This window comes from Spinacia oleracea, chromosome 4 (genome assembly GCF_020520425.1).
Source record: "Spinacia oleracea cultivar Varoflay chromosome 4, BTI_SOV_V1, whole genome shotgun sequence".
NCBI classification, from domain to species: Eukaryota; Viridiplantae; Streptophyta; class Magnoliopsida; order Caryophyllales; family Amaranthaceae; genus Spinacia; species Spinacia oleracea.
In genome coordinates this window covers 147,899,242-147,971,330 of record NC_079490.1, presented here as the reverse complement: position 1 = coordinate 147,971,330, position 72,089 = coordinate 147,899,242, and the positions used below count along the sequence as shown (strand labels likewise).

Sequence of the window (72,089 nt, the reverse complement as noted above, 5' to 3'; positions counted from 1 at the left end):
GACAGAACCGCATAACGAATCTCGGCTCCCTCGGGAGTTGGGACTAAGGATACCTTTTTTCACCAATAGGGGGGTGCACACGCCGCGCATGCTGCCCACTCGGTACTTGTGCAGGTAGTACACCTATCCCGAACCCAATCGCTCGCTCATTAGGTCCCTCTCGCCTGCATGCCCCCTTGGCTTGCACTTGCGGGTTGGCCTTCTTGGACGAAATTCGTCTGTTGAAGACACTACCTCGACAGGGGCATGTGTCGGATCTGCGATAGAAGCGGTACCAAGCCAGGCGCAAATACTACCCATAGAAGCCTATCATAAACTAAATGACATATTATTATTGCCTCATGATGGGATGTTAGTTATGTGTAGCGAAATATATGATTGTGTGTGACAAACTATCCTAGAAAAACCAACGACCTTAAAAATTGCCCAAACATTCATAAACCAATTTGCCAAAGAGTTATACCGAAATACGTGTTCCGCAAACCCGAACGATCGCCACAAAAATAAGCGACGCTCGGGATGGCCTGTAACGAATCCCACAAATGCTGCACAACGCATAAAGGACGTTATTAGGCAAGCACGCAAAATCGAAGTCGCATAAACAAAAGTAGACGCAAACAGAAAACGAGAACCAGCCAGGGACGCATTTTCAACGCCCTTGGCTGGGCGCCAGTATTTCTCACGCCCGACGCTGGGCGCTGAAGTTGCTGCTTGGCCTTCTGGTCAGGCGCAGCAGCCTCAGTGCCCGCGAAAAAGAAAACACGTAGCAAAAAAAAACCGTTCGAAAAAAAAAATTGCTGCGAGGGCGTAAGAAAAGCACTCGATTCTAAAAGCGACTCATAAAAATAAATAACTCTTTGTGTCATTGTTAGGCCTCCTACGACGACGATGTTCGGCACCAAAACCGAGCATGCTAATTAAAATAACCTTGAATGTCACATGGGCAAAGTATTCAAAAAATGATGTTCGAATAAAGTTTTCAAAGTAAAAATAATGTTCAAATAAAAAAAAATCCGAGTCTAGACTAGGTTATGCCAAAGTACAATCTAAATCCCAAGTCTTAGTTGTCTTATCCATAGAATCGGTCCTAATGCTTGGTGTCGTTCTGCAAGTTAAAAGGTTAAACCATATTGAGTCTCCCCTTTCTAACATTTAAATCAATAAGCACCCATATGTAATTGTCATCCCTTGCTAAGAATCCACGGCCTCAATACTCTCTCTCACCAATAAAAAGAACATATTATTTAATTCAAGTATTTGCAAAATGGAAACAGTCATATTCTGAAAATCATTCCTCCATAGTCGCACAACCCCCAAAGTGAACCTAAGGTGTCAATACCATTAGCAAAAATTAGTGGCCTCAAGGCTTATGATCACATTGGGTCACGACTATCATAGTCCTCTCGAGCCACTCGCTCCTTGAAGTATTCCTAAGTATGGACTAAAATTTTTCCATGAATGCAACATGACAAACCATGAAAATACCCAAATCGGCATGCCATAAGGCTACCATTGGAGTAAAGCAATACACACTAAGAGAGAAGCCGCACTAATGATTCTAGTCTTGCAAAAATAAAAATTCGATCTCCCCAATTAACTACCTTGCCAACATTAAGCAAAGTGGCGCATGACAAATGAACACCCAAGGGTTAAAATCTAAAGTGTCAACCAACGGAAGTTATGGTCCAATTACCCTAAAGTCTGAGAGTTGCTTGGTCAAGTATTATAAGCTTACGCCACGTCATTATTTTGAGTCTAGGCCACCTCCTTGTATTCATACACGGGTTATAATCAGAAAAAATTAATGAAAGTTCGAGTCTAAATCACGACTTCCAATTAAATCCCAGAAACTGGAGTCTGAAAAGAAACAAAAATATTTTCGATGCAATTCTTTCGTTAAATTTCAATAAGGTAAAAACAAGATTTCGAATCTACGCTATTTGCATATTTCAAGAAACGACTAAATACGCTTGCAAAGTAAGACAATTTAAAGGTCCACCCTAGGCCTGCTAAAATTAAAGGTCCATCCTAGGCCTACTAAAGTTAAAGGTCCACTATAGGCCTACCAAACGAGGCTCACTCAGTCTCGCCTCGTGTCTCAAAGACCACAACCATCTACCTTTTAGCCCAAACAAAAAATTGATTGAAGGATTTATGTTGGGGAGAAATCCCAAGAAAAAAGAAAAAAGGAGAAAGAGAAAAGGGAGAGCGAAAAGAGCCATGAAATACTTAGCCCGTACCTCCCAAAGTGCGAAATCTACCCAAGTAAACGAAGGAAAAGAATTGAGTCAACCAATCCAAATCATAAAATTCTACGATGTCTACCCTTTCCAATCCTTATTCTCTTAGACGCCTTCGCTCTGGGGTCCCTGTTCAGCTCATTTAACCCATCCACGTTCTCATTGCCATAACCCAAGAAACCATTACCTCAACTCTTGTTTTTGAACTTGTTATCAACCGCAAACCACGCACGGCCATTGACACGTGCGTCATGCCCATTATATCCAAAACCTGCTCTTACATCACCATTAGCATAATGACCATATAACTTGTTTGAATACATCCTGTTGATATACCCTTGAGCCGTCCCCATGCTATTCATTGGCCTTGGTTGATGTAATCCTCGTGCTTGACTAATACCTATACAACTCATTCAACCCATCTTTCAAGCCGTCTTGAGTCACGAATTAAAAAAGAAGACAAATGAAAAGTATATTCTATACTTAACGCTTAACAAAAATAATAAAAAAAAAATACTTTGCAAAACGCCTTTAAAGTTCGTCTAAAAAAGGGAAAAGAAACATTTAGCGCACTAAAAAAGATCCGCCCAGAAATAATTTTTAGCGCCCACAGCTGGGCGCCGAAATCTTTAGCGCCCCAGCCTGGGCGCTGAATCTCTCTGCTTGCTAAAATTTGTCCAGAAGTGCTCGTCATTTTATCCGCACATACACGGAACAATAACGAACACTTGGGGGGGGTACAACACGTATTCAGACATACGTACCACCAAAAAATATACGTACCACCAAAAAATACATGTACTCAAAAAAAAATATATAAAACAAATTTTTGGCTTACGGCAAGGCAGCAGATTAAAATAATAATAAACTTCACTTATTCTACCGTTTCAAATAATATGTTTCCACCTCAGAACGTACTTGTTTAAAATCGGCATTCTAAGAAACCATTTTCTAGGCTAAGAACTACGCAAGACCTGATTCCAAATTAAATCTATTTAAGGCGGATACGTAGGCAATCCATGATTCGGTCCAACCAATTTGCAAAAATGTTAGAGCCTATAAAATAACAAGAATAAGAAATAGAGTCCCTTATTGAAATTTAATTACTTGCAATCCAAGTCGAAAGAAAAATTTAAGTCAAAGAAAGAATCCAAGTCGTCAAGATGCCAAAATGAGCACACATCGAAAAATAATAAAGGGCACGTACCCTTGCCAGAAGGAGCACTCACACTCCTAGGCACTTAGCCAAGACTCAAAAGATCGCCCTGCCTCAATTGAATGGGGCTAGCGCAAGCGTCCATGACCGCTAAAGTACTCGACTTGACCCTCCCTAAAGCGAACTAACTCACTTAAAGACTTTCTTTCACCACTAGACATAGTCGTTCGCTTAAAGACCTTCTTTCACCACTAGACACAGTCATAATCGCCAACAAGTAGTAAAGGCAGCAAGATTGCAATAAAGAGGATTGTTCTACGGCATCGCCCCATCGTTCCTTCGAACTCAGGGCACCCGTTCATGGTAATTCAAATGCTTGCGAATCGCCTTTGAAAAAAAAAACAGACATTGTCAATAGGACTCGGCACTTAACCAAGGCTCACCCTACTCAGACATATGACACAGGCATCTAAAATCGAAATCTAAAAACATCATTAATGGGAAAACATAACAGCAACTGGGGGCTAAAAAGTGAAATGAAAGAGCTAGGGAAAGAACTAAGTATACCTTGACCTTTTGTTCAGACATACACCAAGTAAATCTAAGTCAATTTGAAAACGGTTTATATTCCCGCAATTCTGGAAAAGATGGCCTTAAAAGCCTAAAGCATATGCCAAACGGGCACAAGTATATCTTGACGCCCGCACCCCGGCTTCCAGCAAATCCTTAGACAGCATTCCAAAAATCGTAACAGTATTTTGATTCATTCATGTAATCCTGTACGAACCCTTCTATAAGTCAACTTACTTAGGACACCTCGGACTGTACACAGTAGGATTCGGATTTTAAATAATTTCCAAATAATTTTCAAAGACTTCTTCGAACATAATAAAGAGTCGTTGGTTTAATCTAAGTATGCGTTTATCCCGATGTTGCAAGTGAGTCAAAAAGATTTCTAAATATGATTATGGGTAAAGAAAGGCACCTAACTTTTGGTCAAGGCACACTTCCACATGTTACTACCTTGACCATGGCGATGTCGCATAATACGACATTTACAAGAGAAGTAGCAGGTCACTACTCGAACGTACCTCGCACTAAACGAGTCTGGTTCAAACTATTCATGATCCATGTCACCATGAATGCATAAAGACGTATGCAAAGAATTATAGCACCAAGCCAATCCTGTAGCTACAATTGGGGGCTTGAGAAAAACACTCTAAAAATGCTCGGAATGACGATTTTATCGCAAATTCTCGACGCTAATGCTATACATACATCATAGGGGCACAATCCTAAGCTTTAATCGTGTAAAACGAACCTTAGAATGGCTACAACCCCTCCCAAAATTCTAAAGCACTACTTAGAATATATAAAATCACCCCACTAACAAGGGTAACTGAAAACCGCGAGTCACCAAAACTCCGATCAAACTACTGCACCTAACGCTCGCCCTATAAGCGCCCGTTACACAGTCTACGTCGTTCCAAAGCAAAAGCGAAAGAAAAATCAAGGATAAGAACTGTCAAAATATACCCAGAGATAATTATCAACGCCCAGAGCTGGGCGCCAATATCTTTAACGCCCCAGCCTGGGCGCTGATTCTTTCTGCTAGCCAAGTTTTGCCCAGATATAAAAATAAGAAAGAAACACCTATGAATCCTCGCATCGAACGAAGTAATAGGATGTGCAAATCCACGCAGAAGGTGCTACACTTGTTCGAGCACCTGAACGAGGCGTAATGAAGTACTCCAATGCAAAAAATAATAATGACACCCCAACACCTGGAGAAATGTTCTAAGACACCTGTTAGGCCACACAAGCCTACGTCGCACCATAAGTTAAACCATCCCACGGTACAAGTCTAAAAAAGGAGAGTAAGGCATATTGCACTAATGTAGGCACGACCAAGAACACGTGTAAAAGAGGAAAAGACTACTTATCGCCCAAATTCAAAATGCAAGACACACGACTTCTACATTAAGGATTAGAGGTAGCAAAATATTACCTACCACGAAAGGGATAGCTCGCACCTACACGAGCGGAACCCCAAGGCATCCTTCTCGAAAGAACCTACAAAAATCGTACGCCAAAAGGAAGCATCCCAACATGCATACTTGGGGGCTCCAAGCTACGAAACAACCATAGAAAAATAAAAATCTCGAAGCAAATGTTTGAACAATCGAAAGGGCACGATGTTTGAGCCCACCTCGTGAATGGGCCTGAACCCTATCAAGCTTCTAAGCAAACTATTCAAAATCAGTCATTGCTCAAAAAAAAAAATGATTCAAGCAAACTGATTAATGGACCGCACACAACGGCCATTCTATGAACGCTCGTTCGCACATACATATCATCATTCTAAGTATCGAACATTCACGAACGCGTTCAAAAGAAAAAATATACAACAACAAGAGCGGTCAAAGTCTTACGCCTCAAGGTATGTTCCTCGGGCCAAATAGACTCGCCCAACTATTGCAATAACTGTACACCTTAAGAGCAACAGTTCCTTAAAATAATCGCCCCAAAGCGACAAGCACCGTAGTCCACCAATCGGCTACAGCTTCTCAAGAAAATCATCACGTTCTAAAAATAAAGAAAAAAGAAAAGAAAAGAGAATACATAGAACTTCCAAGTGAAATAAACGAATGAACAAGAGGCCAACTGTGTCATCAAAAGACCAGCCCAAACAACACTTTCAACGCCCCACCTGGGCGTGAATTATTTCAACGCCCAGGCCTGGGCGCCGAAAATGAACCCAGGCTCAAAAAAGGCCCTAACTTCTATTGGGCCCTGCCGCATCCATTCGACTCGAAAATTGCCGATTTCCTTACTGAAAGTCGCACCTCACGACTTTGTCAAGAGTAGCACACCACTACGAAGATCGCTCGCACTTACGAGCACGATCCCAAACACAATCAAGGACATTACAAAATGCATATCCCCAAAGAACCTCTTTGACAAAAACTGACCGCCAAGCACGAGTGCTTGGGGGCTTGAAAGAAAATATATATTTCAAAAGAGAGTATGAAAAGTTGAAACAATATTCCCAGACTACGCTGTACGAAGTCCCGTGTTTGGATGTCTCGAAAAATAAAACCAGTTTACGACCTCAAGACAAAGGTCGCCGTTGATACTTGTACGTGGTCCTCTGATCAAAGACCCAAGTGGTGGCAAGATCGAGCCATAAAGACTAGCTCAAAACCATGAAAAGATGATGACCACAAGACAAATGGCCCGTCTAAGCACGTTGTCGACCCACATTCAGGTTGCAACTAAATCCGAGCATCCCTCGAAAGAATTCGCTCCTACAAGAATGAATAAAAAGAAATTCCCAAGAGAAATCACAAGAAAAAAAAAATGAAATAGGGAATTGTCCACCTCAATCAAGGCAAGACAGAACCACGCGAGTTCCAAATCGAAAAAATGAATTCAGGGACGTCCACCCTCAGCGGACAGGGCTCGCCCACCTTCAGCGGGCGGGGTCTGCGTCACTAGCCGCGCAGATCCTCAGTTTTCGAAAAATAAAATCTTCAAAAAACAAAATGAAACAGGCTCGCCATCTTCAGCCAGCGGGGTCTACGGCGCAAACCACGTAGGTCCTTATTTTCAAAAAATAAACACAAAACAAATTTCAAAACAGATTCGTCCACTTCTATCGGACGGGGTGTCCACCCTTAGCGGACAGGTTCGCCATCTTCAGCCGGCGGGGTCTACGTCACAAACCGCGTAGGTCCTTATTTTCAAATTTCAAACACAGATTCGTCCACTTCTATCGGACGGGGTGTCCACCCTTAGCGGACAGGCTCGCCATCTTTAGCCGGCGGGGTCTGCGCCACTAACCGCGCAGGTCCTTAGTCGCTGCAGCGATAACTTTTTCTGGTTTTCCGTTTTTTCCAAAAAAAGAACGATGTGAGTAGCTTTTGGTTTTCCGTTTTTTTCCAAAAAAAGAACGATATGAGTAGCTTTTGGTTTTCCGTTTTTTCCAAAAAAGAACGATGTGAGTAGCTTTTGGTTTTCCGTTTTTCCAAAAAAAGAACGATTTGAGTAGCTTTTGGTTTTCCGTTTTTCCCAAAAAAGAACGATGTGAGTAGCTTTTGGTTTTCCGTTTTTCCAAAAAGAACGATGTGAGTAGCTTCCCCTTTTTCCAAAAATTGGTGTTCCGTTTTTCCAAAAAAGAACGATGTGCTGGATTTTCCTTCGTTTTACGTCCCATAAAAACAAGGGGGTTTCCTCGTTTAGCTAGCCCTGAAAATGAGAATCTTTAAAAACATTTTTTTACCTCGTAGTTGGGCTTGGCCAGGCCCAATTACACTTTATAGCTTTGATTTCGAAAATATCTGTAGCTACTCCCAATGACAAAGTGAGGGAGTTTCTACACTTCTTTAGATCCTTCCAATGAAAAAGTGAGGAAGTTTCTATACTATCCGTTGACAAATCCCAATGACACGTGAGTGATATGTCGACACTTCAAGTGATGACCCTTAAGTCAAATGTTATCACTCGGAGGCTCGTGAGACCCTCGCCAAAACAGGTCACCATTGTGCGATGCACTCCGTCTGATACTTTGACCATCGTCTTACTCCAAGACTCAGTCAAAGTGGGGGCTAATTGTAGACACCTACTTTTGTCCCCATTCCCGAAAGGGAAGGTTCGATGATGAAAACGTAAATCTCCACTTGACAACGCATCTCCTATAAAATAACGAATCTCAATTCCCCTTTTCATTTCACCCGAAACCTTCTATTTATAGAAACCTGATATTTATGGAAACCTGCTAAAAATAGTAACTACCGTAATGGTAGTTGTTAAAAGTGGCAAATCATAAAAGATAGAAACCTGTCAGAATTAGGTGTTGCGCTCCAACATAAATCCTAAATGAGATAGAAATTGCGAGAGAATCCTATTCCTAATATGATTCGAAAGTAAGAGTCACGTATTAATTAAAATCCTAACGAGCCTAGAGTTCGTAACGGGCCCAGACGCATCCCGTCACAAGGTTAATACGCACTAAAAGACTTAATTAAATCTCAAATACTCCGGATTCTAGGAATCCGAATCTGACTAAGAAAAACAGCCCAGATCCTATTTTCAACGCCTGGCTCTGGGCGCCAAAATCTTCGGCGCTCAGGCCTGGGCGCTGAAAATACCTGGTACGTGTTTTTTCCTTATTCCTCGTGGATTAGAGTTTTGCAATTCTATCTTTCCACGAACTCTATTCTATAAATAGGGCCTTAAGTTCGACGTGAAAAGGACAACACACAATTATTATTCTGAGTATTGACTCTGAACCCCTAAGCCTAAGCCTCACGCTGCAAAACTGATCACGCGTTCTGTCGCAATCGATCCATAAATCGAACAGAACGTATCCCGTCCCATAATTTGAGATTCGTTAAATAAAAGGAGAAATAGCAAAGTCAAAGTGATTAGTTTTCTGAGAACCGTGACGCACCTCTCAAGGGTGCGTCGTAATGTGTCCCTTTTCCATGGTTTAATTGCTTTTCTCGCCCTTTTATGAACTGTTAAACTAACTAAATCTGATTGTTCGATCACGCTTAATAAATATGATATTTTTGGGAAATTGGATTATCATGCTAGGTCCCTTAAAACAATCTAAATCAGATAATCGCGTTCGATCTAGTACTATATGTTGCATATTGTTAAAATCGACTCAGATTAGTTTAATAGTTAACGCATGTCCCTTCAATTATTTATGCTGAGCTAGTAAGGATATCCTGCCTCTGGAGTTATCGAAGAGCGAGTACTCCTCTCGGTAGTTACAGTCCCCCGAACCCTCCATCTCTACCCTGCGGGTGTACGTTGAGCGATCCCCACCACCAGGGATCACAAGGGAACCTACGGCCGTCGTGGTCAAACATAATTGCACTCCCTTTATGTCACGATAACCGGGTTTTGTCATTTTTTCTCATTGTCGTTAAAAACTGAATGGCGACTCCTATATTACTAGTCAATTGGGTGTAAACTCACAGGAAATCCAATTACACTTGATTTGACAAAAAGAAGCGTCACACCCACGAGGGACGAGGTCACGCATTAGCCTCGTGCTTTTTCGACCCCCTCACACTATCCCAATCAAAATCGTCTCATTCCGATATGTAGAACTTGATATATCATCAAAAGAGTGAACTCTTGTCCGTTTTGATGCTTAGAAAAATAACGTTTAGCTTTGTTGTTGACTCAAAAAATTATTCCTAGAGACATGTAATGATCGTCAAGTCAACATCCCATCCGTTCATCATCCAAATCAACTTTGGAAACTCCGAAAGCATCCAAATGATCATAAAATCACCTGAAATATTAAAGAAAACACAAACGGGGCGTAACAGAGTACGATAACGACAACTTATGCAAATGCGACTCTAAATGCAACTAAAGTGAGACGAATTCTTAGAAATGCAACCTAAATGCGCCTAAAATACCCTATATAAATATGATTCATCAATACTCCATTTATGAACATTCGGAAACGACGGATCTCGGTTCCAGTGGGAGCCGAAATCGTCAAAACACAAAATATAGAATGCTCCTGAAATGATGATATTGCCGGAAACGGAAATATGGATCATGACGGAAATATAAATATTATCCAAGTTGTAGATGTTGCCGGAAACGGAAACATGGTTCGTATCGGAAAATATTATCGGAAATAGAAATATTGTCGGAATCGAAAATATTGCTGGAAACGGAAATATTACCGGAATCGGAAATATTGTCGGAACCGGAAATAAATTCAGAAATCGGAAATATTAACGAAAACGTAAATATTTGTTCGAATCGGAAATGAATCCCGGAATCGGAAAACGAATCGGAAGCGCGACGTGCGAACGCCCGACGAACGAGCTTGTGAGACGCAAGACCCAGCGCAAGATCCAAGCCCAGCGCCAATCAAGCCCGCTCGCGGAGCAGCAAGGCATGGGCCTAGCAAAGGCAGCAGCGCCCAACGAGTGGGCCGCGTGCTGCTTGCTGCCACGCCCAACGCGCATGGGCCGAGCAAGGCAGCAGCGCCCATTCGTGGGCTGCGGGCTGCGTGATGCACGACCAAGCAACGTGGGATCAAGGCCACACGTCACAGCCTTGGCCGGCTAGGATTGCTTGCGAGTCAAGTAATCGTGTTTTCTTAATTCTACTGAAATTAGATGTTTTAGGTAAATTTGAAATACTTATAATTTGATTATCCCTAAAATTCTAATGTTATTAATTAATTAGAATCCTAATGGATTTAGTTAATCAATCCCTAGTAGGATTCAAACTCCTCTATTTCCACCCTATAAATATGTGGTTCATGATCACAATTTATAATGCAATTCAATATACTATTCTAACTCATTAAATTCAAGAGAATTTAATAATTGCTTATCATTATTGTGAGTTTCCCGAGTGCACATAAAACCTTAGAGAATATTCTAGTTGGTTGAATTTAAGGCGGATCCGAACGTGCTGTGGGCTATCTACGGAGGGGCGACATTTAGAGTCTTATACTTGTTCTTGTTCGATTCGGGAGCAGTTAGGGAAGGCAAGCATCACATTATATGTATACTAATTATGCTAATTGAGTATGTGACAATTAATTTGGATTCCTGGCTTTATGGTTTTTTCGCATGAATTATATTGTTTATATTATTCATAACCCTACAACAACTTGACTAAAAGGTATAATTTCTTAATTTTAGTTTCATTTTTTGTTTGCATTTTAGTAATTTTGATATATAGAGTTAAGGTTTATATCTATGCATGACTTAATTTCTTAATACACCTTAATTGGCGCATGCTTGATTTAAAATTATTTTATTTGTTTGATAATTTAGAGTTTTCGATTGTAAACGACAATTCCACAAGACCCACTACAAGTTTTCCCCAAATTCATTGAATTTTTTCTAACCCTGAATTTTTGTTTCGTGTTTACAGGAGTTTTGGGGCCAAATTACTTGGTACCGCACGTGCTGCAGGAGATAACACGATCAAGAAGGTCTATAATCAACTCTTAAATTGACTTGGGTTGATTATTAATTGTTTTTGTTGGATTAACGTCTTTGGTGGATGATATTGAAATTGTTTTTTTGATGTTGCAAGCTGCTGAGGGAATGGTGCCAGTTAGTATAGTTAGAGTACCAAGATATGTATTACCAATTTTCCTTGTAGCTTTTCAGCCTAGATCAACTGAACTTTCAAATGTCTGAACAACCAGGTGGCAAATTGCTCCAATTCAATAGGATTTAGTTGGTAACCCCTCTTTTCCAAGAAAATCCTCTTTCCTTTGGGAAGTTTAATATCACAATCACATTCTCGTATGAGACTACATTTGGAATTAGCAAAACATAAACTTTTGGTAGCTTAGAGGTTGGCCATTAAAATGCAACAAGAAGATTAATTTAGGACTTAATGTTGCTGAAACTAATTCTGATAGTGTTTAAGGTGAATTTCTGTCAGTAAGGAAAAAGAGAAAAATGAACCTTAAGATATACTCTTGGACTTTTCCACTTTGGAGAATAGTGAGGACTGAGGAGTTCATTCCCAGAACAAAACGGTTAGGGAAACATGGGTTACTGTCGGTACTGGTAGTAATGTTTGTCCCACCACTACCACCTATGACTCCAGACAACTGATCGTCCTGTTAATTAACAATGTATTTACCGCCATACCCTTTTAACTTTCTCTAGTTATTATCGTTTTAGATCATAACAACTTAATTATCGTATATTCTCTTTAATTTTTGTGGTTTTTCTTTGTCGATCTGTAAATTGATGGAATTTATCAAATCCAAAACATTAGGATTCTTGTTCATGTGAATTTATTGAAATTCTGGGGTTTTTTTGGGCATCTCAAAGCCAAACTGTGAGTTTGGTTTAAATGTGTTTTTTGTAAATTGGATTTTTGGTTTAAATGTGATTTAATTTTGTGGGTTTGAGAGATTTGGATCTGGGTGTGATCATCTGTTGATTACTTTTCATGAGATATGTAGGGTTTTGAAGTTGCGCGAAGCAAATCAGTTTACTGAATTCAGAGTGACCAGTTGATTGTGTGTAAAAATGTGAGAAATTTCTCCATTTTATTTGTAGAAATCAAAATTTTGTTTGTACCTTCATTATTCCTTTTCCAGAATGGGCTGGTTATAGACCTTATAGTAGCTTCAAATTGATTTAAGATGATGGTCACTTTTTTGAATGCATCTTTTGTTGTTGGCTTTATTTTGGCACTCATTTTTACCTAAATAGAAACCCATTTGGGTAAGTGTTATTCCAGCTTGAGACTGGAATTGATAGTAACATATGTCCAGTCCACATGGAGGTTTGTGAGAAGTTCTTATATTGGAAATTTTGGACAATTGCAATATATGTCTTTTCTCAGATGTTAGACTGATTGTTGTCGTTGATAGGTCATATTGTATAATTTTTAAGACAATTCTTTTGGTATAAATAGATGAGCTAATGATATTATTTCCTCCACTGTTTATATGTTATGCAAGAACATTTAGAGAAGGAATTTTTAGAAGGGCGATTTTGTTTACTTTAACATTTAGCATCGTATATGTTTACTTGAGTGGAAGCCTGGAAGAAGTTGATGTTATGTCTTGGGTTTTATCATCTTTTATTCGGAAATGATAAAGGTCGCAACATGCGACCTTTAAGCCGTGTCACAGTGGTGACATGGCACGCCTATGTGTCATAAATGTATTTGGAAACTAAAATATTTAGATTATATAACTTTTATACATGTCATAAAAAAGGTAGGAAAATCTTAATATTTTAATTTACAAATTGAATAATGTAATTTTTTATTTCAGAAAAATAATTCTAATTTGTATAGGAAATTAGAAAAAAAAAACACTTTTAATTATTTATATGATATAGGAAATTAAAGTAAAAAATACATTTACTAATTTATACTTAGAAAATAAAAAATACAGTACATTAGAAAATAAAAAAAATAGGAAAATGATTTCGTCTTTATACAGTACTTGAATATTGGTTTATTAGGAAAATGAGATTTTTTTTTTTTTTTGAAGGAAAAGAAAACTAATCTAATGAGAAGATGATGCCTGATTGTGGTTTTGTTGGAAGACTTATTGGAATAATATCACATCTTTACGGAGCAACTGACTTCGTACTCCGCATTGGTTTGATAGCAACATCTGACTTCAAATTAATTAAGCGACATTCACATATTCACTGCACACATGAAATATTACCTAATCATTAAAATTAAAACATTATTTTAAAGTAATATATAATTATGAATATTTATTTACCTAAAATATATTATTAGATTATAAATTAGTGTATTTTTTTAACTAAATTGATGTATTTTTTTAATTGCACAAAGTAAGTAATTAGATTATAATTTTTATTTTTTTAATTTGTAATTTATAAGATAAAAGGAAATATATATTTACTATGAATATAATAAATATTTATTTCCTTATTTGTATCGACTGCCTTATTTATATATTTTCATAGTAAAAATATTGAATTGATAGTAAAAATAAATTGATGACGTGTAGCCTACATGGTGCTTATTTGTACCAATGAAATGCCGACACGTAAGATTGCGACAACATTTTGTTATCGCAACTTGCGATCTATATCATCGTCCTTACTTACTTATTATCTGTTACGAGGAAACTAAGTCAGGATCTTCATATGACTTCGAATGGAATTTGAAAGTTGTATGACTCTAGCTTGTGCCTTTTAATTTTCTCAATGAAGAATTTGGAACTTCGTATAACCCGATTTGACTGATAATCCTTCCACTGTCACTGCTACACTAATATTTGAAAATCTTCTTTTCCCATCTTATTAAAGTTGATATATTTTCATGTTTGGCTTGTGATTTAGATGGGCGTGGCCATCCTATTGACGCAAAGGCTAGAATTTGTCCAACTTGTTGAGGGATTGAGGGTAAGTTCAACTGGATTCATATAACCCTTTCTTATGTTTTTTGAGTGGGTCATTTGCTCATATCGGGATCACGTGTTTCAGTCACGAGAAAACCCCTACGATGTAATGTATTCATAAAAATCTACTGCCAGTGTAATTTGGTATTAAATAAACATTCTCTTTTGTGAACCAATTACTAAGCTGGCTGATTTACTTGTAAACTATGTCCCTTAGAATTCTATTGCAATATAGAAGCTAGGATACTAGGCTTATTAACCTAAGGCTTTTTACAGAAAATGCCTCTCACATCTTTTGTAAAAGTACCAATATTTTCCTTAGGTAATATATTAACATGCATTGTAATCAATATTACTCGCGATATTTTGTGAAGGTTGTCGGTGAATTAATTCAGTTTGGATAGTTTGTTGATTTGCTAACTATTTTGTTTACAAGGGGAAGTTTGAGATGGTTTGTTAGTTCTAATATTATACTGTATTATCATTTACTTGTGATTTGTATTATCAAATCGAACTTTAATATTACTTTTCTAACATTTATCACAAATTTATCGATGTCGTCTTTTACCTAACTTTTTTACGAAATTTTTTGTATACCTTGAGGATCGCGATCCAACAACTGGTTTTAGGGATGTCAGTGGGGCGGGTTTCGTGGGAGACTCGCCCCGCATCCGCCCCAAGTAGGCGGGGATGGAGGTAGGTTTGGCGGGTGATGGGGCGGGGATGGGTATAAAAACCGTACCCGCCATGGGTGATGGGGCGGGTGTGGATTTTTTGTTGAACCCGCCCCACCCCATCCCCACCCTCCTCATCCCCGCTCGCCCCGCTTCATACTCGCCATGGGTGATGAGGTGATTGTGGATTTACTTACATGTCTAGGTGATAATATGAATTTAGGTGAGATTTTTGAGTTTTTTGTTTGGATTTTTTTGTTATTACGGGTATTTTTTTCGATTATATATGTTACTTTAGTCATAAGGTATTTTCTTCTATAGTTAACTTTTATTACTCTGTATATATAGCAAATATTTGCTAAATAAGAAAAATTAGGCGGGTATGAAGCGGGGATGGATACCCGGTTGGTGGTGGGGCGGGGATGGATTTTAGCTTACACCCGTTGGGGCGGGGATGGGGATGAATTTTGTACCCGCCATGGGTGATGGGGCGGGGATGGGGATAAAAATTTTAGGTGGGGATGGAGATGGAGGGACCTACATCCGCACCCGCCCCGCCCCGCCCCATTGACATCCCTAACTGGTTTTAGATAAAAGGCCCTATTCGATTGAAACTCCCACTATGATTAACTTGGTCCGTATCAATGTGTTAAGGCACTTTAGAGTTTAGAGCAGCAAGAAGAGTAATTAAGGATGCCCCCTCCAAAGTGCCTCCTTTTAAGGATTAGACCTTTGTATATATTAAGGTTGAAATGTGCTTTTCTCTCTGTCTTAGAAACTTACTATACCTTTGCTTAGCAACAAGAGTAAGTTTGTTTCACTCTTTGGGATGTACACGGTCATTCACAAAGTACAATTTAAAACAGTTGCGAATGCTTTACTTTTTGCACTATTCTCATAATGTATTTTATTTATTTTTGATTTTAGGAAAAACATATTCATATGGGGACCTTGTTAGATTTTTCTATATTTTGAAAAATAATTTTTACTTATCAGTTATTAAATATATTAATTGTTTAATATATGTATTGGCAAACTTGAAAAACAAAATGTCTTAACTAAAATAAATTGTAGGAAGTATTTGATATAATCGAAAAATATCATGAAGAGCATTGAAAGAGGTCAGTGAGGAGCAAGTTGCGCAAACTTGGAAAAGTGAAGTTTGCCTAGAATTCTATCCAAATGGATACAGTATACTCCAACGCTTATCGTTCTTCTTGCTTCTCGTTTTCTATTTTTTTTGGTAGCACCCAGATCACCTTTAGGGATAATCCGGATTCGGGGTGAGTTTTGGGCGGATAGATTTCAGTCTCCTTTCAATCATTGTTGCTGGGGATCGAACGCGTGTCCTCCCTACCAATTTCAACCCCAACCACCATTGAACCAACAAACAATTCTACTCCTTTCTAATTTAACCCTTTTTCCACATTTTTACACATGTTTGTTAACTCTCTCTTATAAAATATAAATTTATTCACGGGTTTTTTTACACTCACTCACATTCTTATTTTACACCTATTTTTACACCTACACAGTTTTCTTAAAAAATTCCTAGGAAAAAGTTTAAAAATAAATTAATACTCCATGAAATGTTAATATATGAAAGGAGCATAAAAGTTGAAAAATAGGAGTTACGACATGGTATCTATCCGTAGAAAATAATTCCTGATAAATTATGTGAAGAAAGCGTATGACCTAAAAAATAACTAGATGGAGTTTTGGCAGACATATAAACAATGAAGTAAACTTCTAAGAAATGGGTTATACGCAGCCTCAATGGGTCATCGGATCGGTTACAAACGGTTTTATTCACATCGTATTCGGTTAATGTCGGGTCAATATTTCTATTCGGATTAGTTCAAATAACTTTGGTTCGCATAAAATTGGGTGATAACTTGTTTCGGATTAAAATCGAATTTGGATTGGTTCGGATAACTTTGGTTTGGATGAAGACGGGTAATAAATTGTTTAGGATAGAACTCAATATCTATTCGGGTAACTTCGGTTCAGGTTAATCTCGGGTTGGAACTGGTGCGAGTCTAAACGGTTTTGTATCCGTTTGATTTGGTTCGAATTGAATTTGGCTCGGGTGCATGTCGGATTTTGGTACAATTTTGACATGTTTACTTCGAGTACGGGTCATGTGCGGATCGGCTAAGTCTCGGATTTAGGTCAAATATGGAACAACGAGTCTCGGGTTAGGGTCAAGTTCGGATCAGACTTACCTCGAATTCGAGTCAATACGGATTGAGTTTGCAGTTCAAGTTTAGATCAAGTAAAGTTTGTATTCTTATGTTCTATTTATCGAGTGACTCACGAGTTCAGTATAAAATTCAGATCACATTATTATTCTAAGACTACATGCCAAGTAAAGATTTTGTCTCCAAATTATTTAATATGGAATAAATTTTCATATATCATGTTGGATTTACATAATTAATAGTTCTATTTTGTTAACTTGAGTCAAAGTAATAATCAGTAAATTGAATAGGATTCCGGTTAAATCTGATATGTTTCATCTCTGGTGGCTTTCGTTTATCAAGTTAATTCGAGTTGAATTATTTCGGATGTCTGATTAAATCGGGTCCAATTGACAATAATTCGGTTGAATACGGATTCGGGTCGACGGATTAAATCAAATATGGGGTTTTATCGGCCGAGTTGATTATGGTTGTTATCGGGTAAATCGATTTTCGAATTGCTAGGATCGGTCGCAGGTTCGCTTCGATTAAAAGTTAACGGATGTAGGTTACGAGTGTCCTTGGGTTGCTAGTGGTTTGGGTATTGCATGACGTGTTAAGTCGGATTTCGGATCGACAAATAATCAATTCGATTTTGAGATCTCTATTTCTCATATATATTCGAATCGATTGTTGATTGGTTCAATCGATTGTTGATTGGTTCAATCGATTTCTTAGGTGGGGTCACTTTTTAACATCCCTAAGTATACCGTACGATTACTTTGTTCATTTTTTAAAAGTCAAATTTTCTTTTAAAACCCGTCTCTTCAAGTTTCTATGTAAATTCATAACTCCGTATGTGGCAGCATTGGCCTAAGATAAAGACCTTTGTTATTGAGAAGCTACAGTAAATACTAAGAAGTTCGTATATGCATCAGCGGAAGCCCAATATTATTGGAAACACACTTCCGTCGAAAAAAAAAAAGTTGGAAACACAGAGAACACCTTACAACTTTATAGTTTCAAGAGACTCAACTGAAAGTTGGAATATTTACGACTACTCCTGAATATTCATAAAGATTACCCAACTAATTACAGAGTATTAAGTTACCAACTTGTCAAAGATGGCCTTTACCAAAGTGATGATAACAGATAACTCAAAGTAGAGTCAGACAATGGCCAATTGTTCACACACAAAAGTTGCACCTGCTATACAAGAACTTACTTCGTAGTCCGTATAAACAAATATAATGTTAGAACTACTCAAGCCGCTGCTTGAACACATCGTAGATAGCAATGATATGTACGGAACAATGAACGTGTAACTCGATAAACCGGGTTATGTGAAGTACTGAAAGCAACACACTTAACACACAAGAGGGGAAGAAAATAAAGGAAACAAGAGAATAGTACCAAGGAAAATGAACTGATTATATCAGCAAAGAAGATATTAACCCAACACAGGGTAAACTAGAGTTTCACATCTCATGAGTCATGACCCTTCTGTGAAATATAAAGAAAATTCAAACAAAGACATAAATTAGTTTCCATAGTGCAAAAGTGCAAAACATCATTGCATACTTATATAGTTGTATTCTAAAGGTGCTGATAACATTTATACCCGAAGACTCTATATACACATGGTATATGGCACAGGCCCAGGTTTGCAGCTGAGGACAGATCCCCAAATCGTCTAAATTGGTCGGTTGCAAAGCACTTTTCACCCGTAGAAAATACAGTTTTTTTTAGATTGTCTGCGTACGTTTTCAGATTCCATACCAGCAGACTTCCAACTTCAGATCCAGCAAAAAAACGATCCTGATTGAATTCATCACCATCCCAAGTACCATAAGGTCCCGGGTAGTTTTTGAATTCGACAACTTCTAGCTTCTGCAAAATCTTGCTGGATGGTTCAGGTAGTCCAATACGTCCGAGGCGTACCAAAGTCTCCACGGATCCATACTGCACGTTAGAAAACAAATCGAACGATTAGAAAAGACAAAATAATAAAAAATAAAAAATTGCAACAAGGTCTCCAGGATATGATATTGATCCTATCAATGGACATTGGACAGAGTAAAAGAACTTGCATCTAATTTTGCAGGAGCACCCATGACTACGACGAGATTCTCAAGTTTGTGACAACCCAAAAGCATGTAGGCTACTCCCGGGAACTCCCATCTATTCAGTCCGATCTCCAGGATGAGATGTTTGGCCTCAAAGGTTGGAGGTCTATTCCAGCGATGAACCTCTATTGATAGAACCTGCAGTCAAGGAAACACGACATTCAGAACAAACAAATACATGAATCAATAATTGAAGAACAGGACACATCATATAAGCAACATATTGTCCGACTTTTGGGCAACATCCAACTTAATTTGATTTACATACTAATGAACAGAAAATCATGAGATGCTCAATTAATGAACAAAAAGGACAAAAGTAATCCATACCTGAATGCACCAGCTACTCAAAGTAAGCACTTCAGCAGTCACTAACTTCCCTAGAAGCCCCAAAAAGTTCTGTGTATAATTTCCCCTAATTCCTGAACTAAAGACTTTTACTGCTTCAAGTCTAGGTTCCATTTGATCAAGTCGAAATATTGCTTCAGAACAGGATAGAGTTCCTTTCATCTGATATCCTTTTCTAGGCAAGGCTGATGCAAATTCTATTGTTTTTACATTTGCAGCTCTAATACTACAGGAGTATGGTGTGTTTTGGGGCCCAGTAAACTCCTCCCGTATTACCAAATGAAGAATATTAGAGTTTGCAGCAATAACAATATTCAGGTCAGAACTTGGATTGCAATTGCTAAGACAGAGCAGAGCAAGAGAAGGACAATTGCTAGTAATCTTCTCCACTGAGTCTTCACCAAGTTTGACCTGCTCAAGGAAAAGTTCACCTAGAGCCATGAAGCACAAAGGAGGAAGTGTTTCCAGTTTCAGTGACTTCAAACTCAATTTAACCAATGACGAAAACTGTTTTACAAGTTCAGGTTTAAGGACAAATGAGTACCGTCTCCTCCACTTAATGTTGTCAGTCTTAGCATTGAAATCCATATATAGCTCTTCCACATTTTTCGAACTAGCATAATCCATCAATAACTTAATATCAGTTAACATAGTTTTGTCATAACGAAGAGAGGCACTTAGACGATGGATAGTTTGTTGCCGAACATCACTGAAACCTTTGATCAACAATGGCAAGACATCATTACCAGATTTCTGGAACAACTTGTAACCTAATTTAACGCTCCTATTGGGCTTCTGGAACAACTTGTAACCTAATTCAACGTTCCTCTTGTGCCTCCATAGGCCGTTCCACCTTTTTGATAAAAGGGAGGTACGCCCTGCTTCTTCCATAGGAAGTTTGTCTAGCATATGTATAAGAATATCATCGTGAAGCTTGCTGATATAATCCGGCCCACTAATGTCATCCAAGATTGCTGAACTTCTTGGGTATTTCAAACTCGGTTGAAGGCAATCCATCAGAAAGAATAAATAGCTGTTTAAGGAACAAACAGAATGCTCAGTAGAGAAATAACAGAGACCAATATTGTGTTTTCTAAAAATATAATTGGATGAATGAATGAATCACATCACTCACCGTAAATTGGAAACTCCAGACATATTTTCAAGTAGAAGTATGAAGGTTGAAGTTATCATCCTAATACTACTAGATGGATAAGCGATTTAATCTCAATTTATGTAAATAGAGCAAACTTATATAATAATACCCAACAACTGCAATGATTCTGAACAAGATTACGACCTACATACTCCAATAAAGCTTTTTCATAATAAATAAAAAGCTTTCCACGCTTCATTTCTTCCAAAATGAATGGGAACACAGCTCCATAATTAAACAACAAATTTGATTCTCCTGTCAATTAATTAAAGAATTTCCCAAACCAAACTAAGACACATCCAACAAAAGGGATACGTAAGGGTGAGTTCTATTCACCTGATATTCACTTATTTGAACTTACTAGAACTTATCAAAATTAACTAAAACTTATTTTAGATGTAAAATGAACTTGGATAGGTCATAGCCCTATTTTACCTGGACTTTATGTCATATGAACTTATTGCCACTGAAATAAGTGGGAATAACGTGAACATAATAGGCCTAAATTTAATATCAACAGTCAAACAGATGAGGACAAATAGAGCCCTTCTTCCTTTCTAGGGAGCTAAATTGCACAAAAACACAGTTCAACACACCTCCCCACCAACCCCTTCCCAACCCAAAACACACACAAACGACTTAACGAGAGAACCACCCTGCCAGCTCGGCTAGAATGAAAAGAAAGTTAGACGAACACGTACAATCAATAAACCCTCCTCCTTAAATCATAAGAACACTTGTGCTTCTGGAAGCCAATTGTTAGAGACTTAGAATGACTGATACTACTTGGCCATTTAAGGCCCTGCTACAAGCGAAACTCATCAAAGAAATTAGGCAAAAGGTAGAATTCATCATCAACTTACACAAGTGAGCATAACAAGCATATATACAAAAAGAAAATTCCAACTATATCATCAGCGAGACCTAGTAACATTTAATGTTCTTTGATTAAGCAGCTTCAATTTACTGTGAACCAATTATGCCACATTGACTCATATGTCTCATCAAAGAATGTGAGTCTTTACAGGACCGGAAAATACCATCTATATTGAAATTAAAGCACGCAGATAACGAACTACTGTGTATAAGAATGAAAAATGAGAGGGATGATACGAAATACGTAGTACAAGGTTGTAAAGAACAAATCGACACAAAAAGGACAAATGATCATGGATATGAGGATTGTGTCTTACCTATGTTAACTCTGACTTCTGTGCTGATCTTGGTCTGTATCAGCTGCGCTGATCTGTTTCGACTATGCAATGAAATGAGGAGAGAGTATGTGAAATTTAGCCCTAATACCCTATATAAAATAAATTATGCAGCTATAATTGGAAGAATATCATGAATGATTATTTTCCAATTATAATCATTGAATCTTGACCGTTGGGAAAACAAAGGTATGATCTGATATTCATAACATCTTTTAACGCATAGCTGCCGGTCTTACACGTGTTAATAAAAATTTCGAATTTAAAAGTGAGATAAAGAGCCTACAACAATTAAATTAAATAAAACAACAGGAGGAGACACCCAATAATAGAGAATAGAATTTGGCAGCTTAGCCATCTGATATCTGTTGGAATCTGAGATACATGGTAAGATGTGTTTGACAAACCTTCTTACCCTATCTTGGATGAAATAACTACCACCCCTCCGTACTAAAGCAAAGAGACCTTAACAGATAAGAACCAGTCACCTCCCTTGTATAAATGCTCACAAATACTCCAATAGATAGTTTGAGCCATTTAAGCACCTGGTAAGTAATACACACATATTCCCTATTTCTGTTTTACAACTATGCTAAATCCTTTAACGGTATGTTAATGTTAGAGGATCCAATTGCCATAAAAGTAACATAAATAAGAACTGTGCAGTAAGCATGAATCATAACAAGCAACAACTACTACCTGCAACCGCTTGAAGATATCCCACTCACATTCTTGCAGCAGCAGTCACCTTTTAGCGCTTGGATACATGAAGATCAGAATCAAAGATCCAACAGCAAGTGTTTAATATTGTAGGAGGACTGCTATCATGAATTACAAAGCAAAAGCAAAAGCAATTGAAATTTCAACATGATAATTGATCTATCTATTATTATGTACGGAATGACAATCTAAAAGCTATCTTTAAATTATACTGTTTTTCTCTTATATCATCTGAGAGTCTGAGACATTCTTCCAACATGGACAGTAACTTGCTTACACTGTGCCTGTGAAATGACCTACAGAAAAATGTATGTAGGGCGCATCACCTTCCACTGATAAACACTGCATAGTGCACAAAGAGATACTAGTCTACACATGAATATATCTTAACTTGTTGGAACCATAGTACACACAGAATGTTTCAGATATGACATGACAAGATTTTAGGAAGCCATAGATCTAACACAAAGCATGAGAAGATCATCAAATCACAGAAAAGGTGGGCTGACAATATTATAATAAAACATACACATAGGGTAATTGACAATTTCCATTCTACAAGAGCCTCCATGCCAATATGTAGCAGATAATGAATAAGCATGCATGCTGTCACCAGTGTAAAATCTTATTGCATCAAAGTGAAAGTTGCAATTTAATGGATGACAAACAGATCAGTTACAATAAAACACACGGATTAAGAAGATAACCAACTCCTGATATTTCTACACTAAATGGTAGCTTTGAATGAATACAATTTTCAGCAGTGATCAAAGAATCCACTAAAGAAACTTTGATCTACTTGCACTTGAAATTTTCTCCCAGTTGTACACCGAACCTAGAAACTGAAGCTGTATATTAGCACACATATTTGGTGGCAACAGGCGAGGTTGAAAAATCAATGCAAAAAACATTTGAGCCGTGATGCAACAAGTATAAAAGAAATTGAAACTGAATGACTGGTAACCTGCAGCAAAACAAGAAACATAAAAGGATTTAGGAGTTTCCCACAATGTTCTGTGCTACTTATTGAATCACACTATTATATCGATGACTTCAACAATATGTTTGGATAATAATGTTGGAGGCAAGCATAGGGAACAAAGAAGAGGGAAGGGGAGATAAGGTGAAGATTCCAAATCTTTCCAACTTTGGAAGAATTTAATTCAATAGAAAGGGAATGATTATGGATTCCTCCTATTCCATGGCCTCTCCTTCGCCAACCTTATATCAAACAAGGGGCAACAGACCCCCTTTCTCTTCCTCGAGTTCCTCCCCTTCGATTCTATCCAAAAAAAATTCATTCAAAAAACTATGAGCAACAGATAAAAGTGTTGTGTAATTCTCAGTCTTTTGAAGACCGGATCATAACAAAGTACACATTCTGCACTACACTTATAGACAGGAGCAGAAATTTTTTTTTGGTTGGCTAGTTTTATGATAGCCCTAAGGAAAAAAAATCCAAGTTTCTGCCACCTTTTTTGCAGGTTAGGCTGAAGGGAAAGTAGAGGAGGAACACTTACAAGAATGTTTGTGGAGTGGTGACAGCGGCACATTACAGGAAAGCAGGATTACCACTAAAACTGTCTCGTACTCCCTCCGTCCCTTGTTGTTTGCCCCATTTGCTATTTTGGTCCGTCCCCAAAAGATTGCCCCATTACAAAAATGAACATGGGACCACAATTTTACTCTACATAAACACATTTGTCCCACCACTTTTGTCTTTCTCAATTCCACCCAACCCAATTATTAATAATCATTTTTAGGACATGGGGCAAACAATAAGGGACGGAGGGAGTAGTAACTAAGTAACAATATGAATGGCAGAAACAAGAGAAGTTTATAATTACAATGGTAAAGTCGGAAGAAGACATTATGGAAGTACGATATGCTTGAAAATGTTATCTGTCTGCACAGCTACAAAAATAAAGAAATACCCGCCTCACAATTTTTAGACTCATGTCACACTCAATTAGCTCAACACAAGCAAATGTCTCCATCTTATTTTCAAATATACGTTACCACATGACAACAAATACACCCCCAAAAAACAGAAAGGCATCCTCACATAGGACTGGTACAATCTATTATTTTCTTGCCTGCAGCTGGAGCCCAAATAGACCTCTCGAATTACTTATGCTAAAACCTGCATCACACCTGCCAGTTAAGAAGCTTCTGCAAGATTTTGCTGATTGCATTCCTTTTTCACATGAGAACGTCAGGGTCCAATTTTTTTTGGATAGCAGTTGCCGCCTACAGATACATTTCAAATCATTATTGTCAGTTAGCAAGTCCAGAGTACATGCCCAACAAGTGCACTACATTGCACAGATTAGAATCGCAATTTCTCACCTCAACGTTTCCGATTTTAAACAAATAAGTCATTTCCTCCTTCATCCGAGCTTGGTCTTTCATTGCTTGTGCCTAAGATTCCAGCCACAAAATGGAAAAAAGAAAAACAATGAAACCAAAAGAATGGAAAAAAAAAAAGAATTAGCAAGCAGAAAATGCCAATATTAAGTATTTGGATAGTAAAAGACAATAAAATGCATTAGCAAGCAGAAAATCCCCGTATTAGCAACTGAGACTAACCATGCCACTCTTCATGGCATCCTTCAATGCCTCCACTTCTTGTTCCTTTTGTTTCTCACGTACTTGCATCATTTCTTGCCTGCAATAAAGAGACAATCAGAGAATTTCCGTTCATTAAACATGTATGAAAATTGTCATGTAAGAATAGTTAGGGAAATAAAGAGTGCTACTAATTCCAGAAGTGAAAAAGGTGGAAAGTCACTTAACCCTCATGACAGCTAATATTACAGCAAGACAAACAGCTATAAGTTTTGAAAATGCCAAATTACAAGATTACAAGAATGAAAGTATGTTGAAGGGGCAATACATACCGACGCTGTTCTTCATCATTAAATACAGTGCGCTCTGTTTCCACGACCTTTTTGAAACCCTTTTTCATCACTTTTTCAATTTTATTTCGGTGATAAACATCAAGGTCATAGTACCTGCAGCACAATCGAAAACTTAGGTAAGAAATGCATTTTACATATCCCATACCACTGGAAGTGGAAACACTTTTAGGAGGAGTATGATGCATCGACATCCGGGGATTACTGGGTTCAGTATTTTGAAAAAAATATATGCATAATAACAAGGAAATAAAATCGTAAAAACCTTTACCAAAAAAACTTATCAAGAATTGCACAAGGATTTTAGTGAATGAAAGAACATAACCCAGAAACTGAATGCGTGTGTTACACTTTCCACTTTCCTCACACTACCAACCATTTAATCAAATTGAGGGTGTGAACTTTGTAGGCACTAAATAATACGATATCAATCGAGGGGAGAAAATCGAAATCTCCTCATAAACACTTGATTAATTTGTTTTCGCTATTTGGCTATTTGTTCTACATAGTATTTGCATTGTCCATGGTAAATACAATCCTGACAATATCTTATACGAAGTATACCATTAATTTTATTCATAAAAGTTAATCTAAGATCCACTATTTTCAAATGGACAGAGATAGTAAATACTGACATAATAAGTAATTTAAGTGGTGGAGGGGCAATATAGTTATCCTCACATCTCTAACCTTATAGATACGAGATTCGAGTTTTCACAGCTCATGAGTTAAGCTTATTATTATCTTATGTTTGAACCCGTGTGCTGAAAATCATGGATATGGTGATATGCCAATTGTGTGATGCTTCAGAAGAATATGAAATAAACATATAAAAATATAGGATCGAGGGTTTTCCTGAAACAGTTTTATCCTCTGGTGAGTGTTTCATGGAATCCATACAAGCAAACAATTGAATGAAAAAAAAGAAAAAAAGAAGAATACTCACTTTTTGGAAGGGAAGGTACCCGTATTGTAGTCCTCCATGTATCTGTTCAAGAATCTGAAGTTAAATTTGTGTACCCCAGTTGTTAACTAGCTGAGCATTGTTCGAAAGTATAACTTACTCCTTAAACATTTTCTTCTCTTCCCAGTTAGGTAGGCTTTCAAGATTCACCTGAGAAAGAATTCAAAATGTCCAATTATTGCCCCCAAATTTGCAAATAAATATTTTAACTTCTAACTAGTCCCCAATAAGACAACTTTACACTACAATACTTCCATGAAATAAGCACACCCTATATGGCTGTATTTATGCACACACATGATATTTAGCAAATAAATCAGCATTAATATCTCCATCGAAAGCTAAAGGAATTTTGCTTGGAACATGGATTGTTCTGGTACGCAGAACATATACAAAAAAGGAGATCGCTTTCAATCATTGACTGGAGAACACTAGGTCTGAAAATTAATTATTAACTACAATTGAATTGTATAAAAAAAAAAATTCCACCATTTAAATTATTGATATACAGTGTAAATTGTGTTATCCCAAATTATAAAGAAATGAACAGTCTAGTATCTCATATTCCCCCATCATATAATTAGTGAGACATAGATGGCCCATGAACTGTTAAATTCATTGAAACACTCCTGAGCTGATTAGGATTCATTGTCATCCACAAATCAAATCAATAGACCACAGTTCAAATCAATACCAAGCACGTAATCGAGAAAAAAGAAACCTCATACTTTTTAGGGAATAAATGCAACTTACATCAACCAGCAAGAACACGAGTTGGGATCTTGGGGCTATTCCGATAAGTCTATGTACCAAAACAAGATAATTAATATTGAGCCAAGACAAGAGCTGCAGGCTACTGTGCGTTCAAGTTTGGATGCTTTTGGTAGATGTTTCCAAGTGAAACATTACCATGTCACGTGGAGCAGTGGAATACAAGTCTATATAGGAAGCTTGGTTGGCAAGTATTATCTTGTTTATTATTAGTTTCCTAGTTTACTTAATGTTAACTAGGAAGCTAGTAGCATATTGTTATGTACCAATCTCAAGAGTTATTTAGGCTTGGGGAGCAAGTATAATTCTAGAAGATGTGGGTTTCGAGTTTAGCCTATAAAGAGGGTTTAAGCCTAGCTAGAAAATACAGTACAGTTGGTGAGAGGAATCATCAAGACGGTTAGGTGAGGAAATCCAAATTCCCTCCTCAACATTTGTCTCATTATTACTGTTATTTTACCATTTATTCCACATTGTACCGGTAGGGTTCGTTCCTAATCGTTGGTGATACGTAGTTTATAACACACACGCATTAGAAGAGTGGCTGAAAAATCAGGGCACAAAGAGTCTACTTAAGGCCTTAGCTATCCATTTGATGGTAATAATAACTTCAATAAGTAATAGTAACTGTATAAGAAGAAAAAAAATATCACATAAAAACATCTCTTTAAAAATTGGAACCTCGGACATGTACCAAGATGTGAGGTACAACTGTAGAAAAGAACAACAATGATTTTCAAGAGGAAAGCAACGTGATTTACTATCTCTGTTCAATAAGGGATGTCTTGAGGTGGCGTCAAAAACTGGGAGTTCCCTCATTACCCTTAGTTAATTAAATAAATAATACAAGCTTTGGAAAAAAAAATTACTAAAGATTGTTTATTTGCTTGCATAAATAATTAGCTATGGTTAATAGGAAATATTGTAGGAAACTTTTTGTACTTTTTTACATAAAATGTGGATTTTTTACTTTTTAAGAGGAGATCGGATTTATACATTTATGTTTATGAATATATTTTAGATGTATCATGCACTATGTACTATATATAATCATTACTTGCCATTTATTTTCAATGATGCAATTCTTTTTGATAGAATATTGATTTTTTTATGTAACTGACGCACACATCTCGTGCAAATAGGACTAGTATGGTTACAATGCTATATGCCAAGAATGCTTACACCATACTACCGTAGCATTGTGTTTTAGAGAACTTTCCAACAAGACAAGACTTGTAACAACAAAGGAAACTATTAGCAAACCAAAGGCAACATGTTGGATGATCGAATCATCAAAAAGAAAAGAACGCGTCTCATATAGTCAAAACATAAACAATTTGGCTGACAGCCATTAGTATTATAAGAAATACAAATAGATCCCTATCTATAATCCCAACTAGGAAAGGTATAAGTACCTGCTTCACTTCAGATAACCATGCTGTGAATTCTGGTCGTTTGTTCCTACAAGCAGCAAATGATTCAATGACTCATACCACAAAATGTAAACAGAAGCTTAATAAAGTAGTAACTAGTAAGTAGTATCAAAACTGAAAACAAACTCTACTATGACCGACAATTATTTAAAAAGGTGAAAGGAAAGTTTCACAGTAGGCTCTGTTTGCCTGGCCAATTACCACTAATATTTTATTGTGTGCCACAAGTTGAGACTCAGCAATGCTTGTTACTCAGATTAGGCTACTAGTGTAGAATACAGATATCAATCCAGGTTTAGGCTCGACAATTTTACGAAAATATTGTAATTTATTAGATCAATGAAAAGTGTCATGTGTTCACACATACACATTCGATTGGGATGATTTGGAGTATCAAGTATTTTTCATAGGTACCTAAAGTCAAATAAAGTGTTTGAGCTACAAAACAACACTGCGACTCCCAAGCTTCATAACGTAATTGTTGGGACAGTAGAAGTAGGAACACTGTGAGCCATAAAATCTCTTAGAGGACAAATTTGTTGGGACAGAGGAACCAACTAGCAGGGGCCGGGGGTGTATTGGGTGGATTGATGCAAAATTCTCTGCTTTTTTTTTCTTTATGAAAATATTGCTGCTGCAGTTGGCTTGCTTATATCTTCAAGGAGTTGTGACATTACAGTTGGTGGCCTTAAGTAACTAATCAGTCAAGTTATCTCTCAAATAGCTATAGCTAAGCCGAGCTTCAATAATATCTCCCTAGCTCGCGCTTACATTTAATCTCACCCCTTCATTGGTATTTGTTTGCAAAGATTGCTCCAGTAACAGCACACCGTCCAGAAGCCTGAGTTTGCCTAACTTAATTCCTACTCCTAGACGCTCAAACTCCCTTTTGTTCCAAGTCAGGACTGGAACAAGACAACTGATTCAAAAATCATAAAAACCTCCAAAGAAAATCTTCTTATTTATCCTCAAACCAACATTACCAAATCGCAATTGTTTCGAAACAGACAGTGGAATAGTGGATTAATCCATTGCACTCAATTGACCTCTAACAATCTACTACAAAGAGATAGTAAGAGACCCAACCAACTTACAAGACAACAACAAAAACTCCCCTGGTCTCAATACTCTCAACTACTATATCAAAAAAAAAAGTAAAAAATACATCCGGGGTGACTTTTTTGGTTGCCAACTCTACAATTGGGCCCTCTGCTTAGTCCATACAAGCCATCCAGAAACACCTTAACCAGAGCCTTAGACTTCCAAAGAAACATGGGAAAAGGGAAATAGTTGTGAAGTTTTACCAAATGTTTATTTATATGGTGAAAAATAAAACAAAGAGAACAGCTTGTCTTTAAGCAGATTAGGCCATTACACATTAACCCAGTTCCCCTCCTTTGCCAAATATTTATTAAGACTCGCATAATTTGAGCTTTTAAAAAAGCAATTCGTCATTTCCGACAATATTTTCAAAAACACACATCTTTTCAACAATCAACAGCTCCAAAAACCAAAGTGGAAATCTATTGCGATGACAACCCTAATTTCCATAAATCAATAAATCAGCACTCTGAACAAATTAAGCAACAAAAGGCAAATTTGCCAAAAAGGCCCTTTTATAATTCAAATTTTGAGAGAAAGGACCTTATATAATTTTTTTGTGAAATCACACCTTAGTGTAAATTTTTTTTGCGAGAAAGGACCTAAGGGAAGTGGTTCTAGCAACAATGCGTCATTTTAGACAACATTTTTGCAAAATCACTACTTCTCAACAATAAATAACTCCCAAAACTAACCAAATACTTCCTACAACTGTAACCCTAATTTCCTCTAAGCAACAAATCTCCACTCCTTCAATAGGGTTTAGGAACAAAAACCCTGAACCTAAATTGAAAATTGAAAAGGCAGAACAATAATAGGAATCATACCACATTAATCGTCCAAAAAATCTACAATCCTAAAACACTAATCATCAAAATATCTGAATAAACTTTCGAACCACATATGAATAAAAACCCTAACGCTAAAATTGAAAAGGCAGAATAATAATCAGAAATCATACCACATATCAACTTCTCTAACAATCCCATACTTTCCCCAAGAACTAGTAACAGCTCCAGTCTTCCCCTTCTCCTTCTTCTTGCTCTTATCCTTCTTCTTTTTCTTCCTCTTATCATAGTCATCATCATCCTCCCCTCTTTTCCTCTTCTTCTTCTCTTTCTCTCTCCTCCTCATTTTCCTCTCCTTCACCTTCTCCTCTCTCCTCTTCCTCTCTCTCCTCTTCCTCCTCCTCCTCCTCCTCTCCTCCTCACTTTCGCTTTCACTACTCTCGGAACCCGACTCAGAAGACGAGTCCGACTCAGTATCCGAATCCGATTCAGAATCAGAGCTGTATCGTCTTCTCCGACTTCTCGAAGATGACGAACTTCGCTTGCTCCTCTTGCTACTGTGCTTCTTCATAGGTTGCTGACCTTCGGAATCCATGGTTGATTCGGTATTGTCGCCGGATTCCTCTGCGTTTCGTTTGGATTTTTTGTCGTCGTGTCGTTCAACGACGACGCCTCTGTCTTCTCTCTCGTGTTTTTCTCTCCTCGAATCCCTGTCGCTCGCCATTTTTGGGGGCTTCCTGGGTTTGAATTGAAGAGTCTGTGAAGTTGTAAAGTGAAAGATGCCGCGAGAAATTATATGTATCCGTCGGTTTGCGAGTCGGGAGCCTCTAAACTCAAATTCGTGTTCCAAGCCCCAACTGAGAAATTCCGAGTTACTGTCATTGATTAGCCATTTGTAAATATATGGCCGGAAAATAAAAGGTGTTATAATTTTTCAATTGGTTGTAACTTGTAAATGAACCAATACGTTCGTTAATAACTCGCGAACAGGTTCGGTCAAATCTCATTTATTAATTAATGAATAAGTTTGAATAAAAAAATTAGGCTCGAAAATTAAACGACTCAAGGTCGAACAACATTACGTTCAACTCGTTAATGTTCACGAGCACTCGTTTACAGCTCATTAATTACTCGTTTATAAGCTCGTTTATATGCCCGTTTATAACTCGTTTAAGCTCGAAAAAGTAATTTAGTGGAATAAAATACAAGCTTTTAAAAAAAATATATGACCCTTAAATGTCAAGAAAAATGTATAAAATGGAAGAGAATATATCATGTAGTATAATATCTCATAGAATATTCAGTCATGCATATATTTTGTGAACTTTTTCCTTGATTATATACAAATCAATCTGACGATTTCTCAAATCTCGTTTATTAAGCTCGAGTAAAGCTCGATTAGCTCGAGCTCGAACTCGGGTTCAACCTCGAGCTAAACGAGCGAGCTCGAGCCGAGCTCGATACATCCTAATGCTTAGCGAACAAAGCTCGAGCAAAAAGTTGCAAAGCTCGTTTAAGCTCGAGACAAGCTCGACCAGTAAAATCCTTATCAAGCTTAGCTCGAACAACGTAAAACTCAAATCGGCTCGCCTCATTTGCAGCCATAATGACTGTATATTTAAAGTTATTAATTGTATATTAATAAGAGTTAATTGTATAATATTACCTGTTGACAACATATTTTACAGATGCTGATGTATTACTAAAATGCATTATTGCTTGTTTGTAAGTCATTCATTGTGTATTTATAGTTATTGTATACTAATAGGTTCTGATAGTATAATATTAGTCGTAGATTGTATATTATGTATGTCTTGATGTATTATGGAAATGCAATGTTGACGGTACATGAGGCTTGCACTAATGACGCATGATTGTACTTGGGCCCCACATTTACTGGCATTTTCGTAATAAAATGATCATTTATTTACGAAATTGATTTTTGATTGGGAGATTTTTTATTTGCACTAACCGATTATTTAATGCAAATCACCAATTAAGAAAGTGCAAATCATGGATTGATTCATGCAATCTCTAAAAATACATAAACCAAATTAGTCAATTAAATTTAATAATTGTAAAATAAAATAATAAGGCATAAAATAAAATTAGTTAGTAAATCAAGATTTAATCACAACAACAAAAAGTAAAAAAAAAAAAAGTCACATTCAAACACTTAATCACAGCCAAATACGGAGTATAATCCTTATTAGACCTGAACAAAGGCGGGTCGGGCCGGGCCGAGGACATAAAAGTCTGCCCATTATGTCAGGTCGGGCTAAGCTTCGGGCCAATTTTTTGTGCCCAAAGCCCGCTATTTTGGACCAAAAATAGCGGGCTTTTCGGGCCAATTTCGGGCCGGGACAAATTTATAACTAAAGTATTGTTTTACTTTGCCCAAAGCCCATCATTTTTTTAAAAAAGTTCGGGCCGGGCCGAGCCGAAATATTCTGCCCAAAACTCGGGATTTTTTGGGTCAGGTCGGGTCGGGGCCAGCGGGCCGGGTCCATGCTGATCAGCTATAATCCTTATTAATCACATACTTTATTTTTACCATTCAAGTATTTTACTATGCCACATTTTACACAAATAACTCCATGATAAAAATCAATCCCCCAATTATTTAATGTCTAATTTTTCTGTAGAGAAACTTTGCGAATAATTTTTTCTACATAACATAATTTTTTTTTAAAAATATATATCTTCATACATCGCGTGCATATAAGACTAGTAAATTTATGTTTTGACTCATGTATACCTTCTACCACCTTAAATAAATGTCTTTTATAGTGCGATGAATTTTATTTTATTTTATTTTAAAAAATAAGGTTTGTTTACCTATTATAGTAATAAGTCCAAAAGTTGTACACCAAAAGGTTTACCTATTGTACTATATTAGGTAAACCTTTTGGACTTTTTACTACAATAAGTAATAAGTAACTCGCACAAAAAATAATAATAAGTAATTGAGTAAGTAATAAAATTATAAATAATATATTTCGTAAGTAATAAATAATATTTGTCCGTCTAATATTATTTCTTACACTTTTATTTTTCGTATGTTTCATGTTATTTGTTAAACTTCTAAATTATGAATGATACTACGATTATTATATTATTTTTCTCTTCCTATTGAAAAAAGTTTGGTCCTCACACCTTTTCTCGTTCAATTAAATAAAACCTCACTAACTCCTATCACAATTACTTTTTCAATAAAATAACAATTGTTAGACCCTCTCTCTGAAAAGGCTGCATGTTCCAGCGTTATATACGGGAGACGTTCTACAGTGCAAGATTCATTCAACGGTCGTAGTTTTGATGAAGAAACCTTTATTTAATTCAATTTGTCATGTATTTGTTAAATCTATATTTCTCTTGTAGATGTCGTATGACTCTTTATTAATGAATTAATTTTTCCTTTCAAAAAATAAAATAACAATTTGATAACCAAACAACCACTTATCACCTAAAGCTTTGTGCAAAGTTAATGGAAACAACTAACGAGTAATGTGAGACGGAGAGAGTAAATAAAAAAATAACAAATAATAAACAATAGTAATTTTAACATTAAAATAATAAAAAAATAAAAAAATAAAATTATTAAAAACAAAGATGAACACAAATGTCGTTCTTATGAAATGAATTTGGAATTGAATGTAGTTGAACTGAACTAAACTAATGAATAAAGCTGAAATAAACTGAGCTGAACTGAAAGAAAATCTAAAAGAACAGGGCCTATATATCAAGAAAAATACGCTTAAGAAAATGAGTGCAGTAATGAATATCATAAATAGTTGTTCATTTTGGTGTTTTTTTTGTTCTACTACGAGGAGTTCCCACCGTCTTCGGCGAGTGGACTAATCTCCCGCGGGAGTTTGCATGGGTACCTCGATGGGCAGCATCCCTCCCAGTTACGGTTTTTTTCCATTCCCAAGGCTCGAGCCCGAGACCTTGGTTAAGGAACAATAGGCCCTTAACCACTCATGCCAACCTCAATTGATTGTTCATTTTGTTTATCAGTACACACATGAAAGACTACCCAAAATTAGAATCTTGTAAATCATTAGATTCCGTTATAACAAGATTAACAACATAAGTTTACATAAAAAATTCACATCACACTATAATTGATACCTAACTAAAGGTATGCTCACAATTGTATAATGTACGCATATATTAGAGCCAATAACCATATTACATTACGAGTATACTCTTAGGTATCCTAATAATTAAGCCGCCAAAGGCTAATTTTATTTGTAAGAGCTCACTAAAGGTATGCTCTTACAAATAAAAAGAATACACGAGATCAAACTGTAAACCAAAAAACAACAACAATATCATTAGGAGAGGTATACAATTTGTTTTTTTTTTTTTATAACAAGGAGAGGTATACAATTAGTCCATTGAACTTGCACTAAAAAGATTGTTCAAAGGACTATACATTAAAATTAATCAATAATAAGTTTGGTATAATCTTTTAATAATTAATTAATCAATATTATTGTAATTAGTGGGTGAACTGATTTTTTGCACTAAAAGTTTGGCCATAATTCCAAAAGGAAGGCACAACATTGTTGAAAGTCATAGTTTTGCCATCAACCAAAGTGAGTTTAAAAGAGAGTTTTTGGTTCCTTAGGTCTGTTCTGCTTTGCCAATTGACACCCCAATTTCTTGACATAGGCACCCATCTCTTTGCCTTGGAGCTTCTCACCCAAGTAGCTTTCACATCACCACTACCACCAACATTGGAGATCATCACCATGTTGAAATTTCCTTGCCCTCTCATTGTGAATCGGACACCGCCTCGCCTATGGCATGATACCCTTTGTTCATCAAACAAGAAATTAAAACCAATTGGGTTAACTAAATTTGTAAGTGTGAATGACCATACGTAATTAACAATCTTATACGCATGCACACAGAAAAAATTAGACTGTATAACTTGATCAAATTGTCATGTAACTAGTTCAATTACACTTATCTTTCTTGAATAAATGGTTGATGGTTGTTGAGAATTTAACTAATCATATATTATGTGCACCTAATTACCTATTGGGGCAGCAAATGCTTAATTTGGACTCCCATGATGAGTTGATGACCATGCACCAACGTACATTATAATTTAATTACATTTAAATGTTGAGGAGAATATATCTAGAATATTTTACATAGAGAAAATAATAAGCTAACCAATTAAGAGTTAAATTTTGAAGTAAATATAATTATGCATACCTTTTGAAAACGATGGGGATAATGCCCTCATTGGCTTGTCTAGCAATACGAAGGAAAGAAGGCATTGCCATATCAAAGTGTTGGCGAGGTGAGTCACACCACCCGCCTTGGTTGTTCGGAGGGCAGAAATTGGTGGCGGTGACGGTGACCATTTTCCCTCGAAGGCACCACTTTGGGTCGGCCTTGTAGTCACACATTACTTGATAACACGCGCCACACGCCTGTCCACTTTTAAACAACACACCACTCAATGCTGTTGTGTGGATTCCAAATCCTGCGTGGATGGTGTTGTCGTACCCACAAGCTCCTCCTGCTCGATCGTAGCAACATCAAATTATTAAGATTAGACGATGATAATTTAATTAGGAGACAGTCAAAATAATCAAATAATTTTAAATTGTGATATTAGGAAAAAGTAATAAATAAGTGGTACATAAATTCTAACATATAGAATTTTGACCCAAAAAGGACAACTCAACCTGCATTATTATTATCGATAACTACTTCTACTAGCTAGTGAAGCCATTATAATACGTCATTTTAATAAAACAACATATTATAGTTACTCCGCATATTTGAGTCTGTGACCAAACTTATTTCTCTTCAAGAATTAGTATGAAAGGGAAATAATATAAATGATTTTAAAGATTCTTGTGGTATTCCATCTAAATAGTAAATAATACTACGTATAAAGTTAAATTAATTGACATGCATCCAACTCAATCCATCTACTCAAGAGGCTAAGTGTCCACTATCACATAATGTAGATGACTTACGTTTTGACACTAAAATAAACGGTGTAGATTTTACCATCGTCATAACTCTATAATTATAATACTACGGAATAAATAATAGGAGTATCTTATACGGAGTACTATGTTTAAAATAATGTGAATTAGAGAACGCATTGGTCAACCTTGATGAGGAAGAGTGTGTAGATTACCTTGATCATTTTGAAATGAAAGTAGTAGAAGTTATAGCTAAAAACGGCAGTATAATAAGCTTACCAAGAGTGGCCGGACTTTGGTTAGCTCCATAGAAAGTAGCATGACCATTTAACCAACGATTAGCTCCACGACCATCAACACCTTCGAACACATTTCCCAAGAAAAACAAGGAATACACTACCAAAACACAAGAAATTACCATAACTTTTGTCATTTTATTTTTTGTAATAATAATATATAATAATGATCCTGACTAATGCGGAGAAATATAATTATTAATAATAATAGTAACAATGCTAATGCAGAGTAATAATATAATTTTATAATAATATTGATAATATGATTTTTCTCTTTTCTTAGCTAGCTTCAAGAAGAATTAAGCGAAGTGGTATACAAAACACATTGAATTGCAAAACCTGTGAGCTTTCATTTATAGAAAAAAAAAGGTAGTTGTAGTCGGTGAATTAAAAAAGATTAAATTATCCAACAAAATCCCTTTTTTCACTCTTTTTCGGATCATAAAACTCATAATTAATTGAATAAAATAAAATTAAAACAATATTTCCATATTTTTGCAATTTGATTTTTTGTCAGGGAAATTAAATGGAAGGTTGAATAAATTAATAATTTCAAACGCGTTTTAAATTATTAATAGAAAATTCGATAATGTACGGACATGTAACGAAGTTTCGATGTGTACGAAGAGATACGGCAGTGTGCGACATTGAAGAACAAGGCTAGAACAATTGCATGTGGTATAGGTTTAATTGCAATAATTAATTATATATACGCACTTTGCAAAGTTAATTCGGTGAAGATTATTATTATTCATCACCAACTTGTAGAGTACGAAAACTATTTTTGGATATTCTAAGGTTACAAAGGCATTACAAATTATAAATAGGGGAGGAATATTTTGACATGTAACATAGTATATACAAGTGTGACAGAAGGGGAATCAAGGAGGACAGTAGCCCACTAACGTAGCCCAAGTGAGGTTCAATCTTAAAATCAATTGGCAATATGAAGAGTATGTCACTTATGTTATAAACTTGAAGGTATTTGCTTAATCTTGAGATGTGAGACACAATACTCACACTTACTTTCTAACAAATCCCCTCTTAAGTGTAAGTCACTCCCCATTGAACAGAATGAGCTAAAGCACCCAGACCCTAGCCACTTAGGAGACCACCAACAGACGGGCTATAACCAGAACAAGCCCATAGACATCAGTGATTAACAGATTGTGCAATAGCCACTACTACAAAAAGGGCATAGAGTACTGTTGAAATAGACTTTATAGGACGCCTTAGAGGCGTTCTCCAACTCAACACGCTATGAAGTTTATAAAACGGGTAAAAAAAGCGTTTTATATACCTAGTCATAAAGTACAGTGATAAGAGAAAAGAGTCCTCTATTCCCTTCCTAAAATCAGAAAATGAAGAAGGAATATAGAACGGTTAACGTACATAACCGTCTCTTATACTCTAGAGGGCGTCAAAATCGCAGCCAGGCATGTATTATGAAATACATGCCATGGGCTTGTTTGTAATTTCCCAGCCATTTTGAAATTGTTGAATAGTCAACCCCGTTTGCCAACTTGGATCCCATGTAGAAAAATTGAGTACCAATTTTGTAATATGAATACCATTTTAAAATATTTAGCACCATTTTTGTGATATTAATACCACTTTATAAAATTTAGTACAAAACGAGTACCATTTAAGGAAAATGAATTTCATTTAAAAAAAGTTTAGTACCATTTTTGTAATACCAATACCATTTTTGTAATACCAATACCAACTCAGCAATGTCAAATCACCACCCCGTTTTACAAATTTACAATTCCGTTATACATTTCCCCCCAAAAATATTTAACATTTACATTTACCTTTTTATTTGGGGTTGCATGTTTTTGCAAATACATGCCAGACATGTATTTGGACTCCCTCTATACTCTATAATAAAGTGTGCCTTCCGTACATAACCGTCCTCTATTCTTCCTGTTAAATATTGAGATGTTCCGTACATAGGCGTACTGTTTAATATAACTACTTCGTTTTTACTTAATTTTAATTTGGGAGGATCCAACAGGGCAATAACATCCCATTGACAGAAACCATCAATATACAAGCTTTCGATTAATACAAGATACATTACAAAATCCATAATCTTTTACACTATATTACAAAATCATCCTAATTCAACCAAGAATGTGGCCAATAATAATTCATCCTGGCCAGTATTAATTCATCCCAAAAAGCTAAATTGGAAAAAGAAAATATAACTCAAGTAACCAAACCTAATCCTAAATTTCTAATACAATTCAAATGCAAAGAAAAGGGAAAAAGTGTGCAAAAGTCTTCGACTATCTCTTCTTATTTGTCTCAGATAAGTCTGCAAAAACAAAATAAATAAAAGACGATTAAGAAAAAAAATACTAATCAAGTGCAAAAATAAGAAAGAAAGAGATCGTAAAAAAGACTAACATAGAAAGCCTTATATTTATGTTTATCTTCAATTCGTGATTATAGAATTCAAGTTTGAAGGCCTTCAATTTCTTTCACTTTTTGGAGAAGGAGAACCATAGAAAGGAAAATGTAATTGGGATAGATGGAGGCGGATAGAAAAATTATGTGAGTGAAGGGGGTTTTCAAACTATTGGGTAAGTAAAAAGGTGAACCTCCTAGCATCACATCATTAGGGCGTAATCAATTCTAAGGCTACAAGGGATCAGAACTTAAAATGATGACTAAAGGAAACCATGTTACAACTTACAACTCAGCAAAAACTATATAGATATAGGAAGCTAGCAAGACAAACACGGACAAACTATCTTTGCACATATTCAGCAGCTGAAAATTCACACTCAGGAAATTCAGACCTGATCTTGTTTTTGGTTGAATAGCACAACTGAACCTAGCTGTTTATTTTCCAGGTCATTCTAATCTTGTGGTCAAAACTGAAGGCTTCTTACTTGGAATTGTTACTTGTTGGACATATCTAGAAATTAATCACAGGAGAACTAAACTTGCAGTTATTAGCAACATCATAGCAGGATTGTAGAATCCATCAACTGAAACAAGTTAACCCCACACCAAATATACAGAAAATAAGTCCAGGTATATCAAAAAAGAAATTAGAGCACGTTGCACAATTAGAGGGAATTGCGTGTTTGGTATATACTTGCGTGCGAGAGACGAGAGCAGAGAGTTGAATGCCCTGAGGCCTGATTAGAGATTCATAATAAGACAAAACTTCTCATACCAAAAGTTTAAATAAACTCCAGGGAACTAACCTTAGAGGTAACAACAGGGCAAGAATTCTGGAGTCCATCCACTGCATCTAGCACATAATAAACCAAGTGCGAGTATGTCCAGGCATATCCAATAACAAATGATCAAGATTTCAGTGCCTATAACAGCAAAAATATTACATTTAGTTGAGGTATGATTCTCGGCCTTTCTCGCTTTGGGTGTAGACCTAGCTAGATCGATTCTCTGAATACCCCGAATAAATCCAAATAAGCAAAGATTTTTCCAAACTTTTAATAGATTATTCAAATCTAGCCTTATTTTAGGCATAATGAAGTTATAATATACAACCATAGGAACATCATCCAAGAAACAAAGAACGGGAAATCAAAGAGAACAAAACATATCAGCTCGTCAACAATAGCATCGCCAACTTATAGAGAAGTGTATAACTTCTAGCACAAAAAACTAAATAAGGTGATTCTGTAGTCAATATACAATCACTATTCAAGAGTATAAACTTTAATCGAGAGGCCAGCTATAAGCTGAAACTGACTGAAAGGTGACAAAAAAAGAGAAATACCATTCAGTTATTGAAGGTCTAAATTAATTACAAAGTGTAACTTGGTTTGAGGTCAGGCCACTTGAATTACTAGCTTATTTTGGTATATGGTTTTGTTCTATGACTTATTAGCTTTGAGACTCATGGTTCACACCCATAGGAATGGAAGGGATAAAAAAAGCAAGCCAAATCCTTATACCTAAACTGCTATACCATCCAAACAACTACGAGACTTCAAGACACAAAAGGAGGTGAGGAAGAGTTGATGCAAAATACTCTGTAATTCAATCTGATACTTTAATGCCATTAAAGGAGAAAAATTAATATACAAAATCAAAAATTTGATACTTCAATAAAGTGATAATTGATCCTCTAAATTCAAAACACCCATTAAACTTAAACCCTAAAACCCAAAAAGTTGTCTAATTGAACGAAGCCTAGACTAAGAACATGATACGAATGGGGAATCCAATTCACCCTAGGACAAAGAAAAATAATCAACTGAACAACTAATCGAATTTCTTAACAAAATTTAGAAGTGATGAACAGAATACAAAGAAATTACCCCAGAATTTCTAGGGTTAGCCGCAATCAACCATCATCAACTTCACCTAAAAATCGAAAAAATATTGGTTTCTTTAGATAGAGAACAGAAGATTATATTAGGGAATCTAAAAATTACAATTAAACTGAGGAACTCAAATTGAAGAGGGAAAGAAAAAGAAACTAATAATATGAAAAAACAAAATTAACCACACTAACCTCAGAATTTGGAAGTTGTCGTGCACCGGGGGTTGGGAAACAGTCCGAAGCAGCGGTGGTGCAGATTAGTAGCGGTGGTGCAGATGGTGGCATGGTGCAGATGCGTAGCAGCTAGACCTGTCAAAAATCGATCCGACCCGAAAACCGACCCGAACCCGACCCGAAAATACTGGGTCCTGAACAAGATTTTGTGACCCGTAACCCGATTTTATCCGAACCCGAGCAACCCGAAAAGTAATGGGTCAAAACCCGACCGAACCCGTTTTGGACCCGACCGATTGAAAATCGTTGTATTTATAGTAATAAATGCGATTATGAGAAAATTTAAGCATAATAAACACGCTGTTTTTACTATTATTGTGTGTAATATGATTTTAATTTGAACTATACGCCATTTTATGGTTGAATTTGACTAAATATAAACTTATGTAGGAAAATTTGTTAATTTGTGCCCATATTTTGTATATTTATCACCTAAATTAATGAAAATATAATGCGCGTTTTAAAATCTCTCAACCCGTTGGGTCGACCCGAACCCGAAAGTTCTGGGTCTTGAACAAGCATTTGTAAACCCGAACCCGAAAGTGACCGACCCGATCTAACCCGAACCCGAAAATAATTTTTTACAACCCGACCCGACCGACCCGTTTGACAGGTCTAGTAGCAGCGGTTCTGCGTGCTTGTAGAGCTGCCTCTGTGGGTTTTTGCGTAACTATCATTCTTAAGTAGGTTGAGGGTAAACCTATTCTTTTGGTTTGAAAACAGAACATGTGATGTTGACTTAAACATATGGTTTGGTTAAGTTGGTCTTTTGATAGTTTTGTTTTAAAAGTTATTCATCTATAAATAAATACATATATGAGTAGGGATGGCAACGGGTAGGATCTGGACCGGATCCTCTAGGATCCAGATCCAGACCCGTTTTTTAGGCAAGGATCCAGATCCTACCCGGATCCGCTGGGTAATTAAATTGAGGATCCAGATCCAGATCCGACGGATCCTACGGATCCGGGTCCAAAACGGATCCAAAACGGATCCTAACTTATTTTTTCATCAAACGAAACTAATTTTCATTTTAACCTTAAAACATAGTTTAGTAAAACTTCAATAACAAAGCTATTTTTCCATACAAGCATTTACTAAAATAAAATTTAACAAATCCAACATAAATAATACTAAAAGTTCAAAAACTTCAATAATACTACAAGTCTTAAGTCTTTACTTTTATATTTTTATATATTTTTTTTATAAAAACGGGTAAACGGATCTGGATCCGGGTAATGACTTAGGACCCGATCCAGATCTGTTTTTAAAACCAAGGATCCATATCCTACCCGGATCCGTCGGGTCCAAAAATTGAGGATCCAGATCCGTTGAAAACGGATCTGGATCCACGGATCCGGGTCGGGTCCATTACCCACTGCCATCCCTATATATGAGAGTCAAACCTTGAAATACTTATGTTAGTATCATATTTGATATTGCGGGTTATAAACGGTTTGAATTAAACGGGTTGTAAACGGGTTACAGGTTGTAAACGGTTCGGGTTGTAAACGGTTCGTGTTGAAATAGTTCGGATTGTAAACGGTCCGGGTTGAAACGGTTCGGGTTATAAACAGTTCGGGTTGAAACAATTCGGGTTGTGAACGGGTTTTCCCCGGGTTGAAACGGTTCGGGTTGAAATAAATCGGGTCATTAACGGTTTTCGGGTCCATTCGGTTCGGGTAGAAACGGTTTCGGGTTGACACATGACGGTTTGTTATCGGGTATCGGGTCTTAATCGGTTTAATATTTTCGAGACGGTTCGGGTTCGGGTTGAATGTTATCGGTTCGGTTAGTTTTCGGGTTCCAACTAACGGGTTATTAACGATTCGGGTTCTTAACGAATCGGATTAACCCAGCAGGTTCAACGGTTCGGGTTGAGATTTGACAGCCCTAGATGTTGTAATATACTCCCTCCGTATTTATTTAAGGGATACACTTGCCTTTTCCGGCCGTATTTATTTAAGAGATACACTTGCCATTTTTAGTAACTTATCAACCCCACCATCTAATTAAATAATACATCTAATATACCCTATCACCCACCATCCTATTAAACAAATAATTTCATAAACCCACCCCACCCTCCACCCACCAAAATGACATGGTCCCCACATGTTTAATTATTAAAATATCTATCCAACCCCATTTGCTTTATTATTTTATTTCATTCAATTATTCTTCTTAATATCCGTGCCCGGCCAAGTGTATCTCTTAAAAAAATACGGAGGGAGTAGTACGTTTAGCAGGTTTATGAATGACTTTGGAAGTTATTGTTTTTTACGTACCTATGGTGTAGTCACTTTTGTTGTTTCTCTCTTGCAAACGGTCTAAGGGATGTATCTGAAAGTGGTTCATCGGGATTGTTGCTCCGTTTTCTTGTTCTTGAAAAACAGTGGTGAAAGGTGTGACTCTGATAAGCATGTCATTTTTGACCGGGCAATGAAGCTTGTTGTTTCTGGCAACTTCAAAGTTGTTTATTGTGTGTATATTTCCTTCCACGATTTGATCCTTGTAAGTTTTCATCAAATCCTTCCTCATAGTGGCTTGAATGAGTCCTCCTTGCGTTTGTTTTATTTTGTTTGGTGTTAGTGTGTAAAATGAAAATGAGGCAGTTTGTGAAGTAGAGGTGTAAAAGAGATGTTAGGTAATCTCTTACTTGTTTATCTAATAGAAGGAAATCAAAAGTAGTTGGTTGTTCACTTGAGTTGTATATCACATCCCATGTTCTTATTACTCGTGCCAGCAAGGGTCCTCCCCTCAAAGTGGGCGTGAGATCAACAATGTTTTGGTTTGATGCCATTTCTCCAAGTCTGAGATCCTGAATCCTGCATGTCAGTTAGTTATGCAAGGAATTTCACAACCGAAGTACTATTTGTTATGTAAGAAATTAAGGTGTTAATGAGACAATGATTCAAATGATGCAATGTAGACAATGATGTAGCTTTGTGACGATCAAGTAAGTTGGCTTTGTTATTTTGTTATGCTAAACAAAAAGATGTTTTAAATTAAGAAATAGGTAAAAATAAACATTCCAAACAGAGCCTTGTTTTGTTAGAAGTTTCAATGTTTTTTAGAGATTAAAGATCATTGAAAATTTCTTTGTAAACCACATTTTTTTTCTTTCCAGGTTGTTGATCATCGGTGCTTTTTCTGGGGATGCAGATTTTTCTGGTAAGTATATTCCCACAAGTTTGAATGTTTGTCCTTGACTCTTATTGATTGTCATTGGGAAGCAAACTTTGATTGGGAACTGCCGGCGCTTTAAGATGAATGGCCATTTTGAATCTGATTGTGACATTTCTGCTCGTGGAATGCTGACCATGTCGCCCGCATTTATTCCAGTGACAACTTGTGCTTCAATGACTCTATGGTTCAATCTAGTGACAATAAGGCGTGTCCCATTACATAGTCCCTCTCTTTGGTTGATGTTTCTCAACAATATTATAGGACACCCTACCTTGAGGTGTATTTCATGATTGGGCACACCTGGAAATTGGAGGCTGTTGAGGAATTCAGTAGGGTACAATGATTTCACATTTCTCCCACCTGTAGTTGCTGGGCAGATTCTATCTGCACTTTTGTAGGTTATTTCCTCTCTTGGGATCATTTGGAGTATTTATCCATTGATGTTGTCAACTGTTTCATTTTTTGGAGCAAGTATGGCCCGTTGTTGGAGGTACTTTGGGTCCATGTAACTGTGCAAAATTTTCGGGTACACCTCTTCAACCAATGCAGCAATAGGATCGGCTCCATTTATAAGTAAGTTCTTTGGTATTTCTATCCATGTCGGTTCCTCCTCGCCTTCTTTTGTTGTTGCTGGAATATACCCATTTCCCTTATCTAGTACCCATTTGCTGAACTCTGATCTCTCTATATCGACTTGGTCTAGGTTTGACCACTTTATCCGCATATTTTTCCTTAGTGTGTGGACAATGCACTCTGGCCATATGGTTTTGGATTTGCTCACAGATGCATCTACAATTTCTACTCGTCCTCCCTTTGGAACAACAGGTAGTATTTGCCGAAAATCTCCTCCTAAGACTACTACCTTGCCTCCAAAAACTTTGTCCATTGACGATTGGTCATGAAGCTGCATAACATATCGAAAAGTCCGGTCAAGTGCTTCAAAGCCATGCCTATATACCAAGGGAGCCTCATCCCATATTATGAGCTTTGTTCGTCGGTTAGTTCTGCGAGGTCAGAGCCTTGCTCAATGTTGCAACACGAATTTTCACTTAAGATCAGTGGGATTTTGAACCTTGAATGGGCAGTTCTGCCAGAAGGAAGTACTAAAGCTTCTAGTCCTGATGATGCCACTGCAAGTACAATTTGTTCTTCAGAGCGAAGCTTGGATATTAAAGCTCTCCAAAGATATGTCTTCCCTGTGCCACCACTACCATAGACAAAGAATAGTTGACCTCTACTCTGGTACATCGCTTGAAGGATGTTGTCATAAACATGTCTTTGCTCATCATTAAGGCCCTGTTCTAAATCGTGGGCATCGATAGCCAATGATTATGTGTCGTAGTTATGCTCTTCCAGTAACATCCTATTTCCTGCTTCTTGAAGTAGTGTTGCATCTGGTAATGGGATTCCGTGGTGGTCTTTGAGGCTTCTATGTTCTCTATTTAGTAGTTGTTCAATCTCGTACAGGGTGTAGTTCTGAATCTGCTCTTCTGTTAGACTTAGGTTTGCAATTCCCAGTCTTTGACGTTGTCGGTAAACAATGTCATCCGATAAGTCTGTCCAATGCTCTTCCCACAACTCTTTTGGGTCTGACACTTCACAGAATAAGAGCATTGTAACAAAGAGTTCTCGCATCTGTGGCCCGGTAGACCATGTGGATGCTTCAACTAAACCCTCGTGCCATTCATTTTCCCCATCAAGAAGTCCAAGGGAATGACATGCTGCCTTGTATGTAGGATGTATGATTCCATTTACCGTACGGATGTCTGCGAAGCATGTGGCACCTTTGACAATATTCAGAAGCAATCTTAAGTAGTACTTCTCCCCGGAGGCAGGGTGTGCAAAGTATATCCTTCTAATGTTGTTCCCGATATCTCTAGGCTTCCATCTTTTCTCGTCGCTTAACCATACCCATTGTGTTGGGAAGTCTGCATATGTGAGTTCTCGCGCTTTTGGATACAGCCTGTTAGCCGTCATCCACTCTGTCAATGTTGTTTTCTTTGTGCCAACTCTTTCCAGGACATCGTCCAAGTGCTCATGGTCTTGAAAAATGACTTCTTGATGACCCTCCAAATGAAATGTTAGCCTTTGTACAGGGGGGTTTTTGTATTGGATGATGAATGAGAAAATTCTCCAACATGCTTCAGAGGCTGACACATATCTACATTTTAGATAATTTTGAATCTCATCTATAACTTGCTCCTAGTTGTTTTGTGATTCGTTGCAATTATTTCCTTCCAGAACCTGTTCTATTCTTGCAAGTGCCATGTCAGGGCCTTTGTGTTAGGTTATGATACATATGACAATTCATAAATCATGCGGAAAAACCATAAAGCCAGGAAAGTATATTATTTACACATAATCATTTAGCATAGTTTAGATGCATACACTTTGTTGCGTGCCTTCCCTAGCTGCGCCCGAACCGAACAAGAACAAGTCTTTAGGACTCCAAATGTCGTCCCTCCGTAGATAGTCCACAGCACGTCCGGATCCGCCTTAAGTTTTACCAACTAGAATCGCCCTTAAGGTACTTAGAATTTTCGGCTATTGTAGGCAATTTTATGACTGAATTTTTGCTCTCAAAATCACTTTGAATACTTGAATCGTATATACAAATAATGACCCTAGGCCCTTATTTATAGAGGTATGGAAAAGGAATTGTAATCCTAATAGGATGTGGATTTGTTAATTAGAACTTTATTAGGACTCTAAATAACAAAGCAAATCTAATAGGATTATGATTTTAATCTTCGCACGAATCCTAATAGGATTAGGATTTCCCGCACACGCATCGTACAAGCCGTGCACCCGCGCAGGCCTTGCGGCCCACGACAAGCGCACAACCCATGTACGGTGCTGCGCGCGCGCCCTTGGCTGGGCCTGGCCTTGCGCTGGGCCTGGTCGAGGCGTGCGTTGCTGCGTGCGGCTCGCTGGGCGATGGCCTGGCTTCGTGCTGGGCCTTCGTCTAGCGGGCCTCGTCCGATGCTAATTCGTACGATACGCTTCCGATTAAATTCCCGATTCCGGAATTCATTTTCGATACGAACAACATTTAATATTTCCGATTCCGGAATTAATTTCCGTTTCGAACAAATATTTAATATTTCCGTTTCCGGAATTATTTTCCGATTCCGATAATATTTCCGATTCTGACAATATTTCCGTTTCCGGCAATATTTCCGATTCCGGCAATATTTCCATTTCCGATAATATTTTCCGATACGTACCATGTTTCCGTTTCCGGCAACATCTACGACTTGGATAATATTTATATTTCCGATACGATCCATATTTCCGTTTCCGGTAATATCATCGTTTCCGGAGTATTCATTTCTTGCCTGTGACGATCTCAGCTCCAACTGAAAACAAGATCCGTCGATTCCGAATATCCATAGATGGAGTATTTAATGCCATTAAATACTTGATCCGTTTACGTACTATTTGTGTGACCCTACGGGTTCAGTCAAGAGTAAGCTGTGGATTAATATCATTAATTCCACTTGAACTGAAGCGGCCTCTAGCTAGGCATTCAGCTCACTTGATCTCACTGAATTATTAACTTGTTAATTAATACTGAACCGCATTTATTAGACTTAACATAGAATGCATACTTGGACCAATGGCACTATTTCCTTCAGTCTCCCACTTGTCCTTAGGGACAAGTGTGCATTTCCTAATTCCTTTGTCGCTCGATGCTTGCTCTTGAACATAAGGTAAGAGTTGTTATCCTTATTATGTCCAGAGGTGTTCCTCGGTTTCAGAGTTCAACTGATCAAATAAATAGATAATCATAGCCTGTGATTCATCCGAGCATGGCCATGCATTTCACAGTTTCTAGCTCTCCGAGTGGCCTTGTACAACTTTTAAGCATCTCATCCCGATTTATGGGAGGACAATCCCAATCTTGAGATCTTGAGATTAGACTTCGTTTGATAGGTGATTACCTGAGCGTTGCCTTTATAGCCTCCTTTTACGGTGCGACGGTTGGTCAACGTCAAAGCAACCAGTTCTCAAACAAGTAATCTCAAATCACTCAGGTATTGAGGATTTAGTGTCTAATAATTTTAATGAAATTTACTTATGACAGATTTTCATCTCTTACAGTAAAGTTTCATAGGTCTTGTCCGATACTAGTCTTCCCAAAGTAAGTATCTATGCAAATGATTATGACATTGCCATGTCCACATAGTTCAAGAAACAGAACTACTAGTCATCTTGCATTCTAATCGTCTAACGTTTTCTATGCGTCCAATTTTATAGAAAACTCCGACTAGGGACCATTTTCAACCTTTGACATTCAAGTTCACTTGATAGACATTTCTTAGTCACAGGACTGGTCCTGACAGTCTATCTTGAATATATATCGTCAAATTTGAAGGGACTCATCATTTAATACTAAACCAAGATTAAATGGAATATGAAAATACATTTCATATATGATAAATGTTCAACCCCATTGTTTTACAACCATGGGCCTCAAACCCATCTTTAAAACAGTTCATGGAATTCAAAGCTATGCTTGATTTCCAGTGCTACAACGTAAGTGTTGCTTCTCACTTGTTGCATAGGTTTAGTTATCACGCTTTGCCAATCTTAACATCCTTTTCATCGAATGTTCTTCGAGATATGATGATAAGGACTTTTGAGTATGTTTATTTTGTGATCTAGTCTTTCTTGCTACATTAGTGGTTCTACGCATTTTGCAATGAAGAACCATTAAGTCAACAGACATGTGATCTTCCCAAGTTCAATGAAGAACTCATATAAACAACTCTATTTTATTGCTTCTTAGGCAATAATTACTTTTACTTCAACTGTATAGGTTGCTAGTGATGCTTTGTTTGGATCTACTTATCCAAGCAGTTCACAGATATGTGGAAGACTCTCCAACTATATCTTAGAACATAGAAATTATTATTTTAATTTCCCACGCAACAACTCATGGTCTTCAATCCATGTTGCCATTTCAAAACACGATGCTCTTTAGCTCGTCCTTGTCAATGGTTAACTCCAAAGGGTCTTGCTTGATCCTTTTCCAGTGTTTATGCGTGTAGCATCAATATTTAGCATATCTTTATTTCCTTGAATCAAGAACTATTCCTATGTACCTTTTCAAGTACCATAAGTGTTCTTGATCTCAATCTAGTTGATCTTCACTTAGATTAATAGAGATTGGTATATGTTCGTCATGCCTAAAGTCATACGATACGTTTTTGGCGATCCTCATATTATATTATATACATGATAAATTCTTTTGCAGAATAATTCCCAATTGAATTCTATTCATGTAACTTTAGCTCATTCAGTTACAGTAGATACTGAATCCAGCTAAATTCTTTGACATATAATATAGGTTAAAAATCTCACTTAGATCCTTTGATGTTTTAACTTAGTAAATGCTTATACATAGTTCAAACATTCTTTTACTTAGATTTATTCACATGGGTCGAATATCTCCAATGGAGTATTTCGTGTTTGATTTAGTAAATGCCATTACTTAATCCAAAACAATATTATAAGATCTTTGTAAATAGATCTTAGTACCCAGTATGTACTAAGTTTCGCCTTGGTCCATCATTGATGAATAATTTCAAACCTAAGTCATTAGCATTTGAATGTTATTTCACAATAGAGAGATATGTGTGATACACATAGGACCAAATAAGTTTTACGTACTCCCACTAAACTTCTTATATATCTATAAGAATCATGTATATTTTATGAAACTAAAATACTTATTAGCTTCACTAAATACATTTCTAATTCCCAATTGCTTGCTTAAATCTGTACTTAGATTTTATAAACTAGCTTTTCTTTTCAAGCATTTATTTGGATCCACAAATCCTATGACATACCATGTACATAGTTTATTCCATCATTTGATTGAGGAATACGTTTTGTCATCCAATTGCCATATGTACCAATATGCAATCCTTGCTCGATTTATAGACTTGTGTATTACGATTATGCATGAGGTTTCAACACAATCCATGCCATGAATTTGCTTGTAACCTTTAGCAACTAATCTAGCTTTGTGTGTGAACACAATTCCATGTTTATGGTTTTTATCCTTAAAACAAACTTGCAACCAATAGGTGTGAAACTATTCTTGCAAATCAACAAAATTTCAATTTTGTCATCAAAACATTGAGTATGTTTTATGGCCTTTAACCAATTAAATATATAGTCTATATATGGCCTCTAACCATTTTAGGGAATCTATATTTCGTCATAGCTTTCTTACAAGTCACAAACTCATTAATGATAATAGTTTGACTGCAAGTTGTAGGTTTCTTCACTATTTAATAGAAGAATCTCATAGTTTCATTGACCTGATCTCTATGTTTCTTCACTATCTAATAGAAGAATCTCATAGTTTCAGTGACTTGAATTCTATGCCTACTTGGGTATAGAACATCAAACAATAGAATATCAATAGCCACTTAAAAGTCCTTTGAATATTCTGTTCTCCTTGAAGCACTTGTAAAGTCTTCTAAGAGATGTCTATTCTTTAAAGCCACCTCTAAAGTCCTTAAAGAATACGTGTTCGGATTTTCTAAAGAACTTCGAAAAGCCTCCGGAATGTCCGTTTATGTTTGTTGTTCGCCTCGAAGACTTTCGAGGTCTATTTTCTCCCACTTGTCATTTTGGAAACGAATCTCCAAAAGGACATTATTTCGAACAAACAAACATTATGTTCTCAAAAATTCGTGGTAGAAACAATACCCTTGTGTCTCATTTGAATAAATCACAATGAAACATATATCTATACTTGGGCCTTAGTTTGTCGAATGACAAACACTAAGCTCCCACTGAGTTTTGCAACTCTCTAGATATATTTTATGAAAAGTTATTCTGAAATTACTTTTCAATAGCTTTGACGAATTTGGTTTAGTTTGGTGGTAGTTGAGCATTTTGTTTTAGAAATTATAGGAAAAGTCTTTATGATTCATCATTAATCGAATCAAGTACTAATTGACTTCGATTATTCCAACTAAGATATGCCATATCTTATGGACCTAGATTGTGAAATTACAACACACAATCATTGATGATCATATTTGGTCTCAAGTAATCATCAACATGATCTAACCTAGATCTTTATGATTTCTTGCCAAGTGGATTTTATACTTCTGAATCTTTGAACTAGCCAAACAGATTCAACTTATATCACATTTGAGTAAATAAACCTATATTCACTCAAATCCATGTGAAATAATAAAGTCATAAAACCTTTCTTTAGCTTTGAACTCTATCGTCTAGGCGTTCTAACAATAGTTCATATTCTTTGTTACTTTCAACAAGTAAGACTAGCTTGTCTTAAGTTGATCTAGAAATCAACCAACTTTCAAAAGTCCATTAAAATAGAGCTTGTGAATGTTAACTTGTTGACATGGTCTAAGCAACAATGCCAAAGATTAGTGGAACTCAAATCAAGGGTTTGATTTGAACCTAGTAAAGTTTTTATTGTTAAAGAGTTGTTTGTTTTAATCAAGCAAATTGACTCAACCCGTAAATGACCATTTCATTCAAATAAACAAACAAACAAGAATTGTTTTTGTTCTTCTGAATGTGAGTCTTTCTGTGTTTGAAGCAGAAATTTAGGTATGTTGATTATGGAACAAAATAGCCATTTAGTTCCAACCTTTGAAAGGACTTAAAACAAACTAGATGACCCTACAACTAATGTAGCATTGCCATGATTCATTTCCCACTTGTAGGTCATTAGTGTATCCTAGCTTCCATTGTTTGAGTTATTACCGAAGTAAGAACCTCAAGCGGTATATGATACCAAGGAAGTTTGATTGCTAGGTCACTTCTCTTTAAACATAAACTTATAGGTAGAGCTGGCAATGGGTCGGGTTGGGTCGAAATCAGGTCAACCTGTTTATAAACGGGTTGAGATTTCCCCAACCCGAACCCAACCTGTTTAGTTAAACGGGTTGCAATTTTCGACCCAACCCAACCTGAAATTAAACGGGTCAACCTGATTTCAACCTGCTGACCCATTTACTTAAATTTTTTTTGTAGACAACCTGCTAATAACCTGTTCTTTCCAATCTGCTAATTAAAAAGTCTCAAACTTACAATTTTTTCCATTAATCAATGCGCTATCACAAGTCATAAAGCTTAATACACCACCAAATCTGAAATTAAAGTTTAAGAATACATAACCAAATTGTGACATAAAGGTAAAATTTAAATATGTTACAATGCGTTAATAGTTGTTCAAAGCTCGTTTTAATAGGGGCTATCCCTATTTAAACATCAAACTTTGTTGGAATTTTGAGTTCTTGGTGAATCAGCTATGGGTGAGGGTGTCGTATCATCCACATTCACGAGCATTCTTACTTTTGAAAGCCTTCCATTACTGTAAAATAAACCAATAAAAGAAACTCTTATTAAATGTAGTTTAATTCAAAATTGCATCAGATCAGTAATTCATATTGGCAATTACTTTCACTCATTTAGATTAGGTTCTCTAGCTTTTTCTTTGCAAATTAACAAATAATTTAGAACATAGAACTATAGAACTATCTGTACAAATGACTGAAATCCTGAAATGAACCTTCGAACAACCCAAACACATTACTAGTCATTGGATCTCGTTAACAAATAAACAAAAAACTTACAAATTAAAAGGAAAAAGTGCACAAATAATTAAAATACATGAGCATATTCTAGAAAGGCACAAATGCACCATCATTAATTTCAATAGATATGAGCCAAATAAAAAGAAACTGTTAGGATTTGATTAGCACAAATACACCATCATTAATTTCAAAATTAAACCAGGAAGTCAGGAATCATATCACAAACTCAATAACCCAAAAAATTACTCCAGATTTCGAATTGAAGTTTCAAAATATTACTCTAAATTTCAACTTAAAATTTCAAAAAAACATACTTGAATTAGAGTGAGTGAGCGGCGCTGTGAGAGGAGACCACCGAGTAACACGGTGAACCGGTGAGACTGTGAGAGGAGAGTAGTAGACCGGCGAGGCGACAAGCGGAGCGGCTGCGCGGCGTGAGAGTCTCAGACTAGGGTTTCAGTTCTAATGTGAGAGAGGAGATAGACCGAGAGAAATCAGAGAATGAGGGTGAATAATGAATGCTAGGGTTTTCAATCTTTCATATATAAATGATTAAAGAAAAAGGACCTTAAGCCCAAACAAATAAAGCCCAATACTGATTTCAGATTTTCATTAATTTGTTTTTTAACTTTTAAACGGGTTAATGGGTTAGGTTGAACGGGTTGACCTATGACCCAATAATTAAACGGGTTAGGCAGGTTGCTTTCGGGTTGCAATTTTCAACCTGACCCAACCCATTTAATAAACGGGTTGGGTTGGGTCAACCTGTTTAACTAAACGGGTTGAAAATTTTTGACCCAACCCTTTATTAACGGGTTGGGTTCGGGTCGGGTTGGTGGGTTGGGTCAGCTTTTGCCAGCTCTACTTATAGGTAGAAACGGAATCGTAAATTCCTTTCATTTGTTCCTCGTTTTCCTATTTCTTGTACCCTTTCTTATAGTCTTAAGAATTGAATTCTTTAGTGTTGACTTTTATACTTTGTTAGACATGTCCAATGTCACCCCAACAAGGTTCTTACCATTTAATTTATGTTGAATATTAAGTTTCAACTAGATGATCTTACCAGAAGCTTCTAAAGTTCTCTAAGCATCGATCTATTCGAATGTCTAGGGACTAGACTCATTCGAGAATTAAATGGACAAAGATATTAGGTTGTTTACCATTGGTAAAGCTGAGCGTATTAAACTCAATGATTTATGATCTCAAAACTACAGTGTATTTTGAATTCACAAGCACCAATTGGTTTGCCATTCGACTTTGATGTTCGAAAACAACCATAAAAGTCGCTATAAGAAACGTACATTTTAAATTGCTCACTTTCTCTCATTTCCGTGAATCGTTCTTGGATTCACTACCAATCGAGGAAATTTACTGTTACCTTTCTAAAAGGATTTATTGTAGTGCAAGATATTTAATTATAAACAATAATTAAAACATACATTGAAGCATGCAAAGTCTAAACATTTATCATGAATAATAACTTGAAAATGAAAGCAATCATGCAATTTAAACAAGTCATTAGCATTTTATTCGAATTATGTGTTCCGGCAGGTGTGAATAAAATGATTCCAAGACCCTAAAATCATTGAAGAACTAAGCACAGTTTGTCGACTTAATCCTAAAACATCTTAGGTAAGCAAAAGCCTTTTGCTAATAGTCTAGAAACTATTCTTGGTTGATAGGTACGTCTAAGAACTTATTAGGTAAACCTATCGATTTTGCCACGACATAAAAGGACTCCTTACTTATATCGTTGAGTTTCACCAAAACTAACATGTACTCACAATTATTTGTGTACCTTGCCCCTTTAGGACCAATAAGTAACACCTCGCTGAGCGAAAACTATTACTAGATTGATGTAAAGGATATCCAAGCAAGTGTATATTTTGGCATGGCACCTTATAACTCAATTTTTAAGTTTGGAACTTAAGGCTCTTACTATGTTGGTTAGATTTTAAGTGAACTAAAATCCTTAATCATGCAACATAATCAAGCCACAATCTCATGCATAATTAAGACATATTTAAAGCAATAAATAACTTAAAGCATGCATAAGATAAATGTGATCTAGTATGGCCCGACTTCATCTTGAAGCTTCAACTTCAAAGTCCGTCTTGAAAATCTCCGTGGGAGGCACCATTTTCTTCAAATAGGATAAGCTATAATTAAAACTAATTACAACTATTTGATGGCACGCAGACCATATTTGAATTGAAAAACAATTTTGGTACTTTAGATCAATTACATTCAAATTAATGGTACGCAGACCATATTTTCTATCCTATTTGGGCCATACTAGTCACTTCATAACCTGCAAAACAGTACATATACAATATATACCATTCACCCATTCATTATCATGAATGGCCCACATAGCTGGTTAGTAAAACACATTATGCATCACATAAACATTTGCAGCAATTAATCAAGGGCACCAATAATCTACAAATTATTCAGTCCTTATTAATTCTAATCAAGTTGTTTTAACCTTAAGGATTTGTAGACCTAATCAAGAGTATATGACTAAAAGGGCTCCCACTTAAACCAATAAATTCATATGCTTTACTAATTTTAAACATAAAAATGTATTTTTAGTCTAACCGAAAACATACAAATTTAATTAAAATTTAAAGCTCATATAAATTTATAATTGAATCCAAAAATTTAATTTAATTTCAGTCATATTTAAATTAATTCATGATTTTAATTTTAGTAAAATAATTAGAATAAATAAAATTTATTATAACTACAATATTCAAAATTAAAATCCAAGAAAATAATTTAAATTATTAATTTTAAAATTAATTAAAATTACGTAAACTGAAAATTTCAAATTAAAATTTCAAAACGATCTAATCGCAACGCAACAATCCCACGCAACGCACGCCCATGGGCCACACGCACACAGCCATCGCTGGCCATGTGCGCGCAGCCCATGCGCTGCGTCGCATCGCTGCTGCACACCATCGCAAGGCATCACGCGAGCTGGTGCTCGCTGCGCGCACCAGCGCTCGATGCACGCGAGCCATCGCTCGCTGCGCTCGCTTGCCAGCGCTCGATCCATGCGAGCCATCGCTCGCTGCGCGCCTGCCTTTCCCGCACGCGAGCTTGCGCTCATTGCACGAGGCAGCAGTATGCGAGCTGGCGCTCGCTGCGCGCGAGGCATCGACGCTGTGCGTAGCGCTCGTGGCACGCGAGCTTGCGCTCGCTGCGCGCGAGGCTCCGCATGCTTGCGCGAGGCAGTGCGCGCTGTGGCGCAGCACGCTTGCTGCCCACACGCGACTGCTCGTGCCTTGCTCTCGCCCCTGCCCACACGCCCATTGCTCACAGCCCACGACACAAGGCAGGGCTGCTGCCTTGTGCTCGTGCACCATGCCCTTGCTCGCTGCATTCGTACCGCATGGGCGACGAGCTCCCTTGCTCGTCGTCGCATGCCCGCACTATACAACACCCCTTAAGGGTAACACGTAGCGTCCATTGCTTTGTGCGTGCAAGTTATATGAGCGAGTCGCATAAAATTAAAAATTTATATTCAAAATTAATGACAAATTAATAAATAATATTAATTTCATAATTTTAGGGCGAAAAATCAAAAATTTATTATTTAATTGATTTCCGATTAACATGGATTCAAGTCTAGGTCATAAAAATTTAAAATTTAAAATTTAACATAAATTTATAATTTTTATGGTGGTTTTTAATCATAGGTATCTAATTAAATTATAACTAATTATGAAAATCATATTAAGTCTAAATTATTCCAATTTTCAACAAATTAATCATAATTACAAATTAGATTGCATAATTAACAAGGCTAGGCATTCAAACTTGTTAAACATATACAGTAGGTCAATCAAAAATTCAAGATTTATCAACAAGAATCGCAAATATTTAATTTAACATCTTAAATTTACGAAATTTTGCATTCGAAAAACTAAAACCTCCGAAAAGTCATAGTTAGGCTTCGAATTTGAGAATTCTGGGTTTGGCCGAAAAAGACAATTTTTGTCAAAATTTTAGAATGCCTTTTACATGCGGAATTGACACAAAAATCACTCGATTTGGATGAGTAACGAAGAAACTGCCGAAAAACAGCGTACGTATAATTAAATAAACGCAATTTGCAATTAATTAACAATTACGAAAATTAATCACCCCTTTTAATTCTTGCAAATTTGTAATATTTAACCATGTTCATGCAATTTAGATTATGAAAATAATAAGAGGCTCGTGATACCACTGTTAGGTTATGATACATATGACAATTCATAAATCATGCGGAAAAAACCATAAAGCCAGGAAAGCATATTATTTACACATAATCATTTAGCATAGTTTAGATGCATACACTTTGTTGCGTGCCTTCCCTAGCTGCGCCCGAACCGAACAAGAACAAGTCTTTAGGACTCCAAATGTCGTCCCTCCGTAGATAGTCCACAGCACGTCCGGATCCGCCTTAAGTTTGACCAACTAGAATCGCCCTTAAGGTACTTAGAATTTTCGGCTATTGTAGGCAATTTTATGACTGAATTTTTGCTCTCAAAATCACTTTGAATACTTGAATCGTATATACAAATAATGACCCTAGGCCCTTATTTATAGAGGTATGGAAAAGGAATTGTAATCCTACTAGGATGTGGATTTGTTAATTAGAACTTTATTAGGACTCTAAATAACAAAGCAAATCTAATAGGATTAGGATTTTAATCTTCGCACGAATCCTAATAGGATTAGGATTTCCCGCACACGCATCGTACAAGCCGTGCACCCGCGCAGGCCTTGCGGCCCACAACAAGCGCACAGCCCATGTGCGGTGCTGCGCGCGCGCCCTTGGCTGGGCCTGGCCTTGCGCTGGGCCTGGTCGAGGCGTGCGTTGCTACGTGCGGCTCGCTGGGCGATGGCCTGGCTTCGTGCTGGGCCTTCGTCTAGCGGGCCTCGTCCGATGCTAATTCGTACGATACGCTTCCGATTAAATTCCCGATTCCGGAATTCATATCCGATACGAACAACATTTAATATTTCCGATTCCGGAATTAATTTCCGCTTCGAAAAAATATTTAATATTTCCGTTTCCGGAATTATTTTCCGATTCCGATAATATTTCCGATTCTGAAAATATTTCCGTTTCCGGCAATATTTCCGATTCCGGCAATATTTCCATTTCCGATAATATTTTCTGATACGTACCATGTTTCCGTTTCCGGCAACATCTACGACTTGGATAATATTTATATTTCCGATACGATCCATATTTCCGTTTCCGGTAATATCATCGTTTCCGGAGTATTCATTTCTTGCCTGTGACGATCTCAGCTCCCACTGAAAACAAGATCAGTCGATTCCGAATATCCATAGATGGAGTATTTAATGCCATTAAATACTTGATCCGTTTACGTAGTATTTGTGTGACCCTACGGGTTCAGTCAAGAGTAAGCTGTGGATTAATATCATTAATTCCACTTGAACTGAAGCGGCCTCTAGCTAGGCATTCAGCTCACTTGATCTCACTATTATTAACTTGTTAATTAATACTGAACTGCATTTATTAGACTTAACATAGAATGCATACTTGGACCAAGGGCACTATTTCCTTCACTTTGTTCATATACTTGAATAAGTATTTCAGTGACCTATCTTTGTTGCACCATTCCACATTTATGTGGGTCTGAAATTTCACCACCAGATCAATATTGTAGGGGATTACAAACATGTTATCCAGAACTTGACCATTCTTTGTTGTTGTATGCCCATTATTACGTCTTCTATACAGTGCATACCCCTCATCATTCACAGTTGTTTCTTGGAAACTTATTGGGTAGTGTTTTGAGAACTTTCCATCTTCCATGCAGGGTGAGCGTTCGTTCATTGACCCAGAAGGCCCATGCATCATTGATTGGACTACTATTTCACATCCAATTAAGTCTACCTCTTTGTCTGGTAACTCTGCACATATAATTTTGTCTATGTCTTCCGGAGTTAGTGGCTTGTCATCTGGATGTAAAAACAGCAGAATATGAGCGTGCGGCAAGCCACGTTTCTGAAATTCAATGGTATATATTACTGCAAAGAGAAAGTGGACTTGTTAGTGATTAATGCATGTAGTTATTTATCTTGTTTGGAGAAAATAATATGTACCTGCTATTGTTCTCCCAAAATGTTCTTTTGTTGTTAGATCACATATCAACTCATCAAGCTTGATTTTGAAGACGCGAACCACGACATCTGGCCCATCTTCGGGTTGTTGACCAGGTATGTTTGCTAAGAATTCTGTAGTTTCAGGCCACTTTGGGTTACATGTGAATGTTATGAATAGATCAGGTGGTCCTGCCGATCGACATATGGCCATCGCGCCTTGGTAATTCTGTACCATGTGTCTAGGTCCATCGGTGAATGAGGAGGGTAAGACGACTCGTCGTCCTATTGAAGCTGGTGTTGTGTCACCTCGCGGAACAGCGTCTGTCAACCCATACAACACTTCTTTTCTGATTGTCTTTTGGTTAAGACGGATATAATCGAGCCTAACTTCCTGCAAACACGTGGACGCGTCAACAATCAATTGTTGGCGTAACCGACCAAAAAGAATCAGAGTAAGGGCCTCATTTAATCTTTCCATTAATCTGAACCCGTAATACTCTCTCATGGTCACAGAGGTTGTTTTTTTTCGAGTTGTGGACTCCGCATCACTGTGTGTGATATCTATTCTGTATCCGTCTTCCCCATATGGAAATAGCAAGGGATATTGTAGTGCCATGAAACTTGGATGATTTTTAGATATCCTTCGAAGCCCATAACCCTTCTCTTCTATAATCACATCTCGTTGGCCTCCTTCATTCTCACCGTTGCCTACAATCAAGGCTGCAAGTTCATTAGTGGACGGAAATGCCATCCTTATATCGCGTACCAATTAGACGAACCCGAACAGGTTGCATTTTAACATTGGAAAAGCGTTCCCTGGCCATTCTGAAGACTTTTGCAAGTTCATTGTGTTGATTTAACATTTTTGCAAGGCCGTCTACTATTTCGGGATCAAGATCACTTTCTGCATTGTTTGTGAGTGAGTTGATTCTGTTCTCAACTTCATTATGGGTGTCATAAACATAAAGTTGGGTGAATCTTGGTTGTTCTCCATCTGGTGGTAGCAAAGATCCAATCTTATGGTGATTCTGACCATTAATTCTGAAGACATATGGACCCCTCCCTCTGTTGATTTTCTTATCCACTTGTCCACCCATTGATGTGAATGCGAATATGGAGTTGTAAGATCTAATGCTTTCCTTGAATTTTCTTGACTGAGAGCCCGTATTAGGGTCAAGCAACAACTTCAAGTACTCTGGTGGTTCTGTAAGCAGAGGAAGTTTGACCTTTCCCTTTTGACAGCAGATGTTGTACTTGGGACCATGTTGTTTCTTTTATCTTTTAACTCTTTCCTCGATCCAAACTCTTGCACCACAATGTGAACATAGGTGTTTAGGCCCACCGAAGGTCCATGGTCTGGTGTACTTTCCTGTTAAGATAAAATAAAGGAGTTAAAATTAGTGTAGTTCGAAGTTGTTTAATCTAAATTTAACATTTGTATGTAAATATGGAAGTGGTATACTCACTGTGATGCAATGCATGTGATGCAGACCCTTCCAGTGTATTCCTTGAGATGTTGTTGCCCACTGTGTTGGAATAAGGGTTTAATATTCATAGGTCGCATAGTGTATCCCTGTTAACAAACTTGTTGTAGTATAATTAAGTTACCTCTGGTCAAGTTGGGTTGAGGAGATCTGCTGTTCTCGATATCAGTTTCAGTAGTAGGAGTCATTGAACTATCAGATGGTAATGAAGAATTTAGTCTACGCCGCAAAGATGATGTAGACTCTCTATTCTCACTCCTACGTCGTCTTGAAGGTGTACCAGAACCAATATCACAATTGATTGGTGCACATGTTTCTCCTATTGTTTTATTTTATAACTTAAGGTTATTGTCAAGAATTAGGGTACATTTCATAATATAATGAATGCTGGGACTAACCAACCTCTTGATGTAGGTGAGCGGTGTGATGTTTCTACGGCATTCAGCATTGACGCTACTGGGTGTTGTGGCCAAATCACTAGGAAATGCCTTGGTCGAGAGTCTGTGACCCTAAAATGGGTTGGGTTATTGTTTCTGGTTTTATTTCTCCTTTGTATGAGAATGAAGCTTCGCAATAGCCTTCTATGTCTATCTTCATCTCCATTATCCATATCTACTCTTTCTACTGCATTCATCATTGACGGCACTGAGTGTTGTGGCCAAATCACTGGCAGATGCCTTGCCCGAGAATATGTGACCCTGACATGGGGTGGGTTATTGTTACTGGCTATGTTTCTCCTTTGTATGAGAATGAAGCGTCACAATAGCCTTCTATGTCTAGCTTCATCTCCATTTTCCATACCTGTTTTCCTTATTACACTAAGGTAAAGTGGTTGGATCTACACCATGTTTTATTTGAAATTAATGATTAAGAAATTAAAACCTTTGTCAAAATCCTTACATAAGTAACATACATTTTATTCGTCCAAAATTTCACGAAAGAACAAAACACCAGTGACTTATTGTAGACTTCTAATGTAAGACATATCGCAAGTTCTTGGCCCAACGTAGCTCTTGTATTAGGGCCCTATTTTCCTCACAAACATCCATATAATTTTGCTTTAAGGTTTCAAAGCTCATTTCTTCTTTAACTCTTTTAATGTCTGCTACACGCCGTTTTTTCCTTTCATGGCGGATGGCATCTAAGTTGAAGTGAGTTATGTCAAATTGGTAGCATTCCTTTAATTTGTGTATGGCTATTTGTGCAGCATGCTCAGTTGCTATTTTCAAATCTTTCGAACATTGGCTTTTGATTTTTATTGTCGGGCCATCTTGTGTAGTTCTCAGTTTTATGATTGCTACATATTGTTGTCGTTGTTGCTTAAGGTATTGTTTGTACAGTGGTAGACTGGTAGTGGAAAACCATACCAGTTGATGATATCAGATAGTAGCTTAGTGAAGCTTATAGTGAAAAGTTGTAGTCATAGTAATTCTGCCAAGTTGGAGAGCCAAATAAAAACGAAAGATTAAAAATTTGAGCAAGGACATATCATATTGAAGTGTAAACCACACATTCTTCAGTTTCATACTTTGGGGATTATTAGGAGAATGAGATGCATGGTCAGTCATATTTTATTAATTCTAGCTCTTGTAAAATGGCATTTGACTATATTAAATTTTAAAAGTTAAGGAACTACCTTAGTTTTCAAGAGCAAGAAATCCAAATGAGAGGACAACGTCAGAAGGTTCACAAAGTACCTGTAGCCCATAAAGTAAAACAAAGCATTAAGTTATTTGGAAAATGAGAGTACAACTTCAAAAGGTTCTATATAAACAGTGTTGTTATTTTATTCCTATAACAGAGAGTTACTTTATATTTCCCCTATACTCAGTAATCAATAATCATTACTGGACTGCTACTTGTTTCTGTGGCCTTTGTTTTCATCTTGAGTCTACTTTGAATATCGGATATAGACTTTGTGATCTGTTTTTTAATCCCCATTTGTCTTACAGAGATAATAAGATTGAGATTTATACAGAGATAATAATTGCGGACACTATAACTATGGACACTATAAATGTCCATTCTCTATATAGAGATAATAAGACTGAGATTTATCATATTCTGAAGCTTAGGAAGACCTACAGCTCAAATTGTCCTACGACATGAACAAAGAATTGTGCATATGAAATGTTCTCATACAAACGATGACTGCTGAAAAATAAAAGTGGCTTGCAGCAATTAATACAACCTTTAGTCATATTGAAGGTAATTATTCCTACTCACCAAAAGCTTTGATTAAATTATTCTCGGACACTAATAGTTTTCCCATTGTATTCTGTTACCCTCCATCTCCTTACCAAAGATCCGAGTGAAACTGAAATATGTCATGGATTTTTCTTCTGTGGGAAGGGGGGAGTTGTACTGCTGTGGGGAATGGTCTACTTGTTATGATGGAATGTATAGATGTATATCCCTGATGTTGTTCCTAAAGAAGTCTGTGGTTTTTGTAAGCCTGGAATGTTGTTTTCCCAATTTGAAAATCTCTGTGAGTTACGTGGCATTCTTTCATGTTCATGTCAGGGCGTCACGCTGAAATCCTGCCGGATCTCAGTGATTTCCTAGCCTGTGTATTGCTTTAGACATCAATAAAATATGGGAATTTTCGGTAGTCTATATTTTATAGTGATAATTTAAAATAAAGTTAATTTTAGCTAATAGGCGTAATATGAACTTGTTTGTTTTTTTGGCTATCAAAGTGCTAAACTGCTAATATATTACATAATGTTTGAAGCCTGTCTCAATGTAGTGGATGCATAGTGGACTATTCCTTTGATTTTAGCTAAAGTTTCCAATGATTTAAAGTGTTGGTCAGTGTGATATCATCGTGTGAGGACTCAAAAATTGGAAATAGAAGCTGATGTGTACATTGGTCTCAGGAGGGGTTTTGTATCGACGTGCTTCAACGTGCACATTGATTGATCTGAAATAAGTGTCTAGGATGATTTTTATGAGTTTGTAAAGGGTAATTTTTTAGTGACACATTGCTACAAAGTTTCCGATGGTCGTATGAGGTGGCTGAGGAAGTAACTGAATGAGATGAGGAATTAATAAGCATAGGAAGGCAACAATCCTTCCATACAATTCAGCTGATGCAAAAGCCCATGACTCGATCCATACTTACCCAATACACTCAGACCGCATCCTCGACATAGACTAAATTATGGAACATGTTAGCAGAATCCTTGTACTCTAGACAGAACATATCTGACACTATATCGTTGTTGTAATACCCCGGAATTTTAAATTCGATTTATTAAAATTAAATATATTTATTAACTTGATTTCGTTTTTAATTAAATTACGAATAATCGAATTTCGTTATTTTAATCGTTTTTACGATTTATTTTAAACGATAAATTTATAAACTGAAATTATTTATTTTCGTTAACGATAATTTATTTATTTTAAGGAATTATTTTAATTAAACATTTTTTTTATTTCTGAAAATTAATTACAATTCTGAATTTTTCCAAATATGGTGAATTTATTAAATTAAAAAAAAAAAAAGGAAAAGAGGAAAATTTCTGCTTGCTCTCCACGCATAAACCAGGAAGTTTTGACTTCCTCTCCTTCCTCTCAATTCAGTCCAAATTCAATCCTTGGACCCCAAGTATACCTACTTACAAATTCAGAAATTAAAGTGAAATTTCAACAACAAAAACAAAACACAATTTCAGTTTCAATCTCAAAAACCAAATTCAATTTCAATTTTTCTCCTCTTTTGTTCCCTGATTCGGACCAACCACCACCACCGCCTCCGGCAGCCACCGCGCACCACCATCCTCACCACCACTCCACCACCCCGCATCTCCCGACCACCCAGAACCACCGAACACCACCACGCCACCACCACAACTCCCTCCCCTGCTCTCTCCTCCTCTCGCGTCCCCTGCCTCCTTCTTTCTTCCTCCTCTTTCGCCCCACGCCACCACCACAACCACCGCACCACCATCACCACCTTATCCCTCCGATAACCACCAGCAACCGCGCCAAACCACCGAGCCACCGAGCCACCTCCCTCCTCTTTCTCCTCCTCCTCGTTCGTTCCCTTCCCCCTCCCCTATTTCGCAAATCACCACCCCCATCCCCTTAACTGCTCCGCCGCGAACCACCGCCCACCATCACCGTCGCGTCAGACCGCGTCGCCCAGCCAGCCACCTCCCTCTCCTTCCCTGTGCCGTGCTCCCCTGTGTCGTGCATCCCCTCCCCTCCTCCCCTGCTTCCTTCGTTCCCCTTCCCCTGTTCGTGCGCTATTCAAAAAAAAGGGAATCAGTTTCTTTGTGAAACCTGATTCTTATCCTCCCTCAAACCCACAAAATCAAATTGGGCCAAATTAATTTGGGCCTTGGAAATTGGACTCGGAGCTCAGGACGAACGAACCAACGAAAATCCCTTAGCAAAGTCGCGGAATTAAGGTAACGGCTATTGCTAGTACCCGCAATTCCCTTCCAAATGTGTTTGTGAAATCATGACATTATGATTGAATTTATGATTTGAATGCTTTGACATGTTTTATTGAGTTGTGGGAAATGAATTATGTTTTGATTGAATAATTTATTATAATATGATTTGATGGAATTATTCCTTATTTTATGATTGATTATAAAATGATATTATGATTGATTGAATTTCTTATAAAATGCTGTTTATAAGAAACCATGAAAGAAAGGATGTTTGATCTTATGATCCAAAGGAAATATGTTACTTCAATCGAAGTAAAAAGACTAAAATGTAAAATTAAACGAAACATGATAAATGAAAGTGAAATTCCTAGTCCGTTTGGCAGTATATGGTCACAGGTTACGATTCTCGGTCATGCATGTACCCATGGGGCATCCACCCATTGAGCCAAGGCTCTCATGTTTTCGGGCCAAGGCCCCATGTTTATGGACAGCGGTCCATCGTGGAAGACGTTCCACCATGTCATACTTGCCACGACTAGCATGTGCACCCAAAAGTTAAGAATGAATTAAATAAAGGACTTTATAAAATGTTTTACATTATTCTATTCTCCCTGTGTTATTAAATAAAATGAATTGAAATGAATTTACGTTGCTAGAATAGTTCGTTACTGAGTCTTCGGCTCACCGTTATTTTGTTTTCTGTTTTAGGTACCGCTGGGATCGATGGGAACGAGTAGTGGCGAGGATTTCACTTTAATAATTCCCACCTAGTTTATATTTTAAGTTTTAATAGTTTGATTAAAGACTTTTAGTAAGTTATGTACTTTTATTTTGATAATATAAAGGATTATTATATATATTTTGGAGTATTTAAAGGCTTATGATTGATGTTTGCCTTGTAATTTCCGAAAAGGAAGTTACGGCAGGTAATGTCCCGACCAATTAGGTTAATTCCGCTGCTAATTATGCTTTAATTATTGAATTAGAGGTCGGGGTGTTACAGTTTGGTATCAAGAGCAAAGGTTCTGGACCATAAGTGCTAAACCTTACGGGTTTTCGCACGAATAGAATTCATTAGGCTTTAAGTAAAGAATTTTAAGGAATGAGTTAAAAAGAATGTTCTAAAATCATGCTAAATTAAAATGAATATGAGTGTGAGTGTAGGAACGGGATCAAAGGGTTTATTTTATATTATTATTTCGCTTCAACCTGATAAGATATGTTATGCAGAATGTCGACCATCGATGCTATCAACGATGTTACCAACGGAGCTCGCAACGAGCATCATGTTCACGATGATAACGACATCACTCATGAAGAGTATGTCCATGTTAATGGCCACGAGGAAAGGATGGAACGATTGGAAAATGTGAGTTCAATGTTGGTCGAATTAGTCCATGATTCTCGGAAAAAGAAAGATGTTAGTGGAAACGAGAGCGCAACGATGTTCAAGAACTTTTTGTCACTCAACCCACCATCCTATGATGGCAAGCCTGATCCAGTTGAGTTCGAGGATTGGATAAGTTGCATTGATAAGTTGTTTGAAACCCTGCAGTGCCCTGAGAAATGGAGAGTTGATTTCGCAGTGTTCTACTTGTCAGGCCAAGCAGGATTATGGTGGAAAGTTAACAAGGAACGAAAGAATGGGCCTGGAGTTGGTTGGAACGAACTCCAGAAGTTAATGAGAGACAAGTTTTATCCACCATCCTTAAGGAAACAAAAGGAAGATGAATTTCTCCACCTGCAACAAGGAATAATGAGCGTGTTGAAATACGCAAATAAGTTCATGGAGTTGTCAAGGTTTGCACCAGACCTGGTGTCGACAGAGCAGTCCAGGATGAACCGTTTCGAGCGAGGTCTGCACCTTAAGTACCAGGATAGGTTGTCCACTCTGAGGTTTACTTCATACCAGGATATGGTTGATATTGCAGCTAATGTGGAGCAAGTGGTACTACTTCGAGAAGCGAAGAATGTTGGGTATAAAAGGAGAAATGATAACCAAAGCCAAGGAGGAGCAAAGAAGCCTAACCAAAGTTACCAGGGAAATCAAAGGAGGAATGATGGTAATCAAGGAAATAATAGAGGACAAGGATTTCAAGGAAGGAACAATCGGTCGCAAGGATGTGCCAAATGTGGAAAAAGGAGTCATGTTGAGAGTGAATGTCGTGTTGGCACAAATGCTTGCTATCAATGTGGAAGCTATGATCATTACGTCAGAGATTGCCCAAATCAAGTGACGCCAACCATGAGAGGACCAGTTCCAACTAACAACGATCGTGGTCGCAACAACAACAACACAGGAGGTTCAAACCGCAACCCACCTCGACCACCGCCAACTGGAAGAGTTTTTGTGATGAGACAAGATGAAGCAGATGAGGATGATAATATTATCACCGGTACCTTTTCTATCCATTCGTTACCTGCCATGTTCTTTTTGATTCTGGAGCTTCACATTCCTTTATTTCACCATTGTTTGCTAAATTTTAAGTTTGAAACCATGTTGTGACTTTCATGCTATGAGTGTTTCCCTTCCTAGTGGAGAAATAGTGAAATGTAGAACCATGTATAGAGATTGTCCCATTGTAATAGAAAAAGTAGAGTTTCTAGCAGACTTAGTAGCTTTTGACCTATCTGAATTTGATGTAATCTTGGGAATGAATTGGTTGACTAAGTATGAAGCTAACCTTAATTGTTCAAGGCAAAGTGTGACCCTTAGAACACCAAATGGAGAGAGAGTTTTATTCCATAAGTTAGTAAGGAAACCAACGATTCAAATTGTCCATGCTTTGAGAGCACGTAAAATGATTGAGAGTGGTTTATCTGGTTACCTATGTAGTGTTGTTGACCTAAATACCCCTGCACCTTCCATTACTGACATACCTGTTGTTTGTTAATACCCACATGTTTTTCCAGAAGAAATACCTAGTATGCCCCCACCAAGAGAATTAGATTTCAGCATTGCATTAATTCCAGGATCTACCCCCATTTCTAAGGCACCATATAGAATGGCACCAGCTGAGTTACAAGAATTAAAGAAACAATTAGATGAGTTACTTGAAAAAGGATATATTCGACCTAGTGTTTCACCTTGGGGAGCCCCTGTCTTGTTTGTGAAGAAAAAGGACGGAACTATGAGGCTATGCATAGATTATCGAGAGTTAAACAAGATTACCATTAAGAATAAGTATCCTTTACCCCGTATTGATGATTTGTTTGACCAACTTCGAGGTGCAAAAGTGTTTTCTAAGATTGATTTGAGGTCAGGTTACCATCAACTTCGAATTAAACCTGAGGATATTCCAAAGACAGCCTTTAGAACTAGATATGGTCACTGCGAGTTTGTTGTGATGCCTTTTGGATTAACCAATGCGCCAGCTGTATTTATGGATTTGATGAACCGTATTTTTAAACCATACCTTGATAAGTTTGTAGTTGTTTTCATTGATGATATTTTGATATATTCTAAGAGTAATGAGGAACACGAGGAGCATGTGAGAAAAGTGTTAGATATGTTGATTGAAAACCAGTTATATGCTAAGTTGTCGAAATGTGAATTCTGGCTTAAGGAAATATCATTTTTGGGACATATTATCTCTGAGAAAGGTGTATCTGTTGATCCTGAGAAAATAAAAGCAATTGTGGAATGGCCTAGACCAACTAATGTACCTGAAGTACGGAGTTTTATGGGTTTAGCTGGATACTATCGAAGATTTGTTCAAGATTTCTCTAAGGTTGCCTTACCCATAACCCGATTAGTTAGAAAGAATACCAAATTTGTGTGGAATGATGATTGTGAATGTGCATTTCAAGAACTTAAGAAACGTCTCACCACTGCCCCTATTCTTACCCTTCCATCTGGAACTGACGGATTTGTAATCTATAGTGATGCTTCCAAGAATGGGTTAGGATGTGTCTTGATGCAGAACGGAAAAGTTATAGCTTATGCTTCACGCCAACTCAAAGTTCATGAACAAAACTACCCTACCCATGACCTCGAACTTGCAGCTGTTGTTTTCGCCCTTAAGATTTGGAGACATTATTTGTATGGAGTTTCGTGTCAAATTTTCACCGACCATAAGAGTCTTAAGTACATTTTCACCCAAAAAGAACTCAACATGAGACAACGTAGGTGGTTAGAACTTCTTAAAGATTATGACCTTGATATTCAATACCATCCCGGAAAGGCTAACGTTGTTGCAGATGCATTAAGTCGGAAGTCTCACCTAAATTCTATCCTAACTTTTTCCCGAGTCAACCGAGATGATCTACAAAAGATGGAAATTAAGTTTGTCAAAGGAGATGCTTGCTTGAATGTGTTAGTAATGAAACCAACTTTGATTGATGAGATTAAGGAAGCGCAATGTAAGGACTTGCAATTAGAAAGAATAAGAAACGAAGTGCCAAATGGGAAGTCACCTGGTTTTGTCATTCAAGAAGATGGCACGTTAAGGTTTCAGGGAAGATTATGTGTGCCTAATGATGAGAAGTTGAAAAAGAGAATTTTAGAAGAAGCTCATAGTTCACCATACTCGATTCACCCTGGAGGAAATAAGATGTATAAGGATTTAAGGCAAGTGTATTGGTGGGGCAACATGAAGCAAGAAGTGGCAGAGTATGTGGCTAAATGTTTGACATGTCAGAGAATCAAGATCGAGCATCAAAGACTAGCAGGTTTGTTGCAACCTCTGGATGTGCCAGAATGGAAATGGGATTCAGTTTCAATGGATTTTATCATAGGTTTACCAAGATCAACCAAGGGAATGAATGTTATTTGGGTTATTGTTGATCGATTAACGAAGTCAGCGCATTTCTTAGCAATGAAGAGCAATTCGAGTTTAGATCAACTTGCTGAACTATATGTGAACACTATTGTGCGATTGCATGGAGTGCCTAGTTCGATTGTTTCTGATCGCGATACGAGGTATCAATCAACCTATTGGAAAGAATTGCAGAAAGCTCTTGGGACGAAACTTAACTTCAGTACCGCATTTCACACAACGACTGATGGACAAACAGAACGTACCAATCAAATTGTCGAGGATATGTTGAGAGCATGTATTTTGGATTTTCAAGGAACCTGGGATAAGTTTCTACCTATGGTTGAATTTTCGTACAACAACAGTTATCAGGCCACCATTGGCCGGTATGGCACCTTACGAAGCACTTTATGGAAGGATATGTCGAACACCATTATGTTGGAGTGATATCGATGAGGCACGTGTTATAGGACCAGAATTGATTCAAGAAACTACTGACAAGATTCGTTTAATCCAATCAAGAATGATGGCAGCGCAAAGTAGGCAAAAGAGTTATGCCGACCAACGAAGAAGACCACTAGCTAGAGTTTGAGGTTGGAGATCACGTGTTCTTGAAAATTTCGCCAACAAAAGGAATAATGAGATTTGGTCAAACGGGAAAGTTGAGCCCAAGATACATCGGGCCATATGAGATATTGGAAAAAGTAGGTGCAGTAGCATATCGACTAGCTTTACCAACCGACTTGGAAAAGGTGCATAATATGTTCCACGTGTCGATGTTAAGAAAATATGTTCCTGATCCTAGCCATGTGATTACGCACGAACCCTTGATGTTGCGAAACGATTTGACTTACGAGGAGAAACCAATTGAAATTCTAGAACGAAGAGAGAAACGACTTAGAAGCAAAGTAATTCCAATGGTTAAAGTCTTGTGGGCCAATCACTTGACATCTGAAGCTACATGGGAAGTCGAAGCGCAAATGAGAGCGAAATATCCCCAGTTATTCGTTTAGAAACGATAAGATGTATGAATTTTAATATGTTATTTGAATGATTATGTTATAATGTTATTCTGCCATGTTTGTATAGTTAATAGAACGAATAAGTATGAATTGTATGATTTCTATGAATGGCTAGTTCTACTGAGCTCCAGTTTCGAGGACAAAACTTTTTCTAAGGGGGTAAGAATGTAATACCCCGGAATTTTAAATTCGATTTATTAAAATTAAATATATTTATTAACTTGATTTCGTTTTTAATTAAATTACGAATAATCGAATTTCGTTATTTTAATCGTTTTTACAATTTATTTTAAACGATAAATTTATAAACTGAAATTATTTATTTTCGTTAACGATAATTTATTTATTTTAAGGAATTATTATAATTAAACATTTTTTTTATTTCTGAAAATTAATTACAATTCTGAATTTTTCCAAATATGGTGAATTTATTAAATTAAAAAAAAAAAAAAAAAGGAAAAGAGGAAAATTTCTGCTTGCTCTCCACGCATAAACCAGGAAGTTTTGACTTCCTCTCCTTCCTCTCAATTCAGTCCAAATTCAATCCTTGGACCCCAAGTATACCTACTTACAAATTCAGAAATTAAAGTGAAATTTCAACAACAAAAATAAAACACAATTTCAGTTTCAATCTCAAAAACAAAATTCAATTTCAATTTTTCTCCTCTTTTGTTCCCTGATTCGGACCAACCACCACCACCGCCTCCGGCAGCCACCGCGCACCACCATCCTCACCACCACTCCACCACCCCGCATCTCCCGACCACCCAGAACCACCGAACACCACCACGCCACCACCAAAACTCCCTCCCCTGCTCTCTCCTCCTCTCGCGTCCCCTGCCTCCTTCTTTCTTCCTCCTCTTTCGCCCCACGCCACCACCACAACCACCGCACCACCATCACCACCTTATCCCTCCGATAACCACCAGCAACAGCGCCAAACCACCGAGCCACCCAGCCACCTCCTTCCTCTTTCTCCTCCTCCTCGTTCGTTCCCTTCCCCCT

At 37.2% G+C, this 72,089-nt stretch overlaps 4 protein-coding genes and 1 long non-coding RNA gene across 6 annotated transcripts; all 5 read right to left on the bottom strand.

Annotated features, from left to right (window-relative positions):
• Positions 1-18,569: 18,569 nt before the first annotated feature.
• LOC110797415 (F-box/LRR-repeat protein At5g02910) lies at positions 18,570-24,385 on the bottom strand. Of its 2 annotated transcripts, XM_022002530.2 has the most exons (5): positions 22,703-24,385; positions 21,986-22,047; positions 19,619-20,669; positions 19,253-19,426; positions 18,570-19,124 (listed from the first exon to the last, which is right to left on the bottom strand). In XM_022002530.2, exons 3-5 carry the CDS (start codon positions 20,651-20,653, stop codon positions 18,759-18,761), a joined length of 1,575 nt encoding a protein of 524 aa, XP_021858222.2. In that variant the 5' UTR covers positions 20,654-20,669; positions 21,986-22,047; positions 22,703-24,385; the 3' UTR covers positions 18,570-18,758. The 2 variants fall into 2 exon arrangements, with proteins under 2 accessions (XP_021858222.2, XP_021858221.2); XM_022002529.2 differs by having other exon boundaries at positions 21,986-24,385.
• A 195-nt stretch (positions 24,386-24,580) lies between these two features.
• On the bottom strand, positions 24,581-31,583 carry LOC110797416 (uncharacterized). Its single transcript, XM_022002532.2, has 8 exons — positions 30,872-31,583; positions 28,792-28,837; positions 26,706-26,755; positions 26,588-26,629; positions 25,624-25,737; positions 25,313-25,391; positions 25,073-25,144; positions 24,581-24,973 (listed from the first exon to the last, which is right to left on the bottom strand). Exons 1-8 carry the CDS (start codon positions 31,420-31,422, stop codon positions 24,926-24,928), a joined length of 1,002 nt encoding a protein of 333 aa, XP_021858224.2. The 5' UTR covers positions 31,423-31,583; the 3' UTR covers positions 24,581-24,925.
• Positions 31,584-34,751: 3,168 nt separating this feature from the next.
• LOC110797414 (expansin-A12) lies at positions 34,752-37,263 on the bottom strand. The gene is made up of 3 exons (XM_022002528.2): positions 36,938-37,263; positions 35,931-36,240; positions 34,752-35,521 (listed from the first exon to the last, which is right to left on the bottom strand). The coding sequence occupies exons 1-3, from the start codon at positions 37,089-37,091 to the stop codon at positions 35,206-35,208; spliced, it is 780 nt and encodes a 259-aa protein (XP_021858220.1). The 5' UTR covers positions 37,092-37,263; the 3' UTR covers positions 34,752-35,205.
• A 1,723-nt stretch (positions 37,264-38,986) lies between these two features.
• On the bottom strand, positions 38,987-41,568 carry LOC110797412 (uncharacterized). Its single transcript, XR_002535832.2, has 4 exons — positions 41,456-41,568; positions 41,259-41,304; positions 40,176-40,292; positions 38,987-39,274 (listed from the first exon to the last, which is right to left on the bottom strand). It is a non-coding gene; the product is annotated as an uncharacterized lncRNA (long non-coding RNA).
• A 3,548-nt stretch (positions 41,569-45,116) lies between these two features.
• On the bottom strand, positions 45,117-45,934 carry LOC110797404 (uncharacterized). The gene is made up of 2 exons (XM_022002522.2): positions 45,759-45,934; positions 45,117-45,636 (listed from the first exon to the last, which is right to left on the bottom strand). Exons 1-2 carry the CDS (start codon positions 45,932-45,934, stop codon positions 45,117-45,119), a joined length of 696 nt encoding a protein of 231 aa, XP_021858214.1.
• Positions 45,935-72,089: the final 26,155 nt, after the last annotated feature.

What these genes read in the sequence shown, in the direction of transcription:
- LOC110797415 (XM_022002529.2), bottom strand. Translation starts at nt 20,653, where the DNA reads ATGGATTGCCTTCAACCGAGTTTGAAATACCCAAGAAGTTCAGCAATC. An exon ending in TGAGTAGCTGGTGCATTCAG is followed by an intron (nt 19,427 to 19,618) that starts GTATGGATTACT and finishes CCTTGACTGCAG; the next exon opens with GTTCTATCAATAGAGGTTCA. An exon ending in GTGCTCCTGCAAAATTAGAT is followed by an intron (nt 19,125 to 19,252) that starts GCAAGTTCTTTT and finishes TCTAACGTGCAG; the next exon opens with TATGGATCCGTGGAGACTTT.
- LOC110797416 (XM_022002532.2), bottom strand. Translation starts at nt 31,422, where the DNA reads ATGGCGAGCGACAGGGATTCGAGGAGAGAAAAACACGAGAGAGAAGAC. An exon ending in GGTTATCTGAAGTGAAGCAG is followed by an intron (nt 26,756 to 28,791) that starts GTACTTATACCT and finishes ATTCTTTCTCAG; the next exon opens with GTGAATCTTGAAAGCCTACC. An exon ending in GGTACCTTCCCTTCCAAAAA is followed by an intron (nt 25,738 to 26,587) that starts GTGAGTATTCTT and finishes ATTGTGCTGCAG; the next exon opens with GTACTATGACCTTGATGTTT.
- LOC110797414 (XM_022002528.2), bottom strand. Translation starts at nt 37,091, where the DNA reads ATGACAAAAGTTATGGTAATTTCTTGTGTTTTGGTAGTGTATTCCTTG. An exon ending in CCAAAGTCCGGCCACTCTTG is followed by an intron (nt 36,241 to 36,937) that starts GTAAGCTTATTA and finishes ACGATCGAGCAG; the next exon opens with GAGGAGCTTGTGGGTACGAC. An exon ending in ATCCCCATCGTTTTCAAAAG is followed by an intron (nt 35,522 to 35,930) that starts GTATGCATAATT and finishes TGATGAACAAAG; the next exon opens with GGTATCATGCCATAGGCGAG.
- LOC110797404 (XM_022002522.2), bottom strand. Translation starts at nt 45,934, where the DNA reads ATGTACCAGAGTAGAGGTCAACTATTCTTTGTCTATGGTAGTGGTGGC. An exon ending in GGCAGAACTGCCCATTCAAG is followed by an intron (nt 45,637 to 45,758) that starts GTTCAAAATCCC and finishes CTTGGTATATAG; the next exon opens with GCATGGCTTTGAAGCACTTG.